General features: G+C 40.3%; 1 protein-coding gene across 2 annotated transcripts; it reads right to left on the minus strand.

Moving 5' to 3' along the window:
- Positions 1 to 33,787: 33,787 nt before the first annotated feature.
- On the minus strand, positions 33,788 to 42,989 carry lhx9 (LIM homeobox 9). 2 transcript variants are annotated; one of them, XM_052011922.1, is made up of 5 exons: positions 42,580 to 42,989; positions 41,613 to 41,815; positions 40,113 to 40,468; positions 37,685 to 37,887; positions 33,788 to 34,441 (listed from the first exon to the last, which is right to left on the minus strand). In XM_052011922.1, the coding sequence occupies exons 1-5, from the start codon at positions 42,751 to 42,753 to the stop codon at positions 34,385 to 34,387; spliced, it is 993 nt and encodes a 330-aa protein (XP_051867882.1). In that variant the 5' UTR covers positions 42,754 to 42,989; the 3' UTR covers positions 33,788 to 34,384. The 2 variants fall into 2 exon arrangements, with proteins under 2 accessions (XP_051867882.1, XP_051867880.1); XM_052011920.1 differs by lacking the exon at positions 33,788 to 34,441 and adding an exon at positions 35,981 to 36,547.
- Between the last annotated feature and the right edge of the window lie 29,100 nt (positions 42,990 to 72,089).

Below are 72,089 nucleotides of genomic sequence, written 5' to 3' on the forward strand. Positions count from 1 at the left end.
TTGCCCTCATCCTGATGACCACCTTCATATTTGGCTGTATCAGTCAGCGTGTCGACCCCAAGTATGTGGGCACCAAGTGTCACTACGTGCTGAGGTTCTACCTGTCCCTGGTGCTGCAGAAGACAGGCCTGATCCCTCTACCGCGCCGCGCCCCCATCAACTGGATGCTGTTGCACCGCCTTTGTGGAAGGGTTCTTCCAAGTAAACATCTTTGACCACAAGTCCATTTGATCAGCGCAGAATGTACTTCAGACACTGCTGGACAGGGATATTTTGGATTCTGTGGGTTTGTTCTCAGTGCAAACAGTCCAAACTATATGGCAGAACGCCTCATCGCCAGATCTGACCAACAAGCACAAAGACCTCGCTTGGCTGGCAATGAGAGGTGCCCTCCAAGTCAGAGATTTCCTTTACAGATGACATAGCACCCCCAAAATGCACACTGCCCTCAGGACAGCTGCGGTGTTGAAGAAATGGTCACCCAACTCTTTGCAGACTATGGATTTGCTAAGAGGGTGTGGAGAAGGATGCAAGGGTCCATGTCTCGGTTCATCCCCAGCAGCCACATGACAGAGGACTCTCTGATCTATGGGCTGTTCCCAGGGACACACACCGAGACAGATATCAAGTGCTGCTGGAAGGTCATCAGCTCAGTGAAGGACGCCCTTTAGTCTACCTGAAGCTTGTTGGTCTTCCAGCACAGCGAGATGTCTGTAAGGGAATGCTGCCGACTGGTACAGTCCAGGCTGCAGGAGTAGGTGCTGAGGGATGCACTGAAGCTCAAGTGCAGCCAATGCTAAGGCTCTGTGGGGAAAGACCACAGTCTAGGCTCCTTCCGCTACCACACATGGAGGGACTGAGTAGGGGGGAAGCCCCTTGAACAATGAAAGAGGTATCACCTCAGGGAGCCACATAAGCAGCAATGGTGCTATGTTTGTTTTGTGTTTTTTTTCCTTCCTTACGTTTTACATTACTGAATGTAACAACCACGAATGTTAAGCTTTTGTATTTTGCACTGTGTTCTTCCTTTGTATATATTTTTTTATTCTGAATAAAGTTTATTTTTGAAATCAAAGAAAAGCTGGAATGAGTCAGTACAGTGTACAGGTTACCCCGACATTACAGGGGGGTTGCTTTCCTGGAAAATGGTCCGCATCATGATTTTCTGTCATGCGAAGCCGCATCATCTGTGCATGCGTCAAAAAATGCGAGTTGAAAAAAATTGTGTTTATTCATTTACTTTTTTTCACATAAATTCTGTGAGAGTGAATTTATTCTCTATCTCAAATTTTTGGATCGTGATTTGGAATTTTGCAAGGGAGTATTTCTGAACGGCCTTAAAGTGGGGTCTAAGAGAGTGACCAAAGCTCTATTTGCGAAGTGACTGCTGCCGAGTACTTCTACCTACATGGTATAATTTGCATGACTTTGGGGCAGGTTGTTCAGGTCCTCGCTGTGATGGTTGACATGCTGTGAGTTGTTAACCTCTGGATTTGGGGCCCAAGAAGGCTCTGATATATAATTCACTGGCCCCAGAGGCATCACAACACAAAGGGTCATGTGGAGGGCTGTCAGGGAGAAGGAAGGGGGAGGGCGGGGAAGGTGCATAAACTTGACAGAGCTCCCACATCCTTGATCCTTCTGACCATCACCTCTGTGATGGCCTTCCTGCAGTTCCCTGCTCGCTATGAGCTGTGAGCTGGATAGCACTTTGCAATGGATGGGAATGAGGTATCTCATTGCATTTAGCTTTCATAGTGTATAAGCCCTCAGTGAGGGCTTGCATGCACATGTGTGATTGCCATGGTTTGATGCACCAGGCAGGTGGCCACTCTCCTCCTGGGCAAGGACATCAACAAAGGCTTACAACAACGTTTCAGTTTTAGAACATATAACATAGAATATTACAGCACAGTGCAGGCCCTTTGGCCCACAATGTTGTGCCAACATTTTATCCTGCTCTAAGATCGATCTAACCCTTCCCTCCCACATAACCCTCCATTTCTCTATCATTCATATGTCTATCTAAGAGTCTTTTAAATGTCCCTAATGTATCTGCCTCCACTACTTCTGCCGACAGTGCGTTCCACGCATCCACCACTCTCTGTGTAAAAAAAACTTACCTCTGACATCCTCCCTATACCTTTCTCCAATCACCTTCAAATTATGCCCCCTCGTATAGCCATTTTCGCCCTGGGAAAAAGTCTCTGACTGTCCACTTGATCTATGCCTCTTATCATCTTGTACACTTTGTTTGAGATGGACAGTGCAAGCATGCCCAGGATGGTTGTATTGTTCACCACTACCTCACACATGTTTTGTGTCGCTTCAGAGGTATTTTGCTTAAAGAACATAGAACAGAGAACAGTAGAACAGTACAGCACAGGAACAGGTCTTTCAGTCCATGATGTTGTGCCGAACTAATGACACCTAATCCCTTCTGCCAGCACATGGTCCACATCCCTCCATTCTCTGCATATTCATGTGCCTATCTAAAAGCCTCTCAAGTGTCTATGATGGCCTTTGAGATGTGGCAGCTGCACGCAGTAGCCTCCAACAAGGGCTTCCCACTGCTCTCCCTGCCTCCACTGTCTACTCTTACTCGCTTATGATTTGTGAGGCACCAGCTGAAAACAAAGCCACTTGCCTCAGTGGATCCAATTAGTACTGGAGCTCTACATGGTCTGCCTTAGTCGCCACTGATCGATCTCCTCTTATGCACTCAGGCATTCCCTTCCTGTCTTGTGCACTTCCTCAGACTGCCACCTGATTTTCAACTCATTGGAAGGACCTTGACGGAGAAGATGTCATTCCTCTCCCTCAAGAACACACCTCAACAAATGTGGACTTCAGGGTCTCCTCCTCTGCAGAGTACTGAGACCAGTGGAGGCCCCACCCCCCCCCCCCCCCCGCCCCCGCCTGCCTCCCTGCCTTTCCCAGTGTTCTCTTTCGCATGGATGGGGAAAAAAAAGAGGCCTAAGAATAAGAGTAACAGCACCTGGGTGGACAACATTTGGGGGAGACAATCTCTTCTTCAAGGTCATTCTAATGAATTGAGAGTCAGGTCAAACTTGGTCAAAAGATGCCTCAATGTCAAGGGCAATCGCAATTATATCACCTCTGGAATTCAGCTCTTTGTGTTGACCATGAGTGTGATGAAGTCTGGAACCGAGTGGAGCTGGCAAAGTCCAAGCTGGGCATCAATGACCATGTTATTGGTGAGTAAGTGTCCCTTGACAGCGTTGTCCACGTCACCTCCCATCAATCTGATGTTGGATTGTGGACTGATTGGGCAGTGGTGAGCCAAATTAGTTGGGTTTGTCCTTTTTTGTGAACAGTACATACCTGGGCAATTTTCCACATTGTCAGGCAGATGCCAGTGTTGTAATTCTACTGAAACAGACCCACTGGAGCTGCAGCCAGTTCTGAAGCACCCGTTTATAGTACAACAGCCAGGATATTGTTCAATCCCACTGTATCCAGTGCTCTCAGCCATTTCTTGATATCAGGTAGGGTGAGTCGAGTTGGCTGAAGACTGGCCTCCGTGAAGTGGGGACCTGAGGAGGAAGCTGCAATGGATCGTGCGCTCGGCACTTCTGGCTGAAAAGGATTCTGCCTTCTTTTTTATACTTGCAAGCTGGGCTCTGCCATCGATGAGGATGGGGATGTTCCTGGAGCCTCCTGCTCCCATTAGATTGTCCACCACCATTCACAACTAGGTGTGGCAGCACTGCAAGTGCTTTAATCTGATCTTTGGTTGTGGGATTGTTTCACTCTGTTTATTGCATACTCTTTAGCACATGTGTAGACCTGTATTGCAGCTTCACCAGGTTGGCACCTCATTTTTATGTATTATAAGATAAGACATTTATTTATTCGTTACATGTACATCAAAACACAGTGAAATGCATCTTTTTGCTTTACTGAGAATGTGCTGGGGGGCAGCCCGCAAGTGTTGCCACTCTTCCAGCGCCAACATAGCATGCCCACAACTTCCTAACCTGTACGTCTTTGGAACATAGGAGGAAACCGGAGCACCCAGAGGAAACCCATGCAGTCACACAGGGAGAACGTACAAACTCCTTACAGACAGCATCGGGAATGGAACCCGGGTCGCTGGCACCATAATAGCGTTACACTAACCTATTGCTGCTCTCATCTCTGGCATCTGAATGAGCAATTCTTCCACCTTTTACAGAGCTCGTGGTGTTTTACCTGATGTCCCCCAGAACTTGGAGATAGTTTGACAGACAATGATCTCTGCCACCAAATGGTGTTAAGAATGAAGTCTGCAAATTTAGTTCTTCATGTAATACAACAAACCAAACACCGTCCTTTGCATCGGTATTATTAAAAGTTCAGTTCAGTTTTTCCCTATGGTATAATAAATGCAATGCTCACCTATGAGGGCTTTGTTATGTGGCTTTAAATTGATCGACAGATGATCTTTTCATCATGACTGCCAATGATGAGGCCCATTCAAACAGGATATTGAACAGTGCAGGAACTCTCCTCCCTCTATTGTGCTTCTTGACCAATTGTTTTCCAAATGGAGGTACAAATCAGGCTTCCAACTGTGAAAGTCGGACACTGGGATCAACCTGAAGATGCAGTGTGCTTTCCAGCTTTTTCTCTCCTGATACTCTGACACTTGGCAACAGTCTTCTGCTTTATGAGCTTTTTGAAGTTTTCATTCTTTTAACGTTGTAATTCACTGCAGTAAGTTGCAGTTGCTGAATGACTAAAATCTAAAACAGATATACTCAGCACAGTGGAGGAAGGGTTAGATTGATCTTAGAGCAGGATAAAATGTCGGCACAACATTGTGGGCTGAAGGGCATGTACTGTGCTGTAGTGTTCTATGTTCTATGTTCGCAGTGGTGCAACTGGTAGGGCCGCTCTCTCACAGCTCCAACAACCCAGGTTCAATCGTGATTTCTGGTGCTTTGTGTGTGGAGTTTGCATGTTTTCTTTGTGACTCCATGGGTTTCCTCCTACATTCCAAAGAACTTCAGATTGGTAAGTTAATTGGACACTGTAAATTGTCCTGAGCATCTACGTGAGCAGTAGAATCTGGGGGCGTTTATAGGAATGTGGGAAGAATAAAATAGGATTGGTGTAAAATGGGTGCTTTTTGGCTGGTGTGGACTCAGTGGGCTAAAGGGCCCATCTCTGTGCTGTACTTCCTGAAGGGTCTAATAGAGACGTCACCTGACATGTGAAAGGTGTGACAGAAGAATGAAGGGATCTCAGCGTACAAACACACCAATCGCTAGAAGTTGCAGCATGAAGAAAAAACAAGCACTTGAGTTTATTTCCTAAGCGATAGAATTGAAAAAATGCAGAAAGTACGTCGAACCTGCTTCAAACCTCCATCATGCCATCTTAGAGCAGTACCTACAGTTCTGTTTGCTCTGTTATGTGGAGAATATGGAGGCACTTAAGAGGAGGCAGGGAAAATTTACAAGGATGATACAAGAGATGCAAAGTTACACATAAAAGAAAAAGATGAACAGACTTGAGAAAAGAAGGCTGGAGGGTAACCAAATTGAGGTTTTTAAAATTAAGAAGGGTTTAAACTTGAGAAAATGTTTCCATTGTGGTAAACAGTAGAACTACAGGCACTCACAGGGAGTCATAGAGTCAAAGAGAAACGCAGCACAGAAACAGGTCCTTCAGCCCACCAAGTCTGTGCTGACCATCAACTACTCATTTAAACTAATCTTACATGAATCCCATCTTTATTGCTCTCCCACATTCTCATCAATTCCTCCCACATTCTACCGCTTGCCTGCACAGCAGGGGGCAATTTCCAGAGGCCAATTGACCTACCAGCCGACACATCTTTGGGATGTGGGAGGAGATCGGAGCACATAGTGACGAAGTACAAACTCCACAAACAGCACCCTATGTCAGGATTAAACCATGAGGCAGAGGCTCTACTAGCTGCACCTCTGTGTCCCAAGAGCACTGGTATTGGTTTATTATTGTCACTTGTACCGAGGTACAGTGAAAAAATTTGTCTTGCATGCCGATTGTACAGGGCAATTCATTACACAGTGCAGTTACATTGAGTTAGTACAGAGTGCATGGAGGTAGTACAGAGTGCATTGAGGTAGTACAGGTAAAAACAATAACAGTACAGAGTAAAGTGTCACAGCTACAGAGGAAGTGCAGTGCAGGTAGACAATAAGGTGCAAGGTCACAACAAGGTAGATTGTGAGGTCAAGAGTCCATCTCATCCCATCGGGAACTCGGAAAAATCTTCATTTCCCAAAGAGTGGTAGAACTCACTATTATAGGGAGAGATTGAATCAAATAGTTTAGAAGCATTTGAGGAGTGACTGAACAAGCACATGAAGGAGAAGGGAATTACACTGATTTATATCAGGCCAGGCAGGAGACAGATCAAGTGGTGCATAACTTTTGGCATGGACTGGTTGGGATGAATGTCTGTTCCTGTGCCTCATGTCTTATGTGATGCCCTGTATCTGTGGGACATGCTGAAAATTCAGAATGTTCTATCTTTGGGATACTCCAGAGGTAACAGCACAGCAAGATGATGAGAGAACTGTTTCTTCCCCCAATCCTCTTTCATTTGGCAAATCCAGTATTTCTTTATAAACTGGATTTCTGGGATCTAGCCTTTTCTTCTGAAAACCAGTCCCTTGAAGTTTTTGTAGATAAAATTTATTTTCAAGTGGACAGAGTTAGAAAGATCACCTATACCCATGCTATACCAGCAATAAAGGGACTAGACAACTTTGGAGTACAACAAGCCGCTTGGAGAGACCTGACACAGACTGGGCGACCGCTTTGTCAAGCACCTTCGTACCATCCGCCGCAACAGCCAGGACCTCCGGGTGGCCACCCACTTCAATTCCACATCCCACTCCCATGCTGACATGTCCATCCATGGCTCCTCTGGATGGACAACACCTCATATTCCGCCTTGGTCGTCTCCAACCTGATGGCCTCAACATCGATTTCTCTAACTTCCGGTAACCCCACCCCTTCTTTTTCTCTCCACCACCCCCCCCCCAATCTTTTGTCTTCCCTTATTCCTATGGATCCCTTCCCCCACCTTGACGACCTGCCCATTTCCTCTCCTCCCCTCCCTCATCCTTTATTCCATGGTCCACTGCCCTCTCCTACCGGATTCCTTCTTCTTCAGCCCTTTGCCTCTCCTTCCTATCACCTCTCAGCTTATTACATCTTCCCCCCCTCCCACCTGGACTCGCCTATCCCCTACCTGTGTGTGCTCCTCCCCCTCCTCCCACCTTCGTATTCTGGCTTCTGCCCTCTTCCTTTCCAGTCCTGATGAAGGGTCTCGGCCCGAAACATTGACTGTTTATTTCCATCCATGGATGCTGCCTGAGCTGCTGAGTTCCTTCAGTACTTTTTGTGTATTGCTCCAGATTCAAGCATCTGCAGAGTTTCTTGTGTCTCTGTGAAGCCGCTAAAGATATTGGATTTGTAATCTTCCAAGTTTAGAAGAACGAGGGGTGATTTTATTGAAACTTGCGAGTCTATGGAGGCATGATAAAGTAGCTGTTGAGATGTTTCCACTAGTGGCAGAGTCTTGAACAATGATATGATTACAAAGTAAGGGCATGGTCATTTAAAATTGAGGTGCATGACAATTTTTCCTCATAGAAGGTGATGAATCTCTGAAACGCTGCATCCCAGAGCATTGTGGAGGCTTAATCAATGGAAATAGATGAGAAAATGGTTTGCGTAAAGGAAGTCAGGAGTATGGGGAACTGGCACAGAAGAGGAGATGAGGCCTGGGGTAGATCAGCCATGATCATATTGAATGGTAGGGCAGGCTTGAGGGGCCTAGGTGGCTGACTCCTGCAAATATTTTCCTGTTCTTGTATCTCACGTCCCTCAATTAGTAGCATTTGCAAATGAATGGGTTTTGCAATAATGAAACTGTTTTAATGTTCATTTTCTGAAGCTGGGAACATGCAAAATGATGGGACTTGCACCTGACAAAACACAACTGCTAATCATTGTTTGCAAACATGTGAATGCATGTTTGTAAATTGAATTGTGTGTGTGTGTGTGTGTGTGTGTGTGTATATGCTCACTTGTGTGCATGTAAAGAGTTGCTTCATTATAGTGCTAAAATAATGAAAAAATTGCAATAGACTGTAAATTATCAACAGAACACGTTTGTATTTACAATGAAGTAATGTTAAAATACTGATACAATATTTCAAAAGATTAAAAAATGTTCATAGCTCAATTAATGATTTTTTTTCACCTGAAGATACAAAGAAAATTCCAGCTCCATCCATAGTATTTCAACGTAAAGTTAAAACTAAGCTATTATTCACTTTTTGCAGTGAGCAGATAGACAGGAGTTTAGATTTTACATAACAAGAAGAACAATAATCTCCATTTATGTAGCACCTTTAACAAAGAAAAATAACAGAAATACACCTTCGCATTTTAAGCCTGGTTGGATCAAGAACTGTAATATTAACAAAGTTTGTTTGAATTGTGTTTCAAAATAACCAGAGTGTAAGCATGAACTGCACAATATTAATTGTCTAGTTCCTCTTACATGATGCACCTTCCTCTCTCCACAAAGCCATGACCATGGACCTGAGCCACTATTCCAATAATAAGATTACTTGCATAATTTTGCTATTCTGCCTGCTCTTGTTGAAGAATTCAACTTGGAATGGGGCCTGAGTATGAATGTGCCAGCATAAATTTGAAAAAAAATATTTTTGCTATTTGGCATCAACATCAATGCAATTGACCACTCCCAAGCATTGGACAATTTATATTTTTACGAGCTAAAGTCCACGCATGCCAGAGATAAACAGGCATCCCTTCCAATTTTACATCTGACACCAGGTACTCCATACTACACATTTTAATATATTAAAGCAGAGCAATTGTACGTTGCCAGTTGATATCTGGAAGTGGTGAGGGCCAGTGGAGAGTCAGCTGGTTTTGTCTGCTGTGCTTCTCACTCCAGATACAGAAGGTGACGAGGGCAGCACAAGTCGAGTGAAAATCCAGGCCTGACTCCTCTTTGTCTGACTAATTGCTTTGCCATCAAGGGCTTCAAAGTGCACTCAGTTAATCAGTGCACCATCTTCTCATGTTAAATATTTCAAATATATTAACATGCACAATTTTTTATAGGTGCAAAATAATGATGTCTGAAAGTGATTGTTAAGCTGCATGCTCCAGCCTCAGAAGTTAAAGTGGAAATGGAAATGCAGCGGCTTTACAACTAACTTCAGGTTCATTAGCATTTGATGGGGGGAGAGGGCGGGGGGGGGGGGGTTGGAATTCATTGAATTGGGCTTCGTTGCCCTTTTGAAACGTATTCTGTATGCAAAGAAAGGAAATTATGGGCAATGCAAATTACCCATTGTACACATATTAAATGATAATTATGGTCAACTACGCATTTGGAAAAATACCACATCACTTATGGTCTGAAATAATAATCTTTATCCTGGTGTAGAAATAATTAGCACACACGTCTCATTGGTTATCCAAATGCAAATGTCATTGCTTTTCAATGCCATGAGACAACAGTAATTTCGTTTCTATTGAGTGTTGTATATAATTTGATAAATACACTCAAAAGTTGTTACAACACTGCAGAATAATAGGAATTTAAAACCACTAATTATGACTTAATCAACTTTTGAATAATGCTTGACAAGTACCAACAATCAGTGGCTGATTTTCTATGCAACAAATATACTAATCTTTCAACATTGTTTCTCAGATTTGTTTTTACTGGTTTTATATGAAACAAATACTTACGTTAAAAACCGCAGTTATTCCCACTTTATTATGCAAGTTCTGATGAATGGTGATTCATCTGAAACTGACATTTTTTTTCTCTCTACAAATGCTGCCTTCCACAATGAGCATTTCCAGCATTTTCTGTCTTTATTTTAGATTCCAGTCTCTTGAGTATCTTGCATTTGTTTACCTAATTCTTTGTTGGCTAAAATCCTCAGTTACTGAAGTTTTAGGCGCTGGTGCATTTCACAAGTGGACAGGTTCCACCGAATGATGATGAAAAGATCCTTTTTTTTTTTACCAACACCAATTCCATTCCCCTTGTCTAATGATTCCAGAACCTGCCTCTCAACACTGTCTTAGCATGAAGCCAGCTATTTGTAGCCTCAGTGTGTGCTACTTGACCTTGAACTGAATTTCTGACCTCATTTTTTCTCTCTCGCAAAGCCTCTTTTTTAATTTTAAATCGTTGCCAACCTCTTCCCCGTGTCAGCTCATCTATTGACGAAAGCTTCACCTATGACTTTGCTATCTCCCAAACTGACCATTCTATTGCTTGCTGATTTCAAAGGAAAAGAACATGAGGCCAATTTCCATAAAAATGGCCTGATCTATGGCCCTGGATTTATATTCCAGCAGAATACTTTAAATTTTATTAAGTGAGAATTGTCATTGCTGAATCAAATGGAATCTTTAGTTGTTGGAATCACACGTCACTGTATGAAAATACAAATTATACACATTCACTACATATTGCAACTTTTATATTAGCGATTTGCCAAATTATGCAGTTAAACACATTAAACACAATGAAAAAAATGACAGCTATGGAAGCCTCCCATTATCGATAAAGAAAAGACAAAGAAATTATGCACAGAAAATTCCAACTAAGATTTTATCATATGTTCCTGACAGCGAAATTGTAAGGATTTCAACCTGCCTCAGAGCTCAGAAGGAACAGCAGAGGAATGCACACAGCTCTAACATTAATATGTAATAAACTTAAACACTGTGAAAAGAACAGTTTGAGTTTCTCCTTGATTAACCTCAATCGCTTGGAGAATTTAACTTTGCTCGCCCAGTGAAGTATAGTTGTGGTTTGAATGGTTGTGAGAAACAACCCCGGACAATAAGATTGGTTCGAACACCTGACCAGGATGGGGGAAGCAGTGAGAAATAGAATGAATTTCACTGTTTAAAATGGTTGGGAAAGGATTTCTTAAAGAGATTGTGGTTTCAGTGGAGAAGTGAAGAGGGAGAAAGGAGTCTGAATTCAGCAAGAATCATAGAGACAGCTGACAGAGATGCACACTGTAACAACATAAAGTATCTAATATAACTAAACATTGTAATGAAAACCATTTATTTGAAAAAAAAGGAAATGCATCCAGTTTTCCCCGTGATACACAAAACTCAAAGTGAATTAGAATCATTCTAAATCAGGAAATCATCAGGAAAGATAAGACAAAACATGTACTACAGATGTCTCATTGATTATTCTATGGTGACCCGGTGCACCTAGGCACTGGTGCAGTCTGTTTTTTCAAAATTATTAACTAGGCTTCTTCATTTGCCTTGTCTTTTTTTAGTTGCTTATACTTTATGCATGCTTGAGATAATTGGATTTTGCTTTGGAATATTTGAACATTGTAGATGCTACAGTTGCAGTGTCTGCAGTACTAGCAAGAAATCTGGATAATGCTATTTCATTGTAGCAATCAATTTTCAATCCAAACACCAGATATTTCAAGCTGTATTGTTGCACAATCCCATGGCATATCTATTCAATATATTTATGATTTACAATCCATTTTACACAGCAGATGGTTTTGCTTAGACATCTAAATGAGCACTTTGGCAGTCAATAATATTGTCACATTTAAACCAAAGGAAATATGGGCCTTTTGTTCTGTTGTCATCTAACAACTTATAAACAATAGATTGCCTGCAGTTTAGCTGCACTTATACGCAGTCAATGGAGGTTCAACTTAGACTGTGCATTTCAGATCATGAAGCAATGAGACATTCTCTCAGGATCCACCAACATTTTTATTTTCTTATCAGATTTTTTTCCAAATGCTGAAGATATTTTACAATAAGGATTGCATGCTGGCATGGCTAGTCGGCTGCTGCATGACAGCCCCTGTGACCCATGTTCAATCTTGACCTTGAGTGCTATTTGTGTGGAGTTTGCACATTCTCCCTGTGACTGCATGGGTTTCCCCCGGGTCCTCCGGTTTCCTCCCACATCTAATACACATCATAAATTGCCCCTAATATGCAGGCGAATGGTAGGATCTGGGAGGATTTAATGGAAATATGGGGAAAATAAAATGGAATTGCTCCAGGATTAATGCAAATGGGTTCTTAATGGATGGTGTTGGCCAAAGCAGCCAATATTGCTAAGTATGCTACGAGTCAAGTCAAATAAACTGATAGAATTATGCAGTTGATTTCCTCTATTGTATATTGGAAACAGAAATTAAAGATTGCATTCACTGCCTTTTATTAATTTTGCAGTGTTGTATTACAGCTTATAACCTGTCATTTGTTGCACTGTGGTTATTATTTTCCATTCCTGAGGAGCTATATCTATTTCAGTGTGCAGAAAATAACAATCAGTTCAATGAAGTTCATGACTTTACAACTTGGATGCTCACACGTACAGTCCTACTGGTTAATATTTAGCAGTGAAATGTACAGTTGCTGGCTTACTGTGTCTGACCTGGAACTTTTAGAGGAGGGATCAGATTCACATGGGTGAGAAGTGAATTCAGCTCCTGCTATCCATATGTACCCAGTCAATTCATAGCTGGAGAAACAGTAAGGAATTGTACAGCCATGCCAATGAATAAATTTTCAGTTGAGTGGCACAAAATGGCTAAGTGATCGCTGTTCTCCATTAATCAATTCACTTGACTTTTTTAAAGGATGCTAGTTATTCCAAATTTCAATCTGGCATTAGAAAAGTCATGCTCTATGATCAAAAAATTCTTGAGAATCTCCCATTGACAAACATTTCTCCAGGACAAATTCTTATTGATGATAAAACAACATTTGGTGCTGCAGGAAGTAAATCAGGATGCAGGCCAGGTGACTGTGATTTATTTTAATGAATCTAACTTTGAATAATCTCAATAGAATGGCATGATTTTCAATTCAGTTATTAAAAAAAAGGCATTGAAAGTGACCTTATTCACAACATTTATTGCAACGGATGTTTTTTTGTCTAACCAACATTTCATAGATAAGCTGCCTGATAATCATTATAACAATTGAAACCCTCTTGTTAAAACACTTGGTGCTTCTACTGCTCTATTATCGTTAGTAGAAATGCTCAACCTGAATGTTAAAACACCCAAAGAGAATTCATTTTACATCATTTGATTGTATAATCATTGGATACATTTCCAGCTAGTGTCTACTAAAAGCTATAATTTAGTGAGCCAAGTAGTAAATAGTAACAATAATAACTTGCATTTACTTAATGTTCTAAAATATCCCAAACTCTTCACTGGGTTATTCTCAAACAAAATCAGACAATGAGCCACATAAGGGGAGTTAGCAAAGTTGAGCAAAAATTTGGAAGATAGAATAAGGTTTTATTGAGTTTCTAAAAGGAGAGAGGTGGAAAAGTCTAATGCTGGAGTTCCAGAGCTTAAAGCCAAGGTAACTGGAGGCATGGCAAGCAATGTGGGGTGATGAAAATCTGGGAAGAGCAAGAGTCAAGAATTGCAGAGCATAGAAAGGCTGGATGAGGTTAAAGGAGGGTGGGGGGAAGAGGTGAGGGATTTTAAAACAAGTTCAATGTTAAGCTTATCCTGGGATCCTGCTTCCATTTGAAACACAGGAGTAAACTATTTAGCTCCATAATCATGTCCTACCATTTGGTGAACTGTATCCAAATTCCATCTTACCTCTTCTTCTCCATATACTTCAATAACTGTGTCTGGCAAAAAAAGCATCACTCTCAATTCTGACATTACAAATTGTTAAGATAAGATCTTTATTAGTCACATGTACATTGGAACACACAGTGAAATACATCTTTTTGTGTAGAGTGTTCTGGGGGCCGCCCACAAGTGTTGCCACGCTTCCGCCGCCAACACAGCAGGCCCACAACTTCCTAACCCATACGTCTTTGGAACGTGGGAGGAAATGGGAGCACCCAGAGGAAACCCATGCAGACATTGAGAGAACGTACAAACTCCTTACAGACAGCGGCCGGAATCGAACCCGGGTCTCTGGCGCTGTAATAGCGTTACACTAACTGCTACATTACCGTGCCAGCTAGCATCAACTGTTTTTGGGAGGAGTGAGTTCCATCCTTCCATTACTCATTGATTCAAATGGAGATTTTATATCCACCAGGAAGAAATGCAAGAAGAGGCAAATGAACATTTTTAATTGTTTGTTTCGAGTAATGTCTTTAATTATGTAAAAGCATTACGTGTTAAATGTCAGGAACAGTCAGAGGTATTGACAGATGGCAAAGCTGTGGGCCTGTTTTTTTTAACCTCAGTGGTTTAGTGGGTGAGGATTTTCCTGGTCAGCCCACAGAGGCCTGTTATATTACTTGGACCTCATCGATCCGGTCCAGAGTGCTTTTGACCAGTGAGTCGAACCACGTGGATCCAAATTAGATGTGGATCAGTGGGAAATCCAAGTGGGCTCCCCTCAGTAAAATCCGAGCCCACCCTTAATTTCCCTTGAATACTTAATTCCTTTGTCGACTGTGAAAACTGCAAAGCATTAATGCTGCAGGTCAGCCAGTACCTGTGGAGTGAGAAATGGTGTTAACCCGTCAGGCCAATGAGAAAAGTTTAAAAATGATACAAGTTAAAAATTGGGGAGGGGCAGAGAGGAAGGTTTGCGGAAGGATGGAGACAAGGAGAGATGGAATGACAGCAATGAAAGCAGAGATACCGAAAGAGGAAAGAAGGGAAAACTGAATTTTGTTTCAGAGATTTCATTTGTCTCCCCGATCTACTCACCTCCATGCTTGCGCTAGCCTTTTCCACCCTCTTTCAGCCAGCACCAGCACTTGGAGGGTTGTTTTTCGGACTGGAGGCCAGTGATTAGCGGTGTGCCCTTAGTCCCCTGTTGTTTGCTGATTTGGACGAGAACGTATTGGTAAATTTGCAGATGACTCCAAAATTGGTGGTACAGTGGACGGTGAAGAAGGTTGTCTAAGGCTACAATAGGACCTAGATCAACTGCGAAAGTGGGCAAAGGAATGGCAGGTGGGATTTATCTCAGACAAGTGCAAAGTAATGCATTTGGGAAGTTAAACCAGGCCAGCACTTGCACAGTAAATAGACAGGGTCCCAGGGAGTGTGACAGTACAGAGAGACTGAGGGGTAGAAGTACATCATTCCCTGAAAGTGGCGACACATACAGACAAAGTGATGATGAAGGCATTTGGCACGCTTGCCTTCATCGGATGGGGCATTGAGGACCAATGTTGGGATGTCATGTTACAGCTGTACAAGACATTGGTGAGATCTGGAATATTGCGTGTAGTTCTAGGCACTGTACGACAGGAAGGATGTGCTTAAGCTGGAAAGGGTGCAGAAAAGTTTTAAAGGATGTTGCTTGAATTATAAGGAGAGATTGGATAGGCTGGGACAGTTTTTCCCTGGAGTGAAGGAGGCTGAGGGGTGACCTTATAGACCTCACAGCCTCCCAGGGTAGGTTTAGTCTAAAAGTAGATGGCATAGGTTTAAGATGAGAGAGGAAAGATTTAAAGGGGAACTGAGAGGCAAGTTTTTCCACACAGAGGGTGGTGGGTATATGGAACGAGCTGCCAGAGCAAGCTAGTACAATGACAATGTTTAAAAGGCACATGGATAGGAAAGGGTTAGAGTGATATGGGCAAATGCAGGCAAATGGGATTAGGTCAGGAGGGCACCTTGGTCGGCATGGATGAGTTGGGCCGAAGGGCCTGTTTCTGTGCTGTGTAACTCTATGATATCCTTCAAAAGTTTCTTTTTGAATTCCTTTTTGTTGCTCTTGCCGTCCCTTTCATTTTGCCTTTGCATTCACAATATCTCTCCCAACCCACTGAATATACACTATATTTTGCACTCTTTTGTACTCTTTCATAAAGTTATATCCTATTTCACCTTGTTTATTGGTCATCAGTTTTAAATACAGCTCTGTCCCCTTAGGGCTGTGCACCAAAGTAATATTTAAATATATTATTTTTTGAACCCGCCCACTGTGTTCTTTTACCCAATTAAAATCTTGACCAGTTTCCTGTTAGTGTTTTCCATACTATCCTGTGAAAATTAACCTTGGCAAAACTTAGGGTCCAAATAACTGTGTTCATTTTCCCCATTTTAAGCTTAAAAATGAACTCTTTCATATTTTGGGCTTCACTATGGCATCTCTCAGGTTGCTGAATCAGAGAGAGCTAAAGAGTCTGCCAACATAGGGAGGTGTCTTAAAGGTTTAATGCCCCACGTGGGCTTTTAATGGCTTAGTTGAATGAGAAATATCCACGCCAGCTTCTAACTGTGTTCCAAGGCACCTTCCTGCGGGGGAGGGGATGTAGTAGTATGAACGTGTGCATGGGGATAGCTAGCTCTTAAAGAGCTGCAGATTGTCTGGTGCTTCCAGAGCTCCAGGCATAGTCTGCACATTACCCGTTCTGACTGGCATATGTCCCGTAAATGTTTCACTCACATGCTCGTTGTGTGAAAGGTTGTCCTTCACCATGGGGGAGGGGTACATGCATCTTTTTGTGGCTAACAATGACAGCTGCACAAGCTTACACATTGCCGGGGGCTTGTGGGGCAAGCAAACTTTGCACTTGAAATTTTTCATTGCCACTTTAATTTTTTTTCATGTTCGTAACGGCCAGAAGACTTGAATTGCTCCACTCACGTATTCAAGAGGGTATATTAAAAATAAGATCATGGAAGGGGTTTATTTAAAGGAAGGATATCCCGGAAAGACATGATTCCTGAAAAGTGACAAAGTCTGTTTAAAAAGCCATGCATTTATGCAGAATTCATAAACAGGGGATTAAATACTATTTCTGAGATTATTAATGAAGGAAATCCACATTATACTATATTTCCTCATGGTTTTGCATGTTAATTTTGATTAATAAAACAAAAATCTCTTCGGCCCTATGATACATATCTGTCGTAACTATAGCCAAGTTCTTGCTCTCAGTTAGCTTGTCAGGAGATTCCTCAGTTTATACCTTATTCATATTTATTATGGTGCACGAGGAAGCCACCCTAGTCCATTATAACAGACCACTTATGCCATCCTAAGGTATATTAGTGTACTAGTTACATCACTTGTACTCAAAGCTTGAATTATTGATCTAATGAGAAAAGTTTCCAGATTATGGATCTTTTTTAACAAATAGCTTTAGTAATGATGACCATGAAATTGGATTGTCATGAAAACCCACTCTATCCTTCAGGGAAGAAAATATGCTGTCTGCATATGTCTCCATGCATATCTGCCTGTGTGGATTCCAGCCCCACAGGTGTGTTCACCCCTTTTCTACTCTAAAGTGGTCTCGGATGTCAAGGGCATTTAATGTTGGACAATAAATGCAAATCATGCCAGTGATGTTCACATTGTGTGAATGGATATTAAAAATTGCTTCCCTTGATTGGAATGTCTGGCTGTTGTGAATGTACATTATTCCAACAATTATTGTGTCTTCACTCCTTTGGTTTCTTTTGCAGTATCAAATGTAACACTCTTGCTCTTGTAGCAACCTATCCAGTATCCACTTGAAGTACATCCTTAACCTAACCTCACCTGACCAACCTCCAGCACCCTCCACGGACTACTTTCTACCTGCGTTATCAAGAAAAGAAACAAGGGCAAAAAGGTTGAGTGTTGGTACTTTGGTTAGCTGGCAACAAGAATCACTTTGGAAACAAAATAAACACCTCTTGCACAGTTTAAATGGAGCAGGGGAAGTTTCTCCCCAAACATTCATTTCAGCATCATCTCAGTCTCACATCTGCACTTAAAATAGTTAGTGAAAGGCAAAGTACAGCAGTTTGCACATTATACTTACCGTGATATCCGGTGCAGTCCCATTCCATTTTGACCTAAATTTAGGAAAATTTTACTCTATACATTTGCAGTTCTGTAGTATTAGAACACATCACAAATTATACTAAAACTGTGGAATTAACTGAACTGAATGCATTTAAACATAAATCATTTGTATACTAAAACTGAACGATTTAAAGATCAATTTGATTGTTTGTAAAATTAAGTAATAAATTGTTCAGTGTTTCATCTGCAGAACTTCAGACTGTGAAACAAATACAATCAAAACATATGGTCATAAAGCTGAATGTTGAGATATCCTCTTCAAAAATTATAAGTCTTGTATCTTGCATGCATCATTTTTCAAAGTGTTAAACGTATAAAGAGAGTAAGAGATCCAGTCATTCCCTGAAGCTTTTCTGATCTAGGTATCTTCATCTCTTCCAAAAAGCAGAAGCTGGGAATTTACAAGCAGCTGCCAATCTTTTGAAACCCCAGTTGGAAAGCGACCTTCAGCTGAGGTTAGAATGTGCCTCTTCAGTCCATTTCCCCACAGAACATTCCTGAAGTGCTCATAAACCAACTGTTCTTTGTAAATACATTCGAAAGCAGCAGTTAAGCATCAAAACCATACTCCTAACTATTCACAAGCAGTATGATTGAAGCTAAGGAATTTAGAAAAGCAGAATTTGAAATCAGGACCAAAAATATGTTTCATTTCGCTGTTAATCTGAAAATGATAAACCAGTGAATAAATAATATAGTTGTGCATCAGACCATTTCATTTTTAAGCTTTGTACAGATAGCTGCCTTGTAACCATGCTTTCTAATTCCCTGTTTTTCCAAGATGAAGTGTTGAACTTGGGCACCTTTCTGTGGCCACCCTGGAATAAATAAGCAAAAGATTTAACTGTAATGGTAATTGGTACGAGGAAATGGTTCAATGTTTTTCAATTTACTTTGATGTTTTTCCATTGGAAAGATGCGAGTCCAGCAAGGAAACGAGATGCCTAATATTAAGAATTTTTTATTAAAGTTTTAATTCTAGTGAAGTGCTTCTAATTTATATCCCTTGCTGTCAATTTCTGGCAATATTCAGTGTTCATTCGAATCAAGAAATGAAGAAACTTCCTTTCATTTGCTGATAATTCCACAGTTAATTTGGTGAATGATGTTAAAAGATAAAACAGGCATGCAAATTAGATCAAAGTTCGAAGGAAATTACAAGTGACAATTGTCCTCTAAAACTAGTCGTAAAGAGAAATGAAAGCAATTACAAAAGCAGTGTTGGCGAAAGTGGACTGGATAGATCGATTGAAATATACGACAATATATAAATTGGTAGCAGATATTTAAGGATTATGGCACAATTCTCAACTAAGGTATATTCCATTGAGAACGAAGACTCTATGAAGAGAATGATCCATCCATAGGTAACTCAGGAAGCTAAAGATGATTTCAAATTAATAAAAAAGGCATGGAATGCTGCAAAGATTAGTGGTAGGCTAGAGCATTTGGAAAATTTCAGAAGCCAAAATATAACAAAGAAGATGATAAAAAAGGGAAAATTATGAGAATAAATGAACAAGAAATATAAAATAGCTTGGAGGAGATGCCACAAATTATAAACATAAAGGGAGGTAAACACTGGCCACTTGGTAAAGGAGATGGCGAAGCCCCCACAGAATGTTTTGCACTTCAATAAGATCACTGCTTGTCCTTCTGAACCCCAAATGTTGAGTAGACGGAACCTGCTCAGCCTTTCCTCATAAACCAGCCCCTATGCACCACAGATTAGCAACAGGGAAAGTGAAAATGGCAGAGACTTGAAACAAATATTTGTATCTATCTTCATGGTATAATTGTACAAAATCATGGGCCAGAAGGGAGGGAGGAACTTGAAACAATCAGTGATACAAGAGGAAAGGTACTAGGCAAGCTACTGAAACTAAAGGCTGACAAGCCTCATGGCCTTCATTCGAGGTTCCAAATGAAGTGGCTGCAGAGACAGTGAATGCATCGATTGTGATCTTCCAAAACTTCCTTGATTCTGGAAAGGTCACAGCAGATTGGAAAATCTTAAATATAACACCCTTTTTCAAGGGAGAAGCAAAAAGCTGTACGCCAGTTAGCCCGATATTTGTTGTTGGGGAACTGCTGGAATCCACTATCAAAGAAACTGCACCAGGATATATACTGAATGATAAATCACAATCTAACTCTGGAGAGTCAACATGGTTTTAGGGAAGGGAAATAGTTCAATAAGGTTTCAGGTAAAGGTTACTGTTCAGGTTAATAGTTCATGATATTGAGAGTTATACATTATCATGGATAGAGGATTGTCTAACAGGAGACTAATAGTTGCAATACATAGCTAATTTTCAGGCTGGCAAAATCTAAGTTGGGTGCAAAAGGGAACTAGTGCCAGGGCCTCGACTCTTTACACTGTATATTAATGACAGATGAAGGGACTGAATATAATGCAGCCAAATTTGCTGAAGTTGTGAGGAAAACACAAATGCTTAGAAATTGGATTTCACCCTCTTTTGGCATGCTGGGCATGTGCCTAATGTTGCTGTAATGCCCAACTGGATCTCCTGAAAATATTTGTGAATTTGGGTTAAAAATCTGTTAAAAGCATAATGTACACAGAATCCTGTACTAAACCAGGACCTGTGTGGTTCCTGTTGGGAATTGTGTGTCTAGCTCCCGGCTCCTGCGTCATTCCTGCACGGACTGCTGAGAAGCGAGTCAAAGCCTAAAGAACAATCACCATTGTAGCTACAGAACAGCTGCAGAAAAGCCTGCCTTAAGGTGAGGGAAATAACATAGATATCTTTATTAGTCACATGTACATTGAAACACACAGTGAAATGCATCATTTTGCATAAAGTGTTCTGGGGGCAGCCCGCAAGTGTCGCCATGCTTCCGGTGCCAACAAAGCACGCCCACCACTTCCTAACCCGTATGTCTTTGGAATCTGGGAGGAAACTGGAGCACCCGGAGGAAACTGGAGCACCCGGAGGAAACCCACACAGACGGGGAGAATGTACAAATTCCTTACAGACAGTGGCAGGAATTGAACCCGGGTCGCTGGCACTGTAAAGCGTTACGCTAACTGCCACACTACCGTGCCTGGAATGCAGGAAAAGGGGACACAGCAGCCACCGTGTGATGGTCTAAGCTCATTGACTCCTGTGTAAAAATGTCCCCAAGCAGGTTTATTTCAATTTCAAAGTACACTTTATTCATCAAAAATTCGTAATGCAGAACATTCAAGTCAACATTTCCAGCCCCAGTCATGTTACTCATGTTTCTTAACTTTAGCAGGTCATTAGTTATCATGGAGAGATGCAGCACAGAAAGAGGGTCTTCAGCCCACTGAGTCTGCATTGACCATCAAGCACCTATTTACTGTTATCGCTAATGGTTCCTGGGGTTTAAACACAGATTTCACCTAATTTGTGTGCAATGATGGATGGATCCTAAACTGTGGCTCTTCCCCACTGAGTCTTTGCTGTCGCGCCCAGCTTCAGCGCTTCCCTCAGCATGGAGCCCTGGACCTTTGAGTGTGCTGGTTTATAGCACTCAGTCACAGACCAACACTCTGCCCAGGAAGACCAGTGAGCTTTGGGCAGACCAGACGGCATCTTTCAATGATTGACAGTTTCCTAGGAGCAGCTGCTATTTGTCTCAGTGTCTGTCTATGGGAACAGCCTCAGTAGCACGGGTTACAAATCTCAGAAAGCAGAACCTTCTTGGTCCAGACTGAGCATTTAGCATCAATTATGGAGAACCTGGGATCATTCTATGTTCCAAGGAAAAACACAGTGAAATTGGTCGAGACTCCAAATAATCATTTCACACAAGAGCTTTAATAATATAGATGACGACTCAAAATAATTCCCATCCATGAGGTTCAATTCAAAGCCAGATTCTGGGGTAAAAGATCAACTTTCTCTGCCTGTCCCAAAGTTAAGTTTGTTCAATTTACACTCCTACGCCTAGCCCCTGCAGAATTATATTTCCCTCACGGATTCCAGTTCAGCTCCTCCTCCATCACTGGAGTAAGACACATACACCCACCTCTTTGGAATTATATTCAGCACCCTCCCTGGAGCTATACTCTCCCTACCTGCTAAGTTATAGTTATACCCAGCCTTGTACCTCTTTCCCAGAATTCTACTGACTGCCACACACATAGTCACACGCACCATCCCTGGTCGTATGTTCCTCACAACCATGCTACAATTTTCCTCTCAACCCTTCTAAACATAACACTGCCCTGAGAAATATACTCACTCCCCAGTCACACTCCATTCAGTACCCTTGGAATTACATTACACACCCCCATTCACCTCTGCTAACCACAGAGTGATAGACCACCCCTCACTAAATGATATTCCATTTTTCTACTCCCCCAAGGAATTATACACTCTTGATAGCTTGGACGTACAAGGCATCTTCCTCTGGAAGCATGGACGTGAGGGTTCATACTCCTTTGTGGCGCAGATTACATATCACACTGGGGTTACAGTACAGCCTTCTTCCACAATGAGACTATTATGCCATCCCTCACCCAAAATTAAGCAACACGCTGGAATGAAACACTATTCAAGAGTTATATGTTATACCAGTGTTATGAAACACCAACACAAAGTGAAAAGATGGCTGTTACGAGTCAAACCTCTTCCACCTTCAGTAAAACCCTGTCTGATCCTATGATTCAAGTCCACTTTGCCATCTGATAACACAGTCATTTATTTATTCCCATTATAATGTCACCTGCCATTGAACCTTTGGGAACAACTTTCGTTTTTGTAAAATAATTTCTTTTCACAAAGTTGTAGAAGGTCCATCAATCTTGTTTTTATATATCTAGTCCTCTTTTTCCTCATCATCATTCATTGCTGTTTTCTAAACTCTTAACATGCTTCTTACTAACTCTTTAAGGTTCTTTTAATTCAATACCATTCTTAATCTCTTTGGTCAGTCACAGATGCGTCACTCCTGTGGAGTTTTATTTATCAATGAAATGTACAGTTTTCAAGAACATTGAATTTTGAAATATTTCTCCAAATGCTTTCAAATAGTTAATTATTAAACCTTTTGACTTTATTTCTCAAGCCATCTTGGCCAACATACTCCTCATACCAGCATTATTGAATATGGTTAAGTTTGAATTGAATTAAGTTTGACTTATCTGTGTCTCACTGGGACTGAATATAATATACTATAACATTGTGAATATTTTCCCCCCAGAGAATCAATTACTCTGAGATTATTAATTAAGCCTGTCTCATTACAGAAGACAGGCTTTAAGATAACCTGTTCTCAAGATGTCTCCATGGCTTACTGTTCCAGAAAACTGTTGCAAATGCAATCTATGCACTCTGTCTGACCATTTTCAGTTACTTCCAAGCAGTAAGCAGTCTAGATGAAGATTAAAGTGTCACATAATTATTGTATTATCTTCTACTACGGGCTTGATTAATTTCTTAATTCTCTCTCCAATTGTATGGCTGCTGTTAGGGGGCCTGTAAACCACTGCAAACAGGGTCTTACATCATTTGTTATCTCTTATTGCCATCCATATTGATTCAGCTTCACACATGTGGAGCAACAAACAATCTGCTGGAGGAGCTCAGTGGGTTCAGCAGCACCTGGTGGGGGGGGAGGGAGGGAAATGGAGGGTTTGCACTGTAAATAACGACAATTCATCCTTCCCCCCCCCCCCCACAGATGCTGCTCAACCCACTGAGTTCCTCCAGCAGATTGTTTGTTGCTCCAGTTTCCAGCATCTGCCGTCTCGAGTGCCTTCACACACTTTGGGTTGAAACCATTGCTCACCACTGTCGTTATGCAATTCTTTATTATCAGGGCTACGCAACTTCATTTGCACTTTGTCTGTCCTTCCTAAATGCCAAATATAATGGAATATTTAATTCCTAAGATCAGTCACCATAACGCCATGTTTTTGACTTGAACATAGAATCCAATCCATTTGTCTCTGATGTGCCTTCAATTTGTTTATTTGGTTACAAAGTTTTGTATTTTCAAATATAATACCTCGACTTTTTATCATTTTTCTCTAAAATTAGTTTATGGATGCACTGTTTCTATTAAACTCGCTACCCCTTCATGTAGAGCAGTGTAGCAGTAGTGTAGTGGTTAGTGTAACGCTATTACAGCGCTAGTGACCCGGGTTCAATTCCCTCCACTGTCTGTAAGGAGTTTGTGCGCTATCCCCGTGCCTGCATGGGTTTCCTCTGGGTGCTCTGGTTTCCTCCCACATTTCAAAGACGTTTGGGTTAGGAAGTTGTGGGCATGCTATGTTGGCACCGGAAGCATGGCGACACTTGCGGGCTGCCCCCAGAACACTCTACGCAAAAGGTGCATTTCACTGTGTGTTTTGATGCACATGTGACTAATAAAGATATCTCATCTCATTTCATCTCATTAGTCAAATTGCTACTTTGCACTGTGGCTTTGAACTTTCCCTGTAAACTTGTAACCTTGCTCTCTCCTGATCCTTACACACTCAACAGCTGGCCCGCAACCCAACTCTCTCCCCCCCAGCTCCAGCCTTGTCCAAAGCCCTAGTAATTTGACTGAGCAGCATGCTGGTCCCTGACTGATTTAAGTGAAACCAGCCCATTCACCTCTCCCTAGTGCCAATATCCCAATAATTGCAACACCCATCTCTCACTTACAGCCTCATATACAACCCAATAACCAACCAAATGCAAGCTGATGTGCACATGCCTCAGATAACAATCCTGATATTATTTCCCTTGCAGTTCAGTGTTTTAATTTTATCCCTTGTTCCTGAAAAACTTTCAGTAGAACCCCTTTATTATACCTCAAAAAGGTAGCAATCTCAGCATTACTTCCAGTGCTACATGCTAATAGGCAAGCTGTGACTGGTAATGTAATGCAGATATCGGTGCTTGTGTTCCAGCTTTTCTCAATCTATGCCAATAATTTAGCTGACAGAACCAAATGTCACATTTTCAAGTTTCTCGCTGGGATTGTGAGCATGGCAGAGGATGTAAGGAAGCTTGAAAATAATACAGATATGCTGAGTGAGTGGGCCAGAACAGGGCAGATTGGATAAAATGTACACGTCACAGAAAGCTGGGGCATTTGTTAAATGGCGGGGGACTAGGAAATGTTGATTTTCAAAGGGACCTACATGTGTGTACACAAATCACTGAAGGCCAGCAAGTGACTAAGATGGCAAACAGTGTGTTTAGCCTTTTTTATTAAGGGGTTTGAATACAGGAAGTTTTGATGGAGTATTGTGTATAGTTTTGGTCTCCTTAAGATAAGATATCTTCATTAGTCACATGTACATCGAAACACAGTAAAATGCATCTTTTGCGTAGAATGTTCTGGGGGCAGCCCACAAGTGTCGCCACGCTTCCAGCGCCAACGTAGCATGCCCACAACTTCCTAACCTGTACGTCTTTGGAATGTGGGAGGAAACCGGAGCACCCGGAGGAAACCCACGCGGACACGGGGAGAACGTACAAACTCCTTACAGACAGTAGCCGGATTTGAACCCGGGTCACTGGTGCTATAAAGTGTTACGCTAACCGCTACACTACCATGTACCCATGAAAGGATGTATATGCTACAGAGGGAGTGCAGTGAAGACTCATTAGAATGGATCCAGAGATGATGAGTTTCCACATGAGCAAAAGCAGAGATTGGAATTGTACTCAATAGAGTTTATAAGAATGAGAGGAGATCTCATTGAAACATACAAAAAAGGGCTTGACAGACTAGATGCAGGGAAGATGTTTCTCCTGGCTTAGGGGTCTGGGACCAGGGGACACAGTTACAGAGTATGGGGTAGGCCATTGGGGAATGAGATGAGGAGAAGTTTGATTCCCTGGAATTTGCTTCTCTCATGGACTGCACAGGCTTAGTCATTGTGTTCATTCAAATCACTGAAGGGAATCAAGGGATATAAAGGAAGTCCTGGAAAATGGTGCTGAGGTATGATCTTAATGGAGGAGCAGGCTCGAAGTACTGGAGAGCCTAGTCCTGCTCATATTTCTGATATTCTACCACTGTCTCTTGTTCCTACAAAAAGCTGGAACCTCCCACTTCCATTTCAAGTTTTTCTCCAGCACCTGGGAGATGCTTTTAATCCTTGCACCAAGCTGAACAGCTTCCTGGACTCCAGAGAACAGAAACTATTCTGCATCACAGCACAATCCCAAACTGAAGCACATCACTTTCCATTCCTGGTCACTTTAATGGTCGTAGTACCATAGCACTCCACCTAGATTGCCAAGGCTCCTAAACTCATTGCTCTAATAGGGGCAGTTATACACTCAACCCATGTTATACAGCACACAATGGTATTAGTCTTGGTTTATTATTGTCACATGGACAGAGATACAGTTTTGTTTTGAGCACCAGCCAGACAGATCATGCTATACATAATTACACTGAGGGGTAGAAAGAAAACGGAATGCAGAATTTAGTGTTGCAGTTACAGAGAAAGTGCGGGGCAAGTAGACAATTAAAGTGCAAGGGCCGCAATGTGGCAGATTGGGAGATCAAGAGTTCATCTTTTAGAGTGCGAGAGGTCCATTCAAGAGTCTGATAACAGCGGGATAGAAGCTGTCCTTGAGTCTGGTGGCACATGCTCTCAGGCTTTTGTATCTGCTGCCCAATGGGAGAGGGGAGAAGAAAGAATGACCGGGTGGGAGGGGTCCTTCTTTATGTTGACTGCAGGAATTGTAGACATACTCAGTGGAGGGGAGGTTGGTTTGCATGATGGACTGGGCTGTGTTCACAACTCTGCAGTTTCTTGCAGTCTTGGGCAAAGCAGTTGCCATACCAAGCTTTGATGCATCTGGATAGGCTGGAATATCCTCAGTGAAATACAGCATGTTGGATGATGTATGAGCGATGTATAACGTCAGTCATAAGCAAGTAGGTGTGGTGCAAGACCATAGACTTAAACACCATGTCGGTTAAACACCACACCAATGTTACACAGCGTGCCAGCGTAAACACGAAAGCAGAACTCGGAGTTGGGAACCCAGCCAGAGATATACATCCTGCCAGTGTTAAATACCGTGACGGAGTTAAAACACTGTCAGAGTTAAGCGCGACGACAGATTAAATCACATGCCAATGTTAAATAACACACCAGAGTTAAACATCATGACAGATATATACACAGCGTGCTGGAGATACGCACTGCGTTGGGTGAAATGCCATGCCACTGTTAAGTACCATGTCAGAATTAAAACACTGTGACAATGTTAACCGCTGTGACAGATAAACACCATTGCATAGTTAAACACATGTCAGATAAACACCATTATAGTTAAACATGCCGGGCTTAAACACCAGGAGAGTTAACCAGAGTAACCATGGTAGAGTTAAACGCTTTGCCAGAATTTAGCAACGTGCTTGTTAGAAATGGTGCCAGTGCTAAACAGAAAGCCAGAGCTGATCACTGGGTCAAACTGAACAGCTAAGATAGAGGAAGCCCATGCTAGAGTTAAAATACCCTGCCAGAATTTAGCACCATATCTTTATTAAAGAGCAGAATATAGTTAAATTCTATGTGGGTGTTAAACACCATGCCAGATTTAAACACCAATCTGAAGATAAACAGAATGTTGGAGTTAAAAGCTTTCCAGACTTTCGACACCTTGCCAGAATAAAACATTATGCCTGAGATAAATAGTGTCAGAGTCAAGCTCCACCATGGACGAGGCATCCACCCACTATCCCAGAATTCAATATTATAACAGAGCGATATGACAGGCCAAAGCTGAAACGAGCACTCTGCTGGAGTTAAACATGCGCCCGATTAAAACACGCTAGAATTAAACACTGTGCCAGAGCTCAGCATCTGTCCAGAGGTGTACACCATGCCAGAGTCGTTCACCTACCGGCACTAGAGTGGATATATACACCATGCCAAAGTTAAATATCATACCAGAATTCAATGTGGTAGAGTTAAAACTGTGTCAGAGTGATGCAGCACACCAAAGTTGAACACTTGTTGGAATACAACATGCCAGAGCTAAACATCAGGCCAAATTTACACTCTGTGTCAGAGCTACTCATCATGTGAGCACTGAATAGCCTGCCAGGAATAAACAGCAGGCCAGAGATGAGCACTGCTTTGGAGCTAAGCACCAGGCTGAAGTTCAACACCTGGGAGGAAATATACGCTATCCTAAAACAGAACATGTCAGAGTTCAGCAAAAAGCTAGAGTCAAAGATGGTGTCATAATTAAAACCGTGCCATAGTTAAACACCATGATGGTATTAAGTGCTGAGCCACAGTCAAGCAATATGCCAGAGTAAAAACTGTGTCTGTTAACCACTACATCAGAGTTATACAGCATGTCAGTGTTAAGTACCAAGTGGAGACATACACAACTTGCCAGAGATATAGAGATACACATCATGCCTGAGTTATATGCCATGCCAAGGTTAAACGCCATGCCTGTATTTCTTATCATGCCGGAATTCAACTCCACCTCAGTGCTACAACACCAAGAGCCAACACACCATGCTAAAGATAAAACAATGGCAGAGTTCAGAAGCGTGACAGTTAACACCATGCCAGAGTTAAAAATGGTGCCAGTGTTAAACAGAAAGCCACAGCTGATCACTGGGTCAAACCACGTGAGAGAGTTAAGCACCCAGCCAAAGTTTATAACAGCTACAACAAGATGTACACCATCTCAGATTAAATAACATGCCAGAGTTCAGCAACAAGCCAAAGTTAAACACCTTTCCAGAGTTAAAGATGCTGTCGTGGTTGAAACCCAGCCAGAGTTAAAATGAGTACCAAGGTTAAGCACCATGCCAGGGTTAGACACCATGCCAGTGTACACACCTTGCTGGAGTTAAGCACCAACCGGGGGTTATCCTGCACTCCATCATTGATCACCATGTCAGTGTCGCGCAGTGTGCCAGAGTTAGTTGCCACGTTGGTGTTACATCCCATGCTGGAGTTAAACATAGAACAGGACAGCACAGAACAGGCCCTTCGGCCCACAATGTTGTGCCAACATAGCTAATACCTCCTACCTACAGAATGCCCATATCCCTCTATTTTCCTCTCACCACACCAGTGATAAAAACACAGCAGTGTTTAGTGACATGGCAGAAGCAACTAAAGTGTTGGAGTTAAACACTGTGCCCAAGACATACACAACTTTTTAAAGAGATAGAGATATACTACTACAGAGATACTCTCCATGCTGCGGATATATAGGAATATGTACCATGCCAGAGATAGGAACAATTTGCCAGAGAGAAACACGGTGCCAGACATGTGGAAATAGATACTCTGCCAGAGTTAAAGACCACGTCAGAGTAAAACACCTTGCCAAAGCTAAGCACCTTGGGAGTGTTAAACACTGTGCTGCAGTTAAATGACATGCCTGAAATAAGCACTGGATCCACATTAAACAACACGTCATAGTTTAATGAGATGCCAGAGTTAAGCAGAAATCACATTTAAACACTGTGAGTGGTTTAAGCGCTGTGTCAGGGTTAAACACCTTCCAGAGATATATGCCATGCCAGAGTTAGCTATCCTGTCACACCTGGACTCCCCGCCAGAGTTCAGCTCCATGCCAGAGTTCAGAACTGTGTCACTTAAATGCCATGCAGGAGTTAACACTGTGCCAGAGTTAAACAACTTGACAGAGAAATGCACCACAATGAGTTATAAACAACACTGCAGTTTTGCACCAGGAGGTGAGTTTTGCAAGACCTTGTGGTTGTCTGCCAAAATGTAAATGTAGCAACAGCACTCGGGAAATCGATACCACATGGGAAATATACATCACAATGGACTTATAAATACACCACATCGGAGTTACGCATCAACGCGGAGTTTGAACCCAAAAAATTAGTTACACACCGCAATAGAATTACAGATATGCCTCACAGGAGTTACACAAGAACTATACGCCGAATATAATTAAACACCATGGAATTATACATCATAACAGGGCTGTACACCACATTGGGGTAATGCACTGAGTGGGGTTCTGCATCCCTGCGGGATATTAAGCAACGCACGAGATGTATACACCACAAAATACTTATGCGCCACAGCAGAGTATTTTCTATAGCACAAACGAATTATACCATACACTGAAGTTGTGGACAACGCCAGTGTTATACACCGCTCTGGTATCATGCACCACGGAGGACTTTTACATTATCACACTACTTTGCTCCCCAGCAGGGTACATCCACGTGGTTGAATCAGCAGACAGGTTGTCTCCTGCGTCTAAACCTCCCCAAACTATCCATCACGTGAGCTCCAGCCATTGGTTTCCTGGTCCTCACAGGCCAATTAGAAAGTGAAGAGACGCACGTCATTGCACTTTTTCCTGTTGTGGCTGAACCTGACTCCTCCCCCAACGCCCATCTAAATATTTTATAGTCATTAAATGGAAGTGCTCAGCAGAAATGAAGTCGTATCCTGGAGAATTTGGTGCGGTGTTTTCGGTTGACGCCGGGAGGAGGGGGAGAGGGATGTGGGTGGAGGAGGGAGTCTCCTTGCTTAATTGCAGAGGCAGGTCAGGTTCTGATTGCAAGTTACCCTCCCCATTCCAGCTTCAAAGGCTAGCGGTGGGGTGAAGGGGCAGCATCTAAACGAAGCTAACTTGACTTAAAAGTTTGTTGCGCAATGTATGAAACAAGATGCATAATAATAATAGCAAGTCACTTGAGGGAGGCACATTTCACTCCGGAAGACTTACAAATTGAATGTTATTTGATTTTATTTCATCTTCGGAGGAAATTGCATTGGCTCAATAGAAACAAGTAAAAGCAACCTTCAAAAATGTCGGCACTAGAGAGTGCAGATGCTGGAATCTGCACCCTGCCTATTGCTTTTGTTGCTTTAAAAATGTCCCAATGTTATGTAAAGACGCCTGCATCTTAAAGTGATATCATTTCCCCTGTCCACCAAACACTCCTGTGCCCAGTGACTTTGGAGGACCTCAAAGGGTAGTGACGCTTAGCAGATGCTTCCACCCCAGGTGTACGGCTCCATGTCAGCTTCGACCTGTGGTTTCCCATCTCGGCCAAGCGCAGGAGCAGTTCCCTTGACTACTGCTCTTCTGGTTAGCTCCGCATTTCCTGTCAATTTGACCAAGATTATCTTGTCCTACATCTTCTGGATGAGAAACGAGTGCGCGCCGAGAACCTCCCAGACCAACCCCACAACCTTCTCTCTGTACAGGGTGGTCAGGTGGAGTCTACTTGAGCCCAAACGTGAGAAGCATTCCTCTGATGTAGTCACACAGGAGTCCCAAACCTCTCGTTAAATGTCAGGTACCGGCTCCTGCACGCCGCAAGCGGCCCGTCACTCTGTGAGCTGCTGGATAGAGACTGCTCGGAAATGAATGACTTTCTTCAGAGTTTTACGCTGGTCTCACAATGCACCGGTGGGAATAAAACGCAATTTCCTGCTAAAGACTTGCTGAACTTTGGAAGCCAGTTTTTGTTCGAAATTTACAGCCGGTGCTTGTGACAGACTCTGTCCGCTCGTTTTTTTTTGGTGGAACTATCTTCAGCTGATTTTTTTCCCGTCGCCTCTTTGAAGGAGGAAATCCTATTCATCTACTTCTGGAAAGGCGAGAGAAGGCTTACAGGGACATGGAGTTGTGTTTTATTCCCAGCACCATAACTGATAGAGTAAATCTGAAAAATAAACTTGTAGTACGATACAGATGAAAATCTAAAAATCAACAATTAATCGTTCTGTGTGATGGAAAATAAAATATAAACTCTTCTTTCTTCCTTATTCCCGTACGGTGTGTAAGAATATCATATAGAAAGTAAGATTAGTTCTTGTGCCTGAATTGCTGGTGCAATCAATGGTTGGAGAGACGTTCATTGTGACTGGGCCAAGGCCTCTCGGAGTGTGTGTTTTTTGTCGCATTGTGACATTAAGCTGATCTAGGAAACTATCCGGGAAAACACTGGTCCAGAAAACTGACCCAAGCAATGGCATTCCCAGATATTTGCAAAATCTTTAATGCAGCGGGCCTTTGTCACAGATGTCTTCCACTCGTCCGCAACTATTGCGCATGTTTGATTTCAAAGGTTAGTCCCTTTTGCAAGCTGTAGAGAAAAAAGTTTCCTATTCACTGGACTGCCCTCTCATCTGAACAACGCTCACTGGAAAGACTGTGGTATTTAACCTTCTGAAAGACAGAGTTCAGAACACAAAAAGTCGTAAAACTATTAGCTCAGGGAAATGTCTAAAGCAAGGAACGTGAAGTTAGTTGTCTACAACAGGGAAAATCAAACCGGACAAGTCTTTGATTTTTCTTTACCATTTCAGATCTATTTCGGAATGACGATGTTATAAAAGATAATGGGTATTGTGGTGTACTGTATTCCCAAAAGTTATTATTCTTGCATTGCACCGCTGTGACATAAAACAGTGGAATCAACCGTTTGATCTCCTGCCTGACACCATGAGAATCAAATACTTGCACGCCAGAGACTAGGAAATGTTCGAAATATGTACGTTAATAATAGCAAGCATTGAATACTGTCCTTTCAGTTTTTGCTGTTCAAATGTGGTAAAAGAGAATAGTACTGCTTTAAATGAACACCATGTAAGTGCTGTACTGCAATCCTGTCAGCGGCATGTTTTTGCAAAAATAATCCTCATTGCATTTGTACTAACTTTCACTCTAAGCATCTGAGTTTCCTTTGTTAACATCCTATTTTCAAATGCTGGCGAGCATATTGCTTACTTCCGGGATCTTCCGTTTTGTTTTAAATCTGGCCCTTTTTGGTATATATGGCTTATTAAAGCCACGGGCCAATTCGACTTGATTTGTTATAAAAAGGTACCAAATAGTTTAGTTTCCAACGGAGAGCCACCCAGGATCGCCAACTATTAGATATGTTACCGACGTGAAGAACAGTTATCCCAGGATGAACGTGGACTGAATTCAAAAAGAACAACTTTTTTTTAAAGATGCAGTGTATTATGTGTAAAACAATGACAATTCTTTTCCAATTTCTTACCGCCAGCAAGCGCTAAACTATTTTTGATTGTGTTACGCAAGTTTTTCAAACACAAATAACTGTAACAGTCTCAAATGTGTTTACATAATTGATGAACTACAGAAAACGATATTTGATCTGGACCACGTTGTTTTCCACAATACAGCTGCGTTTTGGACTCTTTTTTCTGGACAGTAGGTAATGTACCAATATGGCCATGTTCGTTACGAAATCATGGGTAGCTGGTTTGTATGGATACTTAGCTGACATGTCATCTTTACACTAGACTTAAACATAAATGTATGTGAAATGTGTCTCGCTGCTCAGCATGTTTTGTTTTGCAATGAAGAAACATTCCGTTTCCTGGTAAATGTTCTAAAGCATTTTAAAGCAAAATAGCACAGCCCCTCGGGTTCCCTTTGTTTTTTTTATTTCCGATTTGTTGCTCGTCTTTACTTTAGGAATTTACAAAATGCTTTTTAATACAAGTTACTTATTAAAACAGAAACAGCCTTGAGTCACATGTATCGCATGGTGACGCCCTTAAGCATGATACCTTTCGTGATGATTGCGTGGGAAATCTCCCCAAAACAACTTCAATGGGAAATCGCTCCACCGCATCCCCCATTATCGATGGTGTCCAAATTTTCCATTTTAATCTTGGAAAACACGGAATAGACTTTGAAGGGGCTGGGGGAGCGTGCTTTGCGTATAATTGATCCAACAAATTTAATCAGTTGAATATAAAGGAAGATAACAATTTATTAAAAGGGTAAGTGATTTCAGTCCGTGAGAAATCTTGTATAAAAAGGACAAATTTTCTGAGAGAAGATACTCATTTGTTGCATTAAGCAGGCGAATGTGTTCAATACTGAAAGCTGTTTATTACAATTAACATCAACCAATGAAAATGTATACATCACCCAAGAACAGTACTGACAATATTACATCCGACCCTTTGATAATTAAAAGAATTTAGAGAAAGTATTATCATAGCATGCACAATGTTTCTCAATTTTGATTTACAACCAGAAATACCAAAATGTAGCCTGTGGGCTCGAAGGGTTTGCGAATTTAGACTCAAAATACCTTAACATTGATAATCCCTTTCATAAGAATGTCGCTTATAATAATCATAACCAAGTCTCCACATTACAAATGGATATCAAATTAATTATACACTCAGAATCGTAGAATACAGACAAAGCGCTGCGTTTGATCTCCGAAAAAAATGTTAATTTATTGGTCAGCTTGACTGTGCAATGGCCTGTCCTAACCACATCCTAATTCTTTCAAAGTCCAGCGCATACTTTATCTTCTCTCTACATGTATGTCCACTGATAGCTTAAAAGTAAAAAATATACAACACGTTGCGTCCTACATTAGCTTAAACATTCAAGCAAATGACATTTTGGAGTCTTATTGTAGTTATGTATCTGAGTAAAGTTTTAGGATATTTAATTGTGTGTTAATATAGTCTTTGTCTTCACTGATGTTGAATTCCGATCAACCTTCCCCCTTCTTAAAATACCTAGGGAATTTTCAAACGTCGGGAAGTGTGGCTGTAATGCCCCAAGATTTGTTCTCCCTGAAAGAAATCATAGTAACAGTTTATTAAACTACAGAGCAACCTGTCCTTTCGGGGTCTTTTTGTTATGTTTTTACAAGGAAAATATTTCTAACGTTTCGTGAAAAACTATTTTGAAAAGGTAAATTTACATTGTTTGGACTTTGACTGTTTTGGCATTAGTTTTCCCTGAATTTGTATAGGTTCTGTTGATTTAGTTTCCCCTTTAAAATAAAAATTGTGGTGTCCTTAACCTACTGGAGCAAGTATTTAAATTCTAAGCCATTTTGGGTATCTCTCATCAACAACCTGACCTTATTTGCACACTTTCTTCCTGATTATATACAGTCGTGTTTCATTTGCTGTGTTAAAGCACAGTTGTTTCCTATGTTTTTGTCCCTGAAACATCTTTCATTTATTTTAAATAAGTGGCCATTCTAGAGTCGTAAATAGACAATTGAAAAAATAGAGATCGTTGAAAAGCAATGCTGGTACAAACATACAATCTATAACTTCTGAAAGAAGCTTTATGTGTTGTGTATTCATTTCAGGCACTTTTTATAACATTAGTGCTTTCTGCTTGAACTGATAAAATGTTTAGATCCTGATTTATTTATTTTAAATGGTGTTATGTCTCTACATCCACCTTTTGTATTATTACCGAATTTTTCTGGTTTCAAACGAGTTTCACACATAAGGTCACTCGTCCATACACAATTCACATAGACACAGCATGAGGAACTTATCATAATATAAACGCCGCATGAAATAAGGCTAAACTGAAAACGATCAAACAAACTGCTTTAATCACACAATTTTAATAAGATATCACAAACGTTTGGTCCATAAATATTTAAGGGGAGAACGCGCCTGTACAGTGTATTCATTTTAAAACAAAGTAACATCAACAATCTCATCAAACCACTTACTGTACTAATCATAAACACGAAGATCAACAGAAGGACCTCGAACGTACTTTTCAGCACTTAACATCGGGAATACCAACTACTCTAGTGAGACAGTGTTCATATTTGCCTTCGAGGACAAATGTAAATGCCGTTTTTTAACAGTTTTCCCAAAAAAAAAGTTTTCAGAAAAAGAGGTAACAATACAAAACTTGTGAGGTGTCAGAAGGGCATTGATTTCTCTCTCTCTCTCTCTCTCTCTCTCTCTCTCCAAACAAGGGAAACACGAATCTACACCACGTCACAGACTTTCTTCAGAAATATCATAAGGCACATGATAAAGCTGTGATGGATCCCACTTGGTCAAAAGAAGATCCTGTACCATGTTCCGTTCTTCCAAGAACGGTATGTTTTAAAATCTTGGCGAGTTTTATTAATTATTGTTAGTACCGGTACATATGACAATAACGCGTAGGCTGAACAGATGTTCACTGGTGAGTGCGCATGGGATTGGCTCTATTAAAACTGGGCTCGTTTTCTTATTTATCTCTCTCTCCCTAAGACAACCCTGCAGTTGCAGAGGCATCCTTAGTACATGGTGAGCACGCTCAGCAGAAATGAAGGAAAAAGTATGTTTACATGACCAGCGTAGAGGGAAACTTAAAAGTGTAAGATTGATGGATCTTTAACGTTTTAATCTGGAAGCCTGAAGGAAGATATCATTGGAAATGGAATTCTATTCCAGCATGCGCAGTCACCACTGCACAGTCCATTGACATTTATTTTTTTGTAAACTGCTTTTTTTCTCTACTGTTGTAAACTAGAATTCGTCAATAAACAAAAAATATATATATTCATATCAGTTATTTAACAAAATCATCCTACACAACAACAGGATTTGTTTTTGTTTTACTTCCCAGGGATTTTTGTTCTGTTGTAAAGGAATCTGCTAAAAATATTAGAAAAGGTTCGTTAAGGTAGTTTGTGACGGACTCCCGGATTCGTGCACGTCCAGGTTAGTGGTCACAGACGTCACTACTGACAGAGTGGGATTGGTCAAGTCTGTTAAAGTGGTCGAAGTGCTGCTTGGACTTAGAGCGGCGCCGGACCTGTCTGCTGGGGGCGGGGCGGGCAGTGCTGTGCCGTCAGGTTTATCAACACCCCCATTCTCCTGTCGCAAAAGGTTCCTTCTGAATTTGGCTCTTGCGTTTTGAAACCAAACCTGCAAACCAATCCCATGTAATCTTTTTACCGATTTTTTGATGCTATTATCTAATCACAATCCACAAATTATTGCTATATATATAGATATATAGATAGATATATAGATAGATAAATTATTTAAACAGCTAAAACTATTAATTAAATAGATCAGCATTAAATGGATTGGGGATGCTGATTGCGACAATGCAAACAGAAACTGGTAACATTTAATACCATTGATTCGCCTACACAATGCTAGTTATGTTCATAACAATCGTACACAAATAAAACTGTTTACCTAACGAGTTATGAACTAAAATTATTAAAATGTAAAATGAGTTTATTCGAGTCGTATGTTGCATCCACCATCATTGCAATTCTAGTGTGTGAGGAAGTGGTGAAAGCTCTCCAGGGTGCTCCAGTTATTTACCCCGATAAACAACCCTCCCCCCACCCTTCCACCCCCAGCCTCTCTCAGTTCCATAGCCCATGAAGTGATCCACGGCCCTACGGCAAATTTAATCAATTCGGGCAATGAAACGAATCAGTATCTCCCTTTTCTTAGCTGCCATACTTGAGTTGATTTTCCGATAATCGTTGTGTCAGCGGCTGTTCCCGATTGCTCATATGTATCGTGCATTAGATCCTATTATTTAATATCATAGTCAATTTTGAGACATTAATTAACAATGAGAAATGGGCGCCGATTGGAATTGTATTTTATTCTAGTGGTTAGCAAGTTTGGAGAATTGTCATTTTAGAGAAGTTCTGAGGTTTTGGATGAACTGTTCGTTCTGAGTTGTGTATTCAAAGCCTGAGTGTTGAAGTGTTCACCCTATCTTGATACTCAATAGTCTATTTCTCAGTGTAACTGAAACCAATCAAGGTGCTAACAAACTGGGACAAATAATCTAACATATATTTGAGAGTGGATGAAACATAGACATTGACTCTCAACTGTAAATCCTCGTGGTATACAGCCCCCATAACTATTTCTGTTCTTGTTTTAACTTATTTGTCTCTATTAAATGTTACTCTGTTCATGTGTCAGTACTTTGAATTGAGAGAGTTCTCTCATTGGTAACTACAGAAAATTAAGGAGGGGAGCGGGGGTAATAGGGCTTAAATCTTCTTTATAAATATGAATGCCTCTTACCTGCAAAACTCTTTTGGTGAGCCCAGTTTTTTGAGCAAGTTGCTTTAAGTCTTTCGCATCTGGGTTGTGATTTATGGCGAAGTAGGACTTCATGGTGCGAAGCTGGTGGTGTTTGAAGGATGTGCGCATGCGCTTGGTTTTCTGGGTTGGCGGGTACGATTGCTGCTCCCTGTCCAAATGGTCAGCGTCGTTTTCATTGCACCCTAGGATTCACAAATACAACCGTGCTGTGTATTAATTACCTCTCACACTGAGGATTACACCCACTGCTCGTGTGCACTTTCTTTCATTTGCTTATCTTCACTAGATGGCGCTAAACCCTTATCCCTGAAAATTGTGTTTCTATATAATGATATAATTGTTCTCAATATCAATTGTGATACAGCTTCTGTTAGCCGTACCATACCTGGATTTTTGTTAAAGCCACCTTCTATTCTACCCATAATAAAGTTTATCAAGCTCTCAAGGATTTCGACGTTTTAAAAAGTTCTCCTCAAAATATTACATTACAAATAATGTTAACGCAAAGGGCAATGGCCTTGTGCTTGTGCGGAGTAACATGTTTGATACCAAACCCATGGGAGGAATCAATTTCGTTAAGTACGTTTGCTGCATTTAATTTAACTGAGTGCGTCCACCATTGATAAAAGTTTTGCTAGTGCAATCCCAAACTAATTACCACAATAAATAATTTGATCATAATTTATTATTACGTGTTTACTTATTAATCCAAGTGAATGTTTGGTGCCCTTACTGTTAAATGCAAGAAGATACTTTGTTTGGAAATCGAAAGTCGTTTTCTGCCCATTATGTTGCTGAACTCAATAAAACTCTTATTTAAAAATTACATATCGTTCAAACTATATGTAAAAAATTAAAGTCGACCCCACACGTCAAAAAAGCTTATACTTTTTAGCAAATGGGTAGAATTGTTGCATGTTGTGACTTTTTATCCGAAAGTTTTATAGTACTTGTCGTTTACAAATAATTTTACAATGACACAAACTGTTCAGGGTGATAGCCATATACCCAATTCACACCAGGGTGATTTTAGCACAAGTCTAATTTTCAGATTTTAGAGTGTTCTCTTTAAAAGGGTACAAATAATTGGTGCAACAAGGAGACCTTTCTGGCCAGAGAAATACCGGGTGCAGTTTTATTTAAAATATCTTAAAACAAATAACATTCCTGTTTTAAGGGAAAATATTTGTGTAGCGTTCTATCCAAACCAACATCGACAGTTTTCCACCCCTATGAATCACATGTATCTCATTAAACAGCCTTCATGAGTTGAATCAAACCCATCTTCATTTTCATTGGATAGAGAATAACATGCATGGTAAGTGGTTCGAATTTTCAATTACATACGCAGAAATTAGTATGAACTACTGAAACAATCGATTTGTTTTAGATATTTTCAAGTCCATCTTTAAAAGTAATAAGGATCTCCTACAATGTCATCATTAAAAAAAACCCACATGAATATTATGATTTTCGTACAAAGTGGATAGTGGGTTCTACGCGTAGTGAATAAAAAAAACTTTTCTTCCTGTCAAGTATGCTTCAATACGAAATGAATGATATTTAAAGCGATATATTATTTTGCTTTAGTCGAAAATGAATGATAACGGCAAAGGAATATACCAATGAGTGTATTGGGTTATGGTACTTCAAGTTACGACACAATTTGATCTCGCAGGGGTGATTTATGCGTGACTGGAAACCAGGGATTCCTATGTCACGTCTAATTAACACAAAACAATTAACCTCCAGATTACGTGATTCTTCTTCCATTCATTTGAACATCAAAATCTAGCGAACGCGCCAAACTGCTTTGAAGAAAATCGCAATTAAGAAATATCTACAAAGGAACGCAATGAACTAGTATATAATTGGGTTCAGTGTGTGGGACATCTACAAAGCGTTTTTTTGTCGAAATAAATGAAATCATGTCCAGTTGTATTCACGAAAAATCGAAATGTACGGAACGGTTTCGGAACCACCAAAAACAGAACATTGAAGTGTAAGATTCCATCAGTTAAAGAAAGCAAATACCTCGGAGGTTTGCCAAAAAGAAACTGATATGGATAACAAGGGCTCCACTTCTAAGAATATTTTTTCATGAGGAATTTGTATAATACGATGTATAAAAATGAAGCACTTCTATATCGTACTTCGCACTTTCTTTGGCAGCAGGTTCTAAGTTAGGACTGGATCTTTGAAATATTATCTGTTGGTTTGCGAACTCATTGGAAATATCACTCTGGTCGTTATATGTTAAGGCAATTTTAGAAGTTGAAGATATTCTTTGACAAGGGGATGTATAATGGGCAAATTATCTAGCAGCTGGTATTTTCCACAATATTTAACACGTTTTCATTACTATTATTTTTAACACATCATTTTCTTTAAAAATATCTTTCCCCACCTTGGTTGTAAGTTGGAATATCAACTCCTAGGGCAGGGCTCTTTCTTTTCCTGGGTCTTCCTTTCTGAACGGTGCCGGTTCCGTTGAAATAAGGCAAACCGAGCCCCCCGCTCTTTGCAGCAAGCTCCGTGTAGTTCAGTTGCGTGTGATAGTCTCCTTGCACCAGGGACTCGAAGTGAACTCTGCAGTAAACCAAATTATCTTTCATGCCAAAGTGATCGCCTGTGGTTAATGTTTTGTTGCAAGTTGTACACGTGAAACAGCTCAAATGATAAACTGAGTCCCTGGCTCGCATAACCATTTCAGAGGCAGATATTCCGAGGTGGCAGCGGGAACAGCGTTGCACAGAAAATCTTCTGCAAAAACAAAGGACACAACCTTTAGAAATAAGGTGCATTTCTGCACTGGATGAAAATGCATTTCCAGCCTCAAAACTGTCAAAGAACAACAATAAATTGTATGTTATTAAATTTTTGATCTATTCGTATTTAACCACACGTTTCAACTTTTCCTTCCAATTTAAAGACCATGATTACATGGACAACACGAACTCGAGTTCATTTTATAAAAGTTTAGCAAATTGGTCCGTGTTAAATCCTGCCTGTATAAATCTGTCCATGTATGTTATGTGCACGCGTGCGCGCGTGTCTGTCTGTGCATGTGTTAGTAAACGGGCTGAGTAACAAATTAACCAGTTAACTAAGTTTGTCATAGGGACATGGATTGCACACACTACTTGGAGTCTTTCCTCTCTGTAATTGTGTTGGCCACCTTTTTTATAGTCAAGTTTAAAAATCCGATTGATCCAATCAGGCAAAACAAATCAGATTATGAAACGAATGTTGACTGATTTCATTTCAATGTTATTAAAAATCGCATGTTAGGAACTATAGAGCAAAATGGGCCTCAATGCGTTCCATTATAAATGCGATGGTTTCCTACTCACATAATTAAAAGAATAGGAACTCATTTATGTCTGTTGACGTTTGTAACGTTCTGTTGTAGCACTCTGGGATTCCACTGACCCCAGATTTTTTTTATTGTAAAGCTCAACCTCTCAATAAGACAGACAAACGTACAGTTGTGGCTTCATAATTAGTAAACAAAGAGCAGAGTTACATTTTACAGAGCTGCATTCTTTCCCTGGGCCGGGTACAGGCCTACAACAAAGAAAGTAAAAAGCACAGCTTCCCTGTCAAACCGCCGCAATCATTTCACGTCTGTTTTAACGGCAAATCCCCATTAATGCGGCTGTCTATTGGTGACCGCGCCAACTTCCGAATCTGTTTAAATATAAAGAAATAACCAGTTGTCTTTACATGGCGAATTGTAATACCGAACTGCTTAGTAGTTCGCTGGAAAATAAATACGGCTTACTGCAAATCAGCAGAGAAAGCCGGACCCTAATTTGATAGAGTTAAGTCGTGCGTTAGTAATCTTCATGTGCAGAACAATCTGCACGATTTGTTTTCAGAACCTGAAACAAGTGTGTTTGATTACCTGTAGTAATCCTCCTTGCAGTAAATGCTGCCGTCCTTGGCGAAGCAAGTTAATTCTGACTCCAGAGCGAGTTTACATTCACAGCACTTTAGACACCTTAGATGCCACTGTTTGTCTACAGCCAGCAGGTAATACCTATCAGCTATTTTACCACCGCAGCCGGCGCACAAGGCAGGTTTATCCGAATTAATAGAAGGCATGGTCTGGAAGCAGAGATTTTAAAAGCCGGTTAATGTCAAGTTGAAACGTCACCATGAACAAATGTGCACACAAGACTAATAAACAGTAAGCGAATGTTACCAGGAAGAGTCCAACGATTTGCATAAAGACTTAAGTAAGCCAGTAAATTTTATGTTTAATTTGCTGTCTCCACTGTAGCCGTTAAGCATCACGAGTTATCATATTTTACATTATACAACACAGGATAAAGTAAGCGTTACTCTGCTAAATCTTTCAGGCGTTATTCGCAATTATTGAAACAAATCTTACTGGCGAGTATTTGAATAAAGCGTAATTTCCTTTTGCGAATCGTATTTAGTTTGTAAATACGATTTCCATTCGGCAATACTAAAAAGTTAAATCGGCAAGTGTATTGATACTTAATTCATTGGTTATAACGCACTTGTTATTCGATGTGTGTGGAGGAATAACCCCATAGAGTAGGAACCTACGTAAATTCACAAGGCGATTGATTATCTGCATATTTTTCTGCTACAATTTAATTTTTCATATGTAGCTTTATTCACCAAAGCAAATTGGCCAGCAGACACAAAGATCTTTTTGTCGCTGCGATGTACTAAAACCCTGTCTTTCGTACATTAAATGTAACAGATTTTTTTTATATAAAAAAAGAAAGAAATACGCTTAACTGAGTCTCTCAATACAGAAACACTTCAGGACTGAAGAAGTAAATGAATTGTCCGTGTTTCAAAAAATAAACAGGTCTGGCTGTTGTTTTCGCTCTTACCGTTTCTCTTCCGTTCATCTGGACTCCTTTGGCCAGACGGGAATCCGTCTTGGATCTCCTTTCCATTTCCTCCATGATTCCCTGGATCTCTCCCCCAGAGATTCCGTGAAAAAGCATTGCTGATTGACGGAAAGTACACGTGTCTTCCACGGACCTGGCTCTTAGCACTTCCATACAGACCCCGACTTAAACCATGGAACAAACTGCCACAAGACAATTAAAACAAAAAATAAACCGAGAGTCTCTAACGGGGAGAACACAACACGTCAAAATCTTCGGCGGGCGGGGGAAATGGTCATTACTGGCTGCTGCCGGGGATCATGCAGTGCCAAGGTTTCTGAGAGAGGCCGTCCCTATAGACTGGTTTTAAATAACGGGTAAACAAGAATGTTAGGGTGATTTTAGCAGCATTCCCCTGACTCCTCAGCTCAAGTCCTTGCTGATCCGATTGCAGCTTACTGGTTGGGAGCTCACAGTTTTGCCTATTTGTCGCTGCCTCTCGCCAGGGCACAGTGGGATAATTTGGTAGGAGGAGTTCGATAGACTGCCACCTAATCCTTTTCATTACAAAACCCTGTCATACTCTTTTCATTGGCTATTGACGGACGGTCAATGACAACTCCAGGCGGGTTTGGTTTTCCAATGTGGTTAGTTAACGCGACTTCCCGATTGGGTAACGCGAGAAATCTGAGGGTCCTTTTTATTATCTTCGGAGCAACAGGTATTCTTGAATAGGATAATGCATTTCGATTTTTTTTTGGAAAAAATATTTGCTTTGCTTTGTGAAAACAGCAATACAAGCTGTACAGGAGAAGTGTCTTTTATGCGAAAAACGAAAGCAGTTCATTTTAAAGAGAATGCTACATTAATCAACAACCACGATCTTTGCTTGTAAAAGATAAAGCGCACCGCCTTTAACAACAATTTAGTTAGATCAAGCTGGTTAAGTTCAGATACTTTCTAAAAAGCATAAGTGATATTAAAGTTGCTTGCTGATGGTCTACATTTAAAATTCAATGTTGGTAGTGTGGCACAAAGTGGACCAGCTTGCTTCCTCTCCCCTCCCATGAATTTAAAGGTCAGTTGGGTCTGGAAAGCAAGTCAGAACAACCGCGCATTTCTCCGGTCAGTATTGTGCCGAAGTTCAAAGCATTTTATTGTGTGTGGTCACGCAGAGTGACAGCTCCACTGTGAAAATCAGCGGCCGCTGCCAGCATTGGACAGACGGAGCTTGCAAAATGTTCAGCTCAACTAGCACGTCATCGCATAGTTCACTAATAGCCCCTCAAGCCGGAGCACTGCTTTTTGAAAGTGAGGGCTAATCTGGACTGCATTGATTTCACAAAGTTAAATAGCATGAGAAAGGGAGGGGTTTGACTTGACCCGTTATATATTTTTAAAAGTTTTCCTTTTTTATCTATAGGGATATGTGTTCCCGTTTATGAATGTATGATACTTATGATAGAAGCATTAATGCGGAGGGCCGGGACCTGTGATACCCGTTTGTTCCGTGAAAAGTCCCTCTCCGGCCACAACCACTGAAATGGTTGGAATTCTAAACTGAGAAAACACTGAGAATGCCGGCCAAGCATTCTTTGATTCCCAGTTTGAAGTCAAACTGTTTAGAGGACTGTGGTCAAGAGAATGGGAATTTGTCACAAAATATCTCCTGCTAAATAGGGTGTGTGTGTGTGTGTGTGTGTGTGTGTGTGTGTGTGTGTGTGTGTGTGTGTGTGTGTGTGTGTGTGTTGGACTTCATTCAGCTAATTTCTTGGAGACGCTGCGCGCCTGCGTGAGAATGCACGTGCGTTTAAAGTCAACATAAACTTATATATTTCATACCTTTGAACGGCTTTAGTAACGCTAGCATTAACATGTTCGTAATGATTCAATTGGCACGAGGGATTTACTCAAGCCTGCAATGATACGTGAAGGAGTCCTGTCATTTCCGCCGATCGCTGAAACAAATCGGACCCTAACGTTTGCAACATTGGGGATACCTCATAGTTCAAGCCTCCACATCTGTCTGCGGAAGCCTACGCTACAAGAGGGTGTGACCACAAATCTGTTTAGAAAATGGGCAACGGCAGGCCCCTGTGGATTCCTACGCCAGCACATGTGCAGTCATCTATATTTTATCATCCACCTCAGAGCCCGGGATTTCGGGTCTTGCGCCTAGATTTTTCCCCTCAAATTCCAAATCCTTGGCAAAAGAGCTCAATCTTCAATCCAGTCTAGAGTTAAAGTGAAGTTTGAAAGGGAAGAGTCTTGAAACGCACATGAATAGCATGGCCCTGAATCATGAGGCGGTATACGGATGTCTCGTTTGAATCTACCTCCTTTCCCTGTATTCTCACACCCAGAGTCTGAAGGGACACGGCCATGCACCTTCCAACTGTTGGAAAAAATATTAATGCCGTTGCTCTGTAGTTGCAATTCGAAACCGATGCAGAAAAAAATGTTCTGAATATTGAAGTGGCTTTTCATACTTGCAGTTTATTATTAAAAACGACACACAACAGGAGAATTATTCTAAGCATTGGTCATGACTGGATTTCCCCCCCCCCCCCCCACCCCCACATACCGTGGGCGTTCTTTGGCGATTTTAAGTTAACCGATCAGGTAATGCTGTTTTAAATGCACCTTAACGCAGAATTCGATTGGACGGACCTGTACCTCTCCGTCCCACGAAATCTAGACTACTTTGTTCTGAATATGTGGTAAATTACGCCCCCTTTACGAAAACGTCGGAACTTTGAGAGTTTCGAGGTGCAATTGACATGCGATAGGATCTGGGACAAGGGAACAGGCCATTTCCTCGTTACATGGAGACTGGGTTCTGTTCGTTGACAACACTTAATCGTGCTCTGCGGAATTGCTAACTGTATTTCAAAATGACTGAGTGTGTTACTAAAAATTACACTGTGTCCCATTCGCAAATGTTTACTCGTTGTCAAAAGCCTGCACTTAGTTACCGCTAGGTACTTTGTTAATATGATTAACTCAGTTTTGTCTCTAACACTTTTGTCATTTCTGCCTCTCACGGCTCTCCGTCTCTGTCTTTGTTTCTTTCTGTCTTTGCCTCCCTCTGCCTCTTCCTCACACCCCATATGCCTGTCCTGATATACGGTTTAAACTAATTGGTTCAGAATAAATCCTCTGACTAGCTGTTTTAGCCCCAGTCTTGGCCGTGCCAGCTGCCGAGTGTTTGATCACACCTATATCCCGGTCTGTATGGGGGTTCCTGTCTATGGAGTTTCTCTTCTCGAGTTCCCTTGGGATCTCACATACAACCGTTAGATCGCGTGCAAAACATACAGATTAAATTTCCCAGCAAGATGCAAGCTCGTAGCCAGCATCGTACCTGTAAATTAACTGATAGCTCGCTCTTTGTCCCTTAGTTACAGCTGTAAGCTGAACATTTATTACATGGAGGAGCTTTTATTTTTAAACAGATTCAATTAGCAGTGTGCGCTGCTTAGCGGGTACGTACACTAGCCAGATTGCCAGAGTTTAGCTCATAAGGCACAATTTCATGTGAAAATGAAGTCAATCAAGTGAAATAAGCAGTGATTTGTTTGTTGCTGGCACGCCATACTATGTGCAGCAGGGCTGTTATTTGCTGTAAGTAATGCAATTAGCCGTTTTGTACAGAAATCAATGGCTTATAAATAGAGCAGTGATAGCTATACATGTGCGCAGAAATACTCAAAAGGAAATCCCCATTATCCCTGAGGATGTTTTTCATGTTGCTGTCACATGTTAATAGTTATCGACAATTATTTTCATTGCAATAATTTTGCAAAATTCAGTTCTAAAACAAGAGTCTGTCATTGCTACCAGATTCCCGATAACAGAGAAGTAAAAGTTCCACGTATAAATACGCACTAAATTGTCCGCGAGATAAATTTAAACTAGATTATTGAACGAAGGTAGAAAATGAGAAAATTATATATTGAGCTATATGTGAGAAGAATATCTGTTAATGGTCATTACAGATTGTCTGGGTGTTCTGAATACATTACATGATCTCGCCCCCAGCATATTGTTATGTGATCTAATCGCATGCAATGTTATCTGATCGTATCGCACCTAATATATTGTGGATGAGTACTATTCCAGAATTAAGCTATTGTATTAGGCTACAACCAAGCGGACCCCTCTTCACCCTTCTAAGTTCATGGCCCCTTGACACATGGAACAGTTCTAAGAGCTGAGCTGGAAGTCGACCTAATACATTTTATTTTGCACTGCTGCGCACTTCTTATTTGTCAAATCTCACCTTTTCATGTATTAGTTTTGTACTGTAACCTTTTAATGGTGCGTGTTGGGGGGGGGGGGGTGAAGGGGGAAAATTATAATGTTTAAATTCCATTCTTTCCCATTTCATGTGGACACTAATGGAGAAAATAAAGTAGGTATATGCAAATATTATTCTAAGGCAATAAACCCAACCAATAGGAGCCCGTTAAATTCAACTAATGAATACGTCTTTAACTCTAATTAACGACTATCTAATGAGGACCTTATGTAGATTCAAACAAACATCAAATATTAGGATCTCCTATGCGCCTGAAGGCGAGTTATCCTTGTAGATTTAGCAATGTCAGGTTGGCATACCAAAATAACACATTTTGTATTTCTCCAATTCATATTCGCGGATCCAAGGTGCCCACAAACACAGCGATAAATGCTTTCTAAACGCGGAGCCACTGCATAAAGAATGGATGCAAAGTCTTCTATCCGTACATCCCGACCTGACAGATAAAAGCTCAATCATAACCCAAGCTTGATTGAATGAATTCAATTAACATGCTCTGAAGTTGGAGTACTTTCTTTTCCATTTGTTGGATAATGCACTTCCTCTAGTTCTATGCAAACCTGCAGGTGCATAAGAGCTGAGGAGCTATTTTTCCATTTCGGGGGAAAGAAAACCGTTTTTAAATTTACATATCTATCTCTGCTCAATGGCACTATTACCAGTAATTGGCCGGGTACAATAACATAACTCAAAAATGGCTAAACCCATACATCTGTATTCATTTAATTAATTATGTGATCTCTTGGTTCGCTCCATCAGGCGCAGTAAGGTACACGGGGTGATGAGCTGTTGACAAGGAGAGCAGATTTTTTTTTGTAATCCTGGTATCCAGCAATTCTAAAATTATAACTTTTTAAAATGCGATTTATCTCAGCTCCATTTATCGATACCTTCTATTTAATTTACAGTTTACCCTTGCACGTTCTTAGTATACAACACAGAAATACAAATTAAGTTAACTGCGTCAATGGCAGGACGTCGCCACAACACGTGGGCTGATTATGTTTGGTGCTCAAATTCTTAGTCAACAGCTTTTGGGCATTGTTTTGTATTATAACAGGCGCGGAAATTAGCTAGATACATTGCAGAAGGCAGAAACCACTTAGGAACCAGGCTTGTAAGGAAGTGAATAATAATTTTTTTTTCCTGGCATAGCAGCGTTTTAGAAATACTTAGGAGAATAAACCCATTACATGATTATATAGCATTCGTATGTGTAGTTTTATTTAGAAGGTATAGTTATTGTCACATGGAAGGAGCTAATGTTTCAAATATATGGAGGTTGCAATATATCTTATTTAACGTTTTCCTACTTTAATTTGGATCACATGAATAAAACGTCAGCCTTTGTCCTGATAACATATTACCTTTGGCTCCCCAGTAATTGATGTTCCCTAAAGGAATATTCGGAAAGGTGAATTCGAGGGGGAATGTCCAGCTTTATTGCAATTAAATTAGCATTCCAAGGCGGGGAAACGGTGCAAGCTAAACGTTGTCAAGACAGACACTGCAATAACAGATGCAGTGTAGAGAATGCAAACACGATTAAAGTTGCAGCTTCATCATTAAAACTGCAGATGCTTTAATATACCTGTTTTAACATATCTCAATGCTTAGCTTGCATACGCAGTTTAAACACCATCAGTGCAAACATTTCTCCACAAGTCACGGTCACCTAAGTTAAAACGCAACTGAAATACTTTGGAATTTCCTATCACTAAATTATTTTGGGGTATGTATTATTCAGGAGTCATGAATTGCGGAATAAACCAATTATAACGTGAACGATTTTTAGTATGTATAATGTTTTCAGAAGAAGCATTGGTTTCAATGCCATGGTCTTACATTAACATTTTAATGTAATATTCACCACCACGGCAACTTTGACATTTAAGAATAATAATTATGCGTGAATGCATGTCAAGTATGGAAAGTATAGCAGCTCAGATAGATTTACATATAACGTTTAATTGTATACTATTGACGGCGTAAATCTATCCTAAATAGGTTAAAGCATGTTTCGAATGTAATAGTCCTCCAAAAAACAAGGTGCAAATTTATAGCACAAATAGAAAAGTAACAATTCGAAAGCGTTATGATAGAAGGTTAGTCAAAATCTTATTGCAACTAAGTTCCGGAGGCAATCGCAGTTGTCCAAAGTGTGAGGGGAAATCTCATTAAGTAACAGGTGAATCCGAGTAAACACGACATGCTTTATTTCAGCAAATGGGCCAGAAGGAACGCGCGGAGGATTCATAGACAAAAAAAAGTTAAAATTGATCTTTATGCCTTGTCCGTGAAAAATAGGATCAAGTTTGTTAATAGGACAAAATAGCATACATATTGGCTGAAGTGTTCAGCCCCAGACGTTATACTTTGGAGTAGGGCTTAATCTTAATAGAATTGATTTCTGTGGAAGAACAGGTTGGTGTTGTGCGTGATAAAGCCGCGAGCAAAAGCAAGGCCAAAATGGAAGAGCTATCTCTAGACACAAAGGCTAAATGTGGTGCCATATTTAAATAGGGGCCTGGCATACACTTCATATATTTCAAAGAATAATTAACATAACTGTCACAGATTTTTGAGAAGCTACAATGTTCCACATTTCCTCTATGTGTACTTTTAATACGCGCGTTTTGTGTTTTAGTTGTATAAATGTTAAGTTGTGTATAACAATATGATGTCCACGGAATGTTGAAGAAGAGCTGATAATGCTATACAGACACCATCGCATCCCAGCATCAACCCCCACAACTGCACTCCCACCCCCTCCTTGCTCCCTCACCACCGCTCCCCGCCGCACCCCATTGAAAAAAAACCTCTTAGCTCTGCAGTAAACTGATCACGCTGAATGTTTGTTCTGTGTGGCATATTCATTTCAGTAAACCCCCTTTAACTCACGCTGTCTTACAAGTTCCTAACTATAAAACGTTGCTATTAATTAATCAGACAACCAACACAGGAACATGACGAAATCAGCTAATTACGAAAGTTGGTTATTTAAAGAACATCTTGCAATGTAAATATCCGTGGTATTTGTTTTTACTACAATATTTACTACACAGCCCCTCCAAAAGTCGTGAAATAATTTTGTTTACATATTGCCCAGGTTTCTGAAGGCATGGCATACTTGTTTTCCATGGCATGAATGAATCATTATATTAGCAATATTCAACGGTCTCAAACCATAGAATGTTTAAGCCCAGTGAGGTTCCCAAACTATTTTTTTTAATGACCAAATATTGGACGAATCTCCACAAGATATGTGAATAATAGGTGACTTGAAATTGCATCCGATTCAGGTTGCTTAGAATAAACTAAGTTTTATTTTGCTGATTATTATTTGCCCAGTCTTGGAAACAACTGGTCTTGTTTCTTGAGCTTAAAATCATTTTAGGGCGTCCTTGGCAAAATAAGCGAACTGCTTTTTATTTAAAAAAAACTCAGCCTCTAAGTGTACAAGCACATAAAATGCAGTGGTACAATACTCGATGGAGGCTTTGGGGTCTGCAAAAGCTAACAATTATATATTGTGTAAGATGCAGGTGACCCGGCTAGGTGTTTTCAACAATACCTGCAATTAATCAAGATCCCCACAGAATTCGGCGTCTACAGCTCTCGAGAATCTGAATCGCGTTGCTAGGCAATTCAGAGGGGAAAATATTAATGCCCTTTGTTAAGAAAGCACCAAGTATTCCGCACGTTGAGCCTGACTCATAATTGCATTCCCAAAATAAATAGGAAATTTTTCAAAAGTGCAACTTACCGTTACCTTTATCGGTTCGGTTCCAGCAGGAAAATGGATGCTGATGCTGGAAAGCTGGCCCGAGACTGGAGTCGGTGGGAATTATCCTGTCACTGCTCGGGGTTGAGCTTGTGACTGGCGAGCGGGTTGCTCCTGTTAATTAAAATAAAAGAGCTGCTTGTTAAGGACGTTCCCGCATTGTGCCCGCAGTCTTAACGCTGGGCTCAATATATAACTGACGTGAAGGTGCGATCCCTGACCCGCCTCCAACACAAACCACCAGCTTTTTTTATTATTATTTATTGACCTGTACCAAATTCACAAACACAAAGAAAATATAGTTTCCAGGAAAGAATAGGCTATGTTCTGTTAAATATCGCCGTTTCTACATTAAGTTTATGTTTGTACTTTGCTTATATTTCCTGACGTAACAATAAAATCAAATTATAATCTATCTAATTTGGTTAGTTTCTTGTCAAAGAAGTTCTGTTGGCCACTATATTACCAATCTGGCTAGTGTCAATATCGCACCTTTTTTATTTGGTGGCTTTAACTTGTTTTTGTTTTCAGCTTCTTTTGAACTAAACAGTTTATTTGGACCTGCAGATATTCATGCTGCCGAGACACAGAAACTATTCGCGACTAATACATTACATCTCATTTCTCCTCAGAAGTCTTTTTTTCAATATATACTTTGAAAGCTTGCTCTCATTCGCATTCGTCCTCAATGAGCCAGATTTAATATTTAACTGTAAACAAGTGATAGCAGTTTAGAGTTGTTGCTGGCGCTAATAGTGATTATTTCTGGTACATCTCCAACACACTGGTGATATTTTGCAGAACTTACAGTGAAGTGAATAGGTCACCACACCGGCGTGATCTGGTAATGAAATGCTTTGGGAAGTACTGGTGATGAAGTTCTTGTACATTGTTCTCGTTGAATTAGCTAGTTATGAGCAATTTGAAATGTTTAAAACAACGGAATAGATCCCTCTATCGTGCTAATTATGCAAGGATTTTCTTTATTTGCCATAAACCGCGTAGGGTTAATAACCGCTTTCATATCGATGGTTGCTGTGTCAGGATGGTTACATGACCTAGAAGTCTAAGGTTAGGCATCCATCGGATCAGATACAAAGAATGACTTGAACAAGATTTTTTTAATGATTGATTGGTATGATGCAATGTTGTCTATTAAAGCGAATAAAACCTATTTTTTTTAAAAAGGCATATATATTTGCCATCCAGAAAAACCGAAACCTATGGTATATTGGAAACCAGCTACAGTTAAGTAACATCTTACCTATGAACTACGAACTTGAACGATTCATTGTAGGTGGCATCACGTGACTGCACATCTCGGCGTTACATTTGTAATCGTGTTCACTGACGATGTCACTGAAAAACGTTGGGAAGGTAATGACTGCGATTAAAAACAATCTTCTCACAAAACTGTCCGAAGGCTGCAGGACATCACCATTTGGTCCAATACCTCCAATACTTACCACACTGCAGATACATTTTATGGCATTCAGATACATTTTATTGCATTCGTTTTGGCTCGGAGCATTGATTTGCGATACCGTGATCCTATCGTCAAACATTTAGCTAAATAAACGCTAGGATGGGAACTGAACAAAGAGAATATGAATCGCTTTTCAACTTTAACAGCAAATTGTCCCCTGGTATGACATTGTATTGACTTTGCCCGTCCTAACATTTAAAGAGATTATTTGCGACACAATACGATCTGTTATTTGATTTCTGGCTATAATGTCAGACTATTTTCTTGAATTTCATGTAATCCCTTTGACAGAGAATTACATACATGCTTCGTCAACAACAGTTTCCCGATACATTTATTTCGGCAATTACGGGACCAATACAAAATTCTCTCGACTGATTATCATTTAATGATTAAGCAGTCGCTGATGTCTTCAAATATCATAGATCAACGCCACAGGACGTTTTCTTTTCTTTTATCATACTGTGACCACTGATAAGTTCTCCTGCCGCTGACTAAACTTCTTCACTGAACACTACACCGGGGTCGTGAGTAATGAAATCCTTTAAGGACTATCTTCGAAAGTGAAGGAAATTTCGAGCTGCCTGCAAAAATGTTCACAGCGAATAATTCAAATAAATCCAGTACTACCACGTGCTTACAAACTTCTACCAGGAGTGTTTGAAACTGACATTACAATCAGATAGAGTTTAATTTATTTTCGGGCAATGTCATTAAACTGTCATGTTTGGAGTTCTAGATAAGAACCGGAAGGTTGTGGATTAAAGTAAGGAGGGCAGAGTTCGTGCGTAACAGCAATCGAACTACAACTAAATCCATTTCTGAAAGCAGATGTTTGAGCAACTTCTGTTCCCTCTAGCTAAGACTAGGTGATATTTTCGTGCTGGAAGATTGCTTTCTGCATCTGCAAAAATTCCTCAAAGTCTAATATTTATGACATTTTGAATGACATAAATAAATTGGTGAGTATATCCATTATAGCATTCAAACAATGCATGAGAAACATAGTTTCATTGCAATATCATCAGTCTGTAAGATGGTTAATTGACACATGGTCCAAACCACAAATGGTTCTGCTTACTTTGTGGTGGCATAGACCAATCAAATTGGGGCTAAGATATTGCCGGTTCTTTTCTAGCCTATGGGAGGGCACTTTGTATTCTTTAATTGGTGGCCCGTCTGGGATTCCGAGTCACTCTTGATGTCTGTGGAATCTCCACTGGCCAACCAGCCACGTTTATTATCTCCCGAATCCATTGAGAGGTTCTACTTGCTCTCAGGTTCATTTGAAGAATTCCAGCTGACATTTATTCTTCCCCCACCCACCCACCACTTAAGCCCTGCACTCACCCAACGACCAAAATCTATGAATGTCAGTCAGTCAGACTCACCTAGAAAAACAGCAGCATAAGGAAATGGGCCCAACCTCCAGCATTATAGCCTCGCCCCAATGGCTCAAGTCTCCTCACTCCCAGTTTAACAGTCCACCAACCCTCTTCTCATTCAGGACCACCCCTCCACTCCCATTCAGGTTTCCTGCAACCTAAAAGCTTCCTGATCCATTCCCCAACTCAGGTGCAAAACTCGAGTTTCTCATTCTGATAGCTTGTGGACACAATGTTTGGGATTGGCATCATGACTGTGGATCTGCTGCAACTTTTATAGGGAATCAGGAGTCTGAATAAGGTGCTTCCTGTTAGACTCTTGCCCTGCCATCATTCCAAGAATATGGCTTCTGTGAATCCCTCTGAACCCAACCACCACCACTCATCTTCACCCACTCCAGAATAAATTTCCTAACCACCCACAGTCCCCCATTCCTATCCAACCTCACCAACACCCCAGGCCAGGATACAATCTCTCACACGCTCTTGCTGTTCCTCACAGCTCAGCTTCAGGCAAGGTCTAAACCCAACCTCCAGACATAGGTAGTTTGTGTTTCACCAATATGTGGTGTATTATTTAAAAATATAGACTTCAACAAGACAGTAAAGGAGCATGAGATGCATACGGATACTGTGGGAAACAAAAACAAGGAGAGACAATGCAGGCTTCAAATAATCGTCTTGAAATGAATGCAATATGCAAAAAAAAGCATGGAGGCACAGATAAAGAAACAGATTTGAAATGAAATAAAGACAGGGAATGTAATAGAAAAAATTAGCTGGTATCAGAGATATGATACAGAAATAGAGTATTCTGTTTGCATAAACAAACAGAGCCATGGAATCAGTTTTCCCCAACAGAAACCAATGTATCTGCATTTAAATCCCAGGCAAATCAGTTCTTATTTCTTTTATGTGCAGCTCATTTGCTAGATTGTTTGAATATTGTGGGGTGGTTAAATCCAATATTGGAACAGGAAGAACTGCTTCACAATTTGAAAGTATACAGAAATTAATGTGAACATCGATCTAAACTTTAAATTAACTTGGCTTCCCTAAGCTCTATGGTGCATATATACTGATTCCACAGAGATGAAAGAATTTCATTTTTCAAGCCAAACCAGTATATTACGAAAGGTTATACTCACTTGCTGAGATTGTTATCTTAAAGTGATTAAGTAAACTATTACAAAAATAAACCAAAATGGAAGAAGTACTTGCTGTGCCTCATGCAGTTTCAAAACATCAATGAGTAATGTTTTAAATTGCAATCCCCAATTCTTGTGCACAAACGGAGCAGACAATTTGCACACAACAAGGTCCTTCAAACACGACAGGAATAAGTGCCCATCATCTGTGTCCTTAGTCATATTAGGGTTAAAGGGTAAGTGCTGGTGGAAACTGTAATAATTCAGTAAAATGTGCCACAGTAAGTGGATGAGGCTTCCGTTTAATTTTTCATGCAGAGATAGCAGCTTCAAAAATGTGACTCAATGAAGTGTCAGTCTAAAAATTTGACAGCTCAGATTTGATTTGGAAGGAAAAATCCTCTTACTGATGCAAACTGACATAATATAACTTTGATTCATGTTCAGTTCTAATCACTAAAAACCTAATTAAACTGTATTCTCGAAACAAGGTTGTTTTTCCAATTTCTGTAAAATTAAATAATCCTACTTACAATAATGAAAGTGTTTCCATTTTGTTTTAAATACTAGACCCTTGCACCAAACATAACTACTGATTGACAGGAAAGCCATGATGCAAAACAAAAAATTCTACTATTGAAATATCAGTGATTGTTGAACATTACAATAAATCTGCTAATCTGATGGATATCGTAATGAGTTAATAATCATTATGCACCAGAATTGAGTGAACTGCTAGTAGAGTGGTTGCTTCAGTTCCAGTGCCCCAGATTCAATCTTGATCTCGGGTACTGTCTGTGCGGAGCTTGTAGGTTCTCTCTGTGATTGTGTGGGTTTCCTCCAGGATATCCAGTTTCCTGAATCCAGTACAAAGACATACGGATTGCTAGATTAATTGGTCACTGTAAATTGTATGGGTTTCTGTTAAACCCTGAGGGATGTTGAATGAAGTATAAAGAGAATAAGATCAGTGTGAAATTGGTGTGTGATGGTTAGTGTGGACTCAGTGGGCCAAAGGTTCTCTTTCCATCCTGTATTACTCTCTGAAATTTAATTCTTGTTTCTGGAAATTGTAATGTAATTGAGATTTTGAAGATACAATTAACAAATCATTACCTCTCTTGTTGGAAAGTTGATCTTTAATATATGATTTTTGTGTTTTTATTTTTACTGGCTTTGGATGTCAGAAGACATGTAAATGTAAACATTTTGGGAGGACATTTCAGGGTTAACATTTATTCCAATTTTTTGCATTATCTCTCATAAGAAGATATGACATTATCTCATTGCTATCTAATGGCTCATCAACATGGAAATAATTGCAGTTTATGAAAAACATCTAAGTCATCACTCTGCAAACTGGAGAGTGTGAACAATCCAACACAGGATTCAGAAGATGAGATTTTATGAATAGCCTAGCCTTTGAGGTATTGGACAACTAGAGAAAGATTTTGATTCCTTCAGCTTAAAATGTAATATTTTGTTCCTACCTGTGGAAAATGTCAAAAGCACCAACCTTTCTTTTGAAAATCCAACAAATACAATTGCACCTAGAGTCAAAAAGTATGCAGAAAGGATTGAGGCTATCTCACATTGTTTTTGGCTATAAGCATTTACAACAGCTCACTTGAAGTGTTTGTGTTTACAGTTTTAATCTCCATCTGCAGTTAATGTTGTACATATACAAAGTGTTAGGTTGTGTGCTTGAGGAGCTGTGAGTTGCAGTGCCATGTACCGGGTGCTGGAAGGCAGTTTAACCTGGATAGCACTTTTTTGATGGGCACAAACATGATGGGCCAAATGGCCTCCATCTGCATTGTAAACTTTCTATGATTCTATGAAAACATTTTACTTAATACATGATAGCATCTCTGCGTTTATATTGTAAACAATCATTATAAACTTGAACTTGTGTTTTATTGCCCATGGTGATAATATATAAAGCGTGTTCATTAGAGATTTTTTTTTACAGTTCATTTATTTTGGAAATGCTGAACACTTGGCTAAACACATTCATTCTGATTAAAAAATAAGTTTCCACGTCAGGTTCATTCTCCTTCACCAAGAAGGCCATTTGTTCCATTCCGCAAACTTCCTTATGGCTGCCAGCAAGAAAGCGAACGGTAGTGGACTGAGGCAGCCACATCAGTTTATTCCTCTCCTCATGATGTACTTCCTACAATCATGTGACATTTAAGCCAATAGGTTGATCCAGACTGATAGCACTTGTTGCAAAGTGCCAGCTACCTTGGCAATCAATCATAGCTGTTTGGTTGGGTATCTGTCCCATTATAATCCTTGTGGATCTACCACTCAAGCCAGGCAGTGAGTTACTTATTTTCAATAATTATTGCAGGAGTATATTTTTCTCTATATTATGATTATTGAAGTAATACATTTTTTTTGGTAAAGGGAACTGACATTGGCCTACTATTTATTGCATATATTTTTTTTACCCTGCAAGAAAAATGTTAATTTGCCTGTCAAGCTGACAGTTTCATGATGTTGTATCATGTCTAATATATTTTGGAAATACACAGTCATTGAGGTCTGGAACAGGTTTACAAAAATGATGTAAAAAAAACTGATTCATTGAAAGGAGAGAGTGGAAGGCTGAGGAACAATATTTTCAAATGCAAACATCAGAATCCTTTGAAAGCATTCTTATTTTGTTGAAATTGTAATAATTCAATTAAAAATAATACACTGTACCAATTTTGAACAAATTGTAAGTAACAAGTTGTTTGCAGCATGAAGTCTCAAGGTCTACTTAGAATAAACTCTGTTCTACCCAAGATATCATGAATGCATTATAAATAAATAGCTTTCTTGTGTTCTTTAGTAAAGTATTCTCTCCTTTACCCCTATTTATGTCACAAATACCTACATTCACTTTATTTTATCAAGTATTCACTGACAGAATGTCGACATTTATTGTCTATGAACAAGTTGACAAGCCTACTTGATAAATATGAAATAAACCTACTCAACCTCATTCTCACAGTGGCAGATGTATTAGTCTATGACAGCAATGGTGGAAATGACCAGCATGCATTCCTTGTGAAGCAAGTGCCATCTTCACCTCAGGGATACCCTCTACTATGTTGTGTGGCATGACTATTGTGCTATAGAGAATAGACCCAAACATATTTGACAGCTGGAATCGTGACATCCATTAAGGACTGTGGAGCATCAGCAGCAATGTACCCCATCACAATCTGTAATCTTTTGGCCTGGCATATCTCTCACTCTACCATTACAACCAACTCATGGGATCAGCCTTGGTTCAATGAGGAGTGGAGACTGGCATGCCAGGTATATCTAAAATCAGGTGTCAATTTTGTAAACCTGCAGCGCAGGACAACATGCATGCTATGCAGCATGCAACAGACAGAATTAATTGATCTTGCAACCAATCGATCAGATCAAATCTCTGCAGCTCTATTATACTTAGCTGTGAATGAGAGCAATTAAACAGCTAGTGGGAAGACAAGACTCCAGGAACAGCTCCATCCTCAGTGGTGACTGGGCTCGGCAAGTGAGTGTTAAAAAGACAAGCCTAAAGCATTTTTGACCAGGAAGAGCCAAGCAATTAATCCATCCCAGCTTCCTCCTGACACCCCACCATCATAGAAGCCAGTTATCAGCCAATTTGATTCATTCTTCATGATATAAAAAAATGGCTGAGAGCACTGGAAATGGGAAAGGCCGTTGCCCAGACAACATTGCAGCTATAGGATTGAAGAAGTATTCTCCAGAACTAATCACGCCTCCAGCGAAGCTGCTCCAGTATAGTTACAACACCAGCACCTACTTGACAATGAAGTGTGTTCTACTCACAAGAAGGACAAATCCAATCCAGCTAATTACCTTCCAGTCAGTCTCCTGGATTTGTTCTTCCCCATTCTGAGACATTGACTGTCCACTTCCCTTTGCACATGCTGCCTGACCCATTGAGTTCCTCTAGCAGTTTGTTTCTTGCTCGACATTCAGGCATGGGCAGATCAGTGGCAAGGCAATGACCATTTCCAACAAGGGAGACTCTAACCACTTACCTTGGCACTCAATGACATTGCCATCACCAGGTCCCCCACCATCAACATCATGGGGGTAACCACTGACCAAAAATTCAACTGGACCTACACATAAATACTGTGGCTACAAGAGCACATTCAGTAATTGGGTGTGCCTGGCTAATGACCCCTCTGCTGAAATTTCAGTCTTTCCACCATCTGCAAAATACAAATCAGGTGTGTTGTGGCATATTCTCCACTTTGCTGGGTGAGTGCGGCTTCAACAAAAATCAAGAAACTCAGTACAATCCAGGACAAAGCAATCCACTTAATTGACACAAATCAGCCATCATAAACGTTCATTCCCTCCACCTGTAGGGATCATTGCAGCTGCAATGTGTACCACCTACAAGATGCTCTGCAGTAACTCACCAAGACTACTCCAACAACACCTCCCTAAGCAATAAAGGACAAAAGTCAGGAGTATAGGAACACCACCACATGCAGACTTCCCTCCAAGTCACACACTATCTTATCTTGGAGATATATCACCCCTACCAATGACTCTCAGTCTGGAACTCTCCCCTCAACAGCATTGTGTGTGGGCTTTACCAGAAGAGCTGCAGTGGTTCAGGAAGATGGCTTGACATCATTTTTCCAAGGACAAGTAGGGATGGGCAACAAATACATTGGTGGTGATGTGCAATTCCTGAAAAATGGATACAGTCAATAGCAAAAAGTCAGATCATGAAATCTGTTTTACTTACTACAACACAGAATGATGCCAGCAGAGCAATCCCATCAGTCCCATTGCCCCCCTTCCTTTATTTCCCTGAAGTCCCACAACTTCATTGGTTACTGGAAATTGTCATGAATGTAGCTGGGCACGCAGGGTTGATGGGTGTGTGAGAGACAGTGGATTGCAAGGAAAATAAATGAGGGTGTGGGATTGTTCTAAGAGCTGGCATAGACACAATGTGCTGAATGGTCTTCTTCCACATTGCAAGGAAATATGAGGGAAAAACATGCCCATCAACTTCTCTTTGATTGTTTTGTCACTTAGCTGCATGAAGAGTTAATTTAAAGTTATACTTTAAATTATATTTAAAGTCTACTGATTGATTGGGGGGATATGGAAAGCAACCAGAGCACCCACCAATAATGCTGCAAAGAGAACCTGTAAATCCTCTGGGGAGTTCTGAGGACCTGTGTTCACTCCAGACACCATCTGGGGTCTGGAGTGAACACAGGTCCTTAGAACTGCGAGGCAGGCATGACTTGTATTGGTTAAGATCTACATGGATCATAAAAATATTACTTCACTTCTACATTGATTACCATTAAGAATCTGATATCCTGTGCACTCAAATTTCTTTTAAAGTTTATTCTGTGTTTGAAAAGGATTTTTTTAAGAAATTGAACTTTATGTCAAAATTATATAAGCATTCTGAAGAAAAATTACAGGAGAGAGTCTTGAATAGACATAAGTTAAACAACCTTTGATATTCTAGTTTCAAATTAATTAAAAGTTTGTGTGCACTTATGCATAGCTATTGGAAGTTTCTCTGTCTGCACAGACAGTAGAAATTGTCCCTGTCAACATGTCCTGTTGTAATTACACCTGGCTACCAGAGGAAGCACTGCAGCACCACCACTGGCTGAAAGATGTAATTACAACATGGAGTTTACATTTTCAGTTTTCATTACTGATGTGGTCATGCAAATTGGAATGAAAATATGAACCAGAGGTATGACGTTAAAATTGTGGCTGAATTACCTTTGTGTACTCTGTGCAATTCTCCCCTGTCCTTTAAACTTATGTCATCTGCAAGTTACATAAAAAGTGTGGGAAATACTTGGCAGATCAAGCTGCATTACTGGAGAAACAATGTTAAAATTTCAGACTAATCTGATGAAAGGCCACCGACTTGAAACTTTGACTCTGCCTGCTAAGTATTTTCAGCACTTCCTGATTTTATTTTAGATTTCCAATGCCAGCATTTTTTTCTTTTGGTTTACATCTGAACATTAAATTGATCTTGACTCTCTGTGTGCATCATGGATTTTTGAATTATATCTATTCTGAGATTCACATTAAGAATATCTTGCAAACTGCAAATTCAATACTTTGCAGACTTTTCCTCACACTTACACCTAAAATCATACATCATGGAATGGGATTACTGGTCAGCAGCAAAGGAAAGCTTAAATCAAGTTGAGTTTATTGTCATATGCACAAGTACGGTGATGTACACGTACAGTGAAAAACTTCCTTGCAGCAGCATCACAAGCACATAAGCTGTTCATTACTATTGTCAAAGCAACTTACCAACAAAGATTCTGCATTTTATGTGACGTAGATTTCTTTGTTTTTCTCAGATACTTTGTGTGTGTGTGTGGGGGGTGGGGGTGGGGGTGGGGGGGAAGTGATTTGGGGCATCCAGAAACGGTGATATCATCAAATTGTTCGTGCAGCCAATCAGACTGAAGAACATAACACAGAAGAGAAGGCTCTTTTATTTAAAAAAAACTTACTGAACAAAATAAGGATTGAGACATACACAGGGATTAAGGGAGAAGAAATATCTTAAACAATGGTAAAAACAAAACATGTAAAACTTACTGTTTTAGGAATTCTGAAATAATTATTACACATGAATTTGGATCATAAAATATAAGACTACATTTTCAGGGCTAGAGAGGTGATTCAGCAGTAATTATTAATTCTGTGCAGCATCTAAAATGTAACTTACCTTCATTCACCAATACTTAACATTTTCAGGGAAAATCCTGTGGAAATTGTTCAACTTTACATCGGATCAGTGATTCAATGTTAACTGATTCTGCAAAGACTGCAATACTGCATCCTGTGGTGTAGCAAGGTATGAAGAAAAGCAATTTTCCAATTTGTGTGTGCAACTGCAGAAATGTAGACATCATTCCAACTTGAAATTTCTGGTCAATAAGATTCATACATCTTCAGGTCTGTGTCATAATGACACATAATGACACATAATGACATATATATGTGTGTGTGTGTGTGTGTGTGTGTGTGTGTGTGATTATGGTTCTTTCATGCTTATCTTCACAAAGACTATATTCTTTATAAGAAAAAAAATGATTAATTTGAATTCCCCAGTTGTGATGCGGATATTCAGACTCAAAGCTGATGTTTACCATTCATTTTAATTGATTGTTGTGCCTGTGCCTGGCATAGGCTCAGTGTTCATACTTCCCAGCCTGAGAACTGAGAAGCCAGAGGAAGTTTGAACTGCTGCACTGGATTCAGAGTCCACTGTTAGCAGTGCAAGGGCAGCCAGCAGTGGCAGGGCAGAAGATGCCACTACCAACTGAAGCTCAGGCCAGCAATGCAAACCCACGGAGGGAACTGTAGGCAAGACCCAACATTAGTTTTGATGTAGCAATGGAACTTCTCGGTCACTGGTGCAGGTAATCGTATACATGATCTAAGAATTTAGATTAAGGACCATTGTAAACAGGAGGAAAGAAGGAGAAGCAAAAAGGAATTCCAGAATTTAGGATGGAGGTTGCTGAAGGCACACTGTTATGAGTATAAAAATTAAGATAAGATATCTTTATTAGTCACATGAACATCGAAACATAATGAACTGGGCTGAGCTGAGGTAAGTGGGGGTGCTCAAGTGGTCAGAATTGGAATGCAGAGAGCTGAGGGTTGTAGGATTGGACAGGGTTTCAAGATCAATGTTTTGAAACTAATATGAATAATTTTAAAATTCAGACAGTGCTGGACTGGAAGCAAAAACAAATAAACAAGCATCCCCACTGGTCAACATGGATGTGGTGGGCCAAATGGCCTGTTTCCATGTTGAATGGATATGTGACTCTGTATCTCAGGATGACTGGTCCATAATTGTGGGTGCTAGCCCTGTAACTTAATTCTGATACTATCGCACCCCTAATTTACTTTGAGAAGGTGAGTGTGAAAATCCTCTTGTCAGACGGAGAGCTCTCGAATTTGACCCCATCAGCATTGAAGGAAAGTTCATAATTTAACAAGTAGATTGATAAAAGGACATCTGATTGTAATCCACACAAGTTGTGAATGGTGACAATGACTGAATTTGATCGTAACATCGAGAAGGAGAATGGAAAAGTGACAAACTAATGTTTTTAAATTTAAGTAAGGAAAATTTCAAAGAGATGGGAAATAAAATAACATAATGAACCGGACTGAGCTGACGTAAGTGGGATGTACTAAAAGAAGCTTTTGCTGCAACACAAATCCAGCACATGATTTGGAAAATCAAATGCTCCACTTGAGTAGCTAAGCAACAGCAGTCAACAAACAACAAAATTAGGCTAAAAGGTTGACACAAATACAAGGCAAAGTGGGTTTCAGATTGATTTAGATGTCATTAAAAATTGTGGAAAGACACCAAGAAGGAAATAAGTGATACAAATGGGAGTATCAACATTAAAAAAAAGGCATCAACAAAAATCATAAAAATGTGTTCCAAGTATAACCGTATTAAAAATGAGAGGCAGATGCAGGTGAGGCAATAATTGATAATAAGGAAATTGCTGTCTTGCTAAATACACAGTTTGAGTCCATTTTCATGATTGAGAAAAGGGAAAAATACAAGGAAACCTAAAAATAGGTCAAGGAATAGAAACCTACTGGACTCAGTAAGTTAAAAAAAAAATGAAGAGAGAAAATTGATTAAGGGTAGATAAATCTCTAACACTGCATTTCCTTCTCCAGGATATTAAAAAGCTAGCAACTTGGAATAATTGATCAGCTTCTATCTGGAGTACGGCATACATCTTGGACACTGGACCTCAGAAAGAAAATGCTGGCCTTGAAGGGAGAACTGTGCATATTCACCAGAAGGATAGGAGGTGTCAGAGGTTGTTAGGCATGGGACATGTTTCAGAAGTTAAGGGATGGGGGTAGCAGCAGTTAATACAAACAAGAACCAGTCTTCGATCTGGGACAAGGATAGCTGCATATATGCACACCATTGCTTGTGGATCTTTCAATGCGATGGTACAAGAAGGCTGTTTTGGGTATCAAAGGTGTTTGAATATGCAGAGGTGTTTTTGTCAGTTAAAATATGCTCCCATTATAGATATATAATTCAATGGAGCCATTTGCACAGTGTTTCATCACCTGTTGTTATATCTGTGAGTAAAAAGTATAAAACCTCAATGTGAATTGAGTTAAGTGAGATTCTTCTGAGATTCTTCCAAGAGAGATTCTTCCAGAATTTACATCTACAGCTTCAGTCTCTGGCTGGCTCACTCAAAGTCACAGCACTAGGGTCTAACAAGTCAAAATGGGTTGGGTCATATTCCTATAAGTGAGAATGTGATCTAATTGATTCATTTAAAAAAAGGATTGAATAATATAGATACAAAGAAACTACAGCTTTTGCGAAGGAAATCCATTTGGTCTTAAAATTAGACAAGGTAATTTACTGCCCAAAAGTTTGTGTTCAATTAATAGTTAACTACATTACTCTACTTTTATATTTCTATGATAAAGTGGTTAAGAACCTCAGGTAAGGTCAGCCTGCCGCAAGCAACTGTGAAAAAGTCAAAAAGTCAAGGTCTACTTTATTGTCATATGCACAAGTACATGTATGCACAGGTGCAATGAAAAACTTACTTGCAGCAGCACCACAGGCACATTGCATCATATAAGCAGCACCCACAAGAGAAACCTAAATTAAGCATAAATTAAACATAATTTTTACAAGAAAGAACACAATTAGAACAAAAAAAAGTCCATTTTAGTGCAAAGTGATCAAAGTGGTCATAGTGTTGCTCAACTCTAGTGATTAGGGTTTTACCAGTTGGTTCAAGAACCAAATGGTTGAAGGGAAGTAGCTGTCCTTGAACCTGGTGGTGTGGAACTTCTGGCTTCTATATCTCCTGCCTGATGATAGCTGTGAGAAGATGGCTTGGCCTGGATGGTGGGGATCTTTGATGACAGATGTTGCCTTCCTGAGGCAGCACCTCCTGTAGATACTACCGATGGTGGGGAGGGATGTGCCCATGATATATTGGGCAGAGTCCACTACTCTCTGCAGCTTCTTACACTCTTGCACATTTGGATTCCCATACCAGACCACGATCATGGCTTATACCCTCTCCGGTCCACCCCAAACTCCTGGGAGAGCCAAAGCACAATCATAGAAACATGCCAACTGGTAAAAAAAAAGTGGAAATTCCTCACTGACTCATCAAGACAATTGAAACTAGTTTCAGGGTCCTGAGGGACATTTCAGAAGTTTGGCAAGCTGTACTTATACAGGTGTTAGTATAAAATATCATAAGCAATGTAAAAATGGATCCTTCACCATACATACATCTAACAGAAATAGTGGGACTTAATAACATAAACAACAGTACATATTGCTTTTGAAATGACTAACCTTTTCATGCCTTCTTCATTACAAAATAGTAATTGTAGTCAGAACCCAACTTTTGACTGTAACCTTTATAAAGGTCAGGTTGACATATTTCCATCCATCTATTTCTCTGTCTAATACTAGGAGAAAGTAATGGCAATGGGCAGAACAAATATATGGATTTCTGTCTTTGATTTTAAAGAAAACCATTGCATTTATATGGAGACTTTCACATTTTTAAGTGTCTTACAGGAAAGTACTATTTTAGCATTGTTACTACTGCAGTACAAGATGGTGGCCAAAAATTTACACACAGCAGGCTCTCACTAATACCAAAATGATACTGATCAAATAATCAGTTTTATTTCAGTAATACTGAGTGAAGGAGAAATATTGGAGATAGAAGAGACTGCAGATGCTGGAATCTGGAGCAATGAACAAGATGCTGGAGGAACTCCGCAGGTCAGGCAGCATCTGTGGAGAGAAATGGACAGTTGATATTTTGGGTCAAGACCCTTCATCTGGACTGGTGAAGAGTCCAGATGAAGGGTCTCAACCCGAATTGTCGACTGTCTATTTCTCTCCATAAATGCTGCCTGACCTGCTGAGTTCCTCCAGCATTTTGTGTGTGGCTGAAGGAGAAATATTGGCCAGTGCACCTGTGATAACTCCCCTGCTCCTCTTCAGAATTATGCCATGGGATCTTCTGCATCCAGCTGAAAGAGCAGCCGGGGCCTTGATTTAATCCCTCATCCAGAAAACAGGAATTAGAGCAGCACTGCCTCAGTCCTACACTGAAGCATCAGTCTCAATTTTATGTTCAAGTCGAAAGGAAATGAATCTTCAACCCTTCGATTCAGGGTCACTGTCAATTGATTCACAGCTAACAGTAAAAGTAAAAATTGAGTTTACTGCCATATGCACAAATACGTGTATGCACAGGTGCAATGAAAAACTTATTTGCAGCAACATCTCAGGCACATAGCATCAAATAAGCAGCATTCACAAGAAAAACATAAAATATACACAATTTTTACAATAAAGAACACAATTAGAATTTTTTAGAAGTCCAATTTAGTGCAAAGTGCTCAAAGTAGTCATAGTGCTGCTGTACGCTAGTGATTAAGATTGTGCCAATTGGTTCAAGAACCAAATGGTTGAAGGGAAGTAGCTGTTCTTGAATCTGGTGGTGTTGGACAGGTACCTCCTGTCCAATTGGTACCTCCTGTCCAATGGTAGAAGATGGCATGGCCCAGATGGTGGGGATCTTTGATGATAGGTGTTGCCTTCTTGAGGCAGCGCCTCATGTCAATACTACCGATGGTGGGGAGGGATGTGACCGTGATGAATTGGGCTGATTCTGTGTTGTAGTGATTTCTGTGTTGAAATAGTATTATCCATCTGCAACTGTGAAATATCCTTATGACCCCTGGCCTGTGAAAAACTTAACGGGTAAGGTGTAAATAGCCATTATTATTAAGATGAGTACGAATACCATGCTTAACACCCAAGTGAATCATGTGTCCACTGAATTCATCATATTATTAGAAATGCCATCTATTGCCTATCCTAGAAATCTGAGATAGACACAGATAATGCTGGAAACTCTCATCAGATCAGGTGCATCTATGGAGAGAGTAATCAAGTTAATATTTCAGCTCAATGACCTTTCATCATAATTCCTGAAAAGTTATCGATCTAAAACATTGACTCTGTTTTTCCTCCATGGAAGCTGCTCGACTTGTTGAGTGTTTCCAGCACCTTCTGTTTTCAGCAGGCTGTTACCTTATCAACTTAATTAATATGAATGTTTCCTAAAATGCTTTTGTTGTTTATCCATATCCCTGCTTCGTGTACAAAACCTGGCCTTTTATTTTTATTGAATACACTATGCAGGACTATTTTACATTAATTCATTCCGGTAATTACAGTCTAAAATGCAACTTCCAACTGTTGTAATGCATTGAAAACAGCTGAGTTAAAATGTGTGAACAAACACTGAGAAGAGACACAATGCCTAAACCGTCATCCCATCTTTTACAAAGATGTTAGTCTGCTCAGATTCTGTTTGTTGAAGACAATCTTCAAAGAAGTTGCATCCACATCAAAGAAAATTGTAAGTGCCGGACATTTTAGTCTTCATCACTGTCCATTCTTTGTACCATTGTGCCTATATCTTAGCACGAATTTGGCAAGAAGCTGGAAGAACAATGAATACTAATGTTAAACCAATTTATATATGTAGTGTAAATTGTTAATTATGCTTTTGGTATCCTGCCTATGTTTTTGCTTCTGTAAGATCATTTGAATTCAAAGCAATTCTAGGTATAGTCGAGAGACCAAAATTGTGATATTTCCAACATGTAGACGGAGACGCTAAATTTCCTTCAGTCAGCAATCTGTCAGTGTCTACTTTATTGTTAAGTTGGAGTGATGGCAATTTAATGTGGCTGAGAATCAAGACAAAGTTTTTTAAAGGGCGGTGCCTCCTCTGGAAATGAGGAAAGGGCATCATATGCAGTGCCTTCCTTTCCTACTCAATCACTGTTACCTCAGGAGTCCACCAAAAATCTATGTTTTGCCCTATGCTGCCCTTCATTATCTATTTGTATATTGATGACATCCAAGTCTACCTTACTACCACTTTTCTTGACCCCTCTGCAGTCTTGGACTGCTCAGACTGCTTGCCCAACATCCCAAAATGTATGTAACTCAATATCGAAAATATCAAAGCCACTTTCACTGCAACAAACTCCACTTGCTAATCACAGTATCCATTTCTCTCCCGAGCAATAGTCTGGGCCTGGATCAGACCACTTTGCCTTGGTGGTTGTAGTAAACTTTTTGGCACATATCACCTCCGTCACTAAGGCCAGTAACTATAACCTCCTTAACATTAACCAACCCCACTACTGCCTCAGCTCATCAGCTGATGAAACACTGATGTATGCCTTTGTTACCTCTAGATTTCAAACTTCTAATGCTCTGATGGCCAGCATTCCACGTTCCACCTGAAGGAATATGTGTTTTTTCTAAATCCCTGCTATCTGCAACCAAATTTGCACAAGGCATCCCTAATCCACCCATTGATCACTGGCTTACAATGGCTCCAGATCAGCGACAGGTAGATTTAAAATTTCTAGTTTTCTAATCCCTCCATTGATTCCTCTTCTCCATATCTCTGCAACCTCCTTCCAATTCTGGCTTCTTGATCATCCCTGAATTCTATCACTCCACAACAGGTGGATCTGTTTTTAGCTGCCAAGATCCTAAGCTCTGGAATTCCCTTCCTAAGCCTCTTTGCCGTTCTCTACCTTGCTCCCCTCCATAAAAGATACTGCCTAAAATTCCACACCTTTTTGCTCATTGTGTGTGCCTCACTATCAAATTTAGGTTTATAACTTTCCCGTGAACACCTTGCAATATTTTATTATGTTAAAGGTACTGTAAAAAATGCAAGTTATTGCGCTGAAGAACGCTCAACTGCAGAAAGCGTTTGATCACATTGTCTTTATCATCTCAGCACTTTATGAATTCCTCCCCAAGACACAGCAGGGAGCAATTTTTCTGCACACATTATTTATCAGGTTGTGTTATTTTAGGATCGTTTAGAGCCAAGATTAATATTGATATCTGGGCAACAGGTAGGAAAATCATGCTGTGCTTGTTCTTCATTCCTTTAATCCCAAACTTGCAATTCAATGAGTACTAAGAACATCCCTATTGCTAATGTAGATAATACCACCTTGTTAATGACTTTCTTTATGAACTAACTGCAATGAATCTTATGTGTGCTTCTCAAAAGTGCTATCAAGAGATTAGTGGTTATGAGTAAAATGAGGATATTGGGGAGATATCGGTGGATTGGAAACAGGTTAACATGGTGACATTTCTTTATAGGTTGACAACGGAACTTCATGCATATTCATTGCATTTCCATTTTGTGGAAAGCACTGGAATTTATTCCATGTTATTGAATAAGAGGGTTGTATATGTGACATCTGCATATTTTTTTAAAATGGGATTTGTCTTCTTTTCTGAGATCTTCAGTAAGGCCATCATTTATTGCCATTTATTCAAATAGAATTTTAGATTGCTTCAGGGGTGAGTTCAGAATCAAATATGTTGAGCAGAAGAAAATACTGCTGGACTCGTGGCATGGTAAAAGAGCTGAAGAAAGTGCTAAAAAAGCAACTGACAAAGTTCTTCGTGAAAGGCAACTAGTTAAGCTCACATTTATGGAGATGCAGAGTGAAATTCGGCAGTGGAAAAGAAATTGGCTTAAGGGTAGAAAATAGAAGGCACTTGTTAGAAGTTATGCCAGGGTAGGAGGAGGTGATGCATGAACAGCAGTCATTAAAATGAAATAGTTTACAGATCAGACTTAAAGGGAAAGAAGGAATCCATCTCTGAATATAATCTGAAATAGTCTTTACTTTGGATCTAGTCTTAATTCATTTGTAATAATTTTGCTAACTGCTAATCTGAATTTATTTGCTTTCATAAAATGTCCCATGTGTTTTCCCACATCACAGCATGATAAGCATATTTATTTATATATTTACACACAGTCCATTAACTGTGATCATATTACTAAATGAGTAACCCAGAGGCCTGCACTAAACATCAGAAGACAAGCTCAATTCCCACCATGGCAGACAGGGGATTTAAATTCTGCTAATTAAATAAATCTGAAATTTAATTGAAGAAAGCTGTTGTCACTGATGGTGAGCATGAAACAACTAGATTGTCATAAGAACTCACTTGGTTCACCTATCGTCTTTAAAACATTACCTGGTCTGGCTTACAAGTGATTCCTGATGCATTGGCATGTTGTTACCTCCTAATCGCCTTCTGAAATGGTATAACAGGTTGCTCAGTTCAACAGCAATTAGGGAGAGGTGGCAAATGCAGGCCTTACCAATTATACCTGCCTCCTATAAATGAATAAGAAAAATTAAGACAAAAACATTGCCATAAGGTACAAACTTTTATTTGGCACATACTGCATATACTTAAGACATCTTTACACATGTACATCGAAACACACAGTGAAATGCATCTTTTGCGTGGCGTGTTCTGGGGACAGCCCGCAAGCGTCGCCACGCTTCCGGCGCCAACAGAGCATGCCCACAACTTCCTAACCCATACGTCTTTGGAACGTGGAGCACCCGGAGGAAACCCATGCAGACACACGGGGAGAACGTACAAACTCCTTACAGACAGCGGCTGGAATTGAACCCGGGTCAGTGGCGCTGTAATAGCGTTACGCTAACCGCTACACTACCATTTCTGAATGCTGAGGCATCATAAAGGACTAAATGACATGTTATGTGCCATCTTCATGCAGTAAATTACTCTGAAATGGACTGCACAGTGGAGCAGCAAGTAGAACCACTGTCTCAGGGCCCCAGAGACCTAGGTTCAATCTTGCCTTCATGTGTTGTCTGTGTGGAGTTTGCTCTGTTCTCCCTGTGACCATTTGGGTTTCCTCCCATATCCCAAAGAATTGGTCAGTAGGTTAATTGGTCACTGTAACTTGCTCCCTGTCTACAGGTGAGTGGTAGAATCTTGCCGGAGTTTATGAGAATGTGGGATTAACATAGGATCAGTGTAAGTGTGTAGTTGATGGTCGGCACAGACTCAGGCTCTCTATCTATGAGTTGCTGATTCCTCAGTGACTGTGGAAGCCATTCTGCAAACACTAAGATTCTGCACATGCCAATGAAGTGAGCAACATATTGACTTGTTTTTGTGGTTGTGACTGCAAAATGAGAATATTCTTTAAAATAGAAGCATCAAACTCATTTGGAATGCTTAGATTTGAAAGAAATCTCAACCCAAAGATCATAACCCCAACAAAGCAGCCCTCAAGGCAATGCTGCAGAATTTGTGGTGGAGATTGTTGCACTCACAGTCCGGAGCAGGCCTTGCATTGACCAACTTCTAACTTGATTCAAGTGTTCCGCAATCTGAGCCTTGATAATCCTCAGAATGACATTAAGTATGTTACTTTGGAAAAATATCATAAGCTGGCATCAGGAATACAGTGGAGTTTCAACAACTGAAGAACTTGTGATTTTAATTCTTCATTCCTTTACGTAACCCTTTCACTTATGTGACAACTTTTTTAACGCTCCTGATATGCTGTTTCAGAGAGCAGCTATGGGTCAGCAGTTATTCTGCATAGCATGTATTCTATTCTCACTGATTAATTTGGTTTACTAAATGATATTTATCATTCCAATTGCATGTGCATAAAAGTTAGATCCTAATCTGGAGAGATGATAATCTTGAATAGTTCTACCATATTTACACCAAAGGGCTGGATTGGACTGGACGTTACTGGACCCAGGTCAGATATAGAGCGCTGACTTCATTGACCCTTTGCAAAATCTAGGCAGCAAGGACCAAATGGCAACCAGGCAGCTTAGTGCAGAGGTCCTGCCCTCAGAATGCCTCTGACAGCCTTTGAAGAAAGGGGCAATTTGCAGTGGGCAATTAACTGACTAACTGGCAAATCTTAGGGATGGGAGAGGAAACAGGAACACACACAGAGTCATGGGGAGAATGTGCAAACTCCACATAGGCAGGATCGATCCCCAAATTGTGAGGCAGCAGCCGTGTAACTGTGCCACCCTTTCCTCTGGCAATGATTTAGCATGATCCACAGTAGAACACAGAAATAAATCTGATCTCTGAAGCTATAATGTCAGCAACCACCTTTAGTAGGCCAGCTCGAGCTTCATAATGATTGAAATTCACTTCTAGGTGGTACTGAAGCAATGCTTTATTGTGTCTGAGCAACTCACGGCATAGACTGTCTACAAACTTAAAATGGAACATATTGGCATTGTGAATGAGGGGTGTGCTTTTGCCTGTATTCCCTTATGATTTAGAATGAGGCCACTCAGCCCATTCACCCAGAGAGTGATCCCATTCCCCAGCCAATTTTCCCTGCAACTTTTCTTCCCCACA

The sequence above is a fragment of the Pristis pectinata genome, chromosome 3 (genome assembly GCF_009764475.1).
Source record: "Pristis pectinata isolate sPriPec2 chromosome 3, sPriPec2.1.pri, whole genome shotgun sequence".
Lineage (NCBI taxonomy): Eukaryota > Metazoa > Chordata > Chondrichthyes > Rhinopristiformes > Pristidae > Pristis > Pristis pectinata.

Excerpts from the sequence above, each read along its gene's own strand:
- lhx9 (XM_052011920.1), bottom strand. The coding sequence starts at position 42,753 with ATGGAAGTGCTAAGAGCCAGGTCCGTGGAAGACACGTGTACTTTCCGT. Across the intron at positions 41,816-42,579 it reads AGATGAACGGAAGAGAAACG|ACCATGCCTTCTATTAATTC; the intron begins GTAAGAGCGAAA and ends CTCTGCTTCCAG. Across the intron at positions 36,548-37,684 it reads TCACCAAAAGAGTTTTGCAG|GTTTGGTTTCAAAACGCAAG; the intron begins GTAAGAGGCATT and ends ATTGGTTTGCAG.